This window comes from Magnolia sinica, chromosome 14 (genome assembly GCF_029962835.1).
Source record: "Magnolia sinica isolate HGM2019 chromosome 14, MsV1, whole genome shotgun sequence".
In the NCBI taxonomy this organism is placed as follows: Eukaryota; Viridiplantae; Streptophyta; class Magnoliopsida; order Magnoliales; family Magnoliaceae; genus Magnolia; species Magnolia sinica.
Genome location: NC_080586.1, coordinates 78,154,751 through 78,226,839, shown reverse-complemented (window position 1 = coordinate 78,226,839; position 72,089 = coordinate 78,154,751). Strand labels below are relative to the sequence as shown.

Genomic DNA, 72,089 nt, shown 5'->3' with positions numbered 1-72,089 from the left:
GATTTATAGGGGCTCTATTTCACCTTCTTCTTGTAAGATATAAAGGGGATCTTATATTTGAGATACGGGGGACACGGTTGCAATTCACGGAGATGGACTTCGCCCTCATAACAGGGCTTAAGACTGGGGAGCTTACAATACCAGAAAAGCGTCCCATCAGTAGTACATTAATGGACAAATACTTCAGAGAATATCCAGTTATTAAGAAGCATTTATTAGATGTGTTTAATAAATTAGTTGATACCAATAAGCACGAGGATGTAGTGAAGGTTGCTCTACTTATGTGTGTAGAGTATTTTGTTAGGGGAACCGAATCGAAAACTATGTGTAACATGGATTATATGTACCTAGTAGACTCCATAGAGGATTTCTATAGCTATCCTTGGGGTAGTTTGGCCTACAATACAATGTCGCAAGGGGTCGCAGCTGCTGTGATGGCATCAGGTGCGGTTCGCTACAATGTATATGGTTGTGTCTTTCCTCTGCAGGTAAGAACTCTTTATTTATTCTACATGATTATATTCAATTGTGGATTTTTATCCTCATGCAATTTCTTTAAAACAGATATGGGCTGTAGAGAGATTACCGGCCCTACAAGAGTGTGTTATTTCATTTGTTCCCTCGCAAATTCCACGCTTCATTCAATATCGAGGTTGGAAGGGTTGGAGGTACAACAAAATATATGCAATTTTTGAGAGTGAAGCTGTAAGTATATGTATTTCTCGGCCGTTCACTTTGCTTGATTTGACACTTACACTCCGTATATTAACATCAATCTGGGTTCTTTTGCAGACTATCTTAATAAAGAACTTGGAACCCACCCTACGAGAATGGGAAATGGACGCCGTTCGCTTGCTCCGTGATAGTTTTCAGGTGAGATATCATAAGCGTTTAATTAAAATGAAATGTTGTTTAATTCACCATTAAAAGTTTTTCGACTCTTATATGTGCATTGATACATTTTGAAGGTCATCGAAACTCAGGAATTAAGCGATGAGGGTAACGAGAATGATGACGAGGGTGAGGGGGGATCAGCGGAAAGTGATGAAAAAGGCGTACAGGGAGAGGGATCAGGGGGGAATATTATGAAACCATCTCTTTTGATGGATGATTTTAGGGTTGGGATAGATGAGTTGAAGAAGGAGAGAGAGGAGTTGAAGAAGGAGAGGGATGAGCTAAGGAAAGAGAAGGAAGAGTTGAGAAAGAGAGAAGAGAGGCTTGATGAGAGGGAGGCGTTGTTGAAAGAGAAAGAATTGTTAAAGATGGAGAGAGTAGATCTAAATGAGAGAGTGCAGTTGAAGAAAGAGAAGGAATTATTTTTCATCATGAACGAGGAGTTGAATAGGCGGATGTGTGAGTTATTGAGAGAAACTGAAAACTTAGCAAAAGAGAGGGAGGCCTTAAAGAAGGAGAAGGAATATTTCTATATACAGAGAGGACAGTTTATGAGGGATGAGGACGAGGAGTTGAAAAAGAAAGTCAAAGTTGAGGATATGGAAGAAAAAGAACAGGGAAATGTGGAGTTGGAGGTGCAATCGTATGGTATGGCGGAGCATAATCTATTGGATGAAGCACCCATTTCTCCTCCTATTTATGTAAGGAGAACTAAAAGGGTACTTAAGCCATCTTATTATATGGTTTCTCCATTCTTGTCCCTGTCTTCGATCAATACAACCCCGAACGTGGTGAGGCGACCTGAGGAAGCCGTAAACTTTCCTACATCTCCGATACCATTTCATCTACAGATGGATCCATTCAGGATGCTATCAACGGATGAACTCAAAGAGGTAGAAAAATACTATGAAGCAAATAAGGAGACGGGAGAGGCTTCATGGTTCAAGTCTATATGGGTAGATGATGCGTGGGTTGATAGTGTGGTAAGCATTCGTATGAGAGTGTCTATATACATTGACTTTCATATAGTTATATCTTTTAATCGATTATTGCTGAATCATATTATCTTGTGGAGTAGGCTATCGACAAATATGTTGACTTCCTAGAGGAAAGGCAGTCTGATTGTGCAATTGCATATCCCCAAGATTGCAAGTTCTGTCCCACTTATTTTATGGTAAATATTTAGTTCGGAGTATCGCTAACCTATTTTTTCAATTAATTCATGTTTTTCTACTTGTATTGATCTTTGATTTTTGTTACAGCCATGCCTTCAAACTAGTATGCCGACTCTAAGGGCGTATCGGGACTCGAAGTCTGCTTCGGAACGTGCAAAGTTGGTAGGCATGATGAACAATGTCATCGCAATTGCCAAGCAGCGGGGTAAATCACACGCTAAGGAGATTTGGTATAGTGAACGGGTAATTTATTCATCACATAACATCAAAAAAGGTCTTAATGTGTTCTTTGATCATGTTTTTTAACTGATAGCCTACTTCTTAAACATGGACAGGTTTATGTACCCGTCAACCATGATAACTCTCATTGGTTCTTGATGGTCCTATATCCAAGACAACGAGAGATCATTATTATCGATAGCTTAGTGTCAAATGCTCTCCTAAAGTATAAGCAGATGATCAATTTGATGACGGAGGCGCTCCCGATTCTCTTCCATGCCATCGGAGACGTCACCGCGCATGAAGGGAAGACTTGGACTGCCAAATCCATGAAATCTGTGCCAAAGCAATGCAACGGTTTTGACTGTGGCATATTTGTAATGAAATTCATCGATATACTGTGCAGCGGTCGTACCTTGGAGGGAACAGATATGCAAAAATTCACTATGCATTGGAGGAAGTCGATAGCGTATGATTGTTTGTCTGTAACCTGTAAATGATACTTGTTGTAGGCATGAGATGAAAATGATAATTTTGAGGAATATTGTATTATATATAGTGTTGTATGTACCCCGCACAATTTGTACTTCAGAAAATTTACAATTAAATTTCATAACGTGTAAATGTTTCCGTCACTCAACTTTCATGCTTGTTTTGTTCAACTTCTAGTTTGCCCTGCCTAATTTCAAGTTTCCCTATCTCACCTTATACTTACCCTCGCTCAATTCCTATGTTGTCTTGCTCAATTTCTACGTTGCCTCGCTCAATTTGTAGGTTGCCTTGCTCAATTACTAGGTTCCCTCACTCAATTTCTAGGTTCTCTTGCTCAATTCCTACGTTGTCTCGCTCAATTCATAGGTTGCCTCGCTCAATTGCTAGGTTCCCTCACTCAATTTTTAGCTTCCCTCGCTCAATTCCTACGTTGCCTTGCTCAATTCATAAGTTGCCTCGCTGAATTTCTAGGTTGACTCGCTCAATTTATAGGTTGCTTCACTCGTTTTCTACGTTGGCTTTAGGAACGGTAACCATTAATTGCAAATCGGAATATTGCGATAAATCCCCATATCCGTTTGAGTTTAAACATTGGACAGTCCCTTATCTGACCATGGGGCACCCATTTCATAACTCAGATGGGCCAGGGGCCATCAGGGTAGCCCGATTTACCATATATGGGCCCAAAGGGCCATCTCAGCTAATAAGTGGTACCTGGGGCTAACTGAACTAAGTTGCAGGGTATATATAAACCTTTAAACCCTCTCTCCCTAACTCCCACAGCAAATTTACAGCAGTTGAGAGAGACACATAACTTTCAAAAATTTCATGGGAATCTCAACTAACCACTTGAATTAAGGAGCGGCCTGATCCGAGCTAGCCACAATTGGCTTGTTCGATCCACTTTAGTTGAACTTGATTGACTTGTTTAACTCCATTTCCAGATAAGAAAAAGAGGAGTACTAGGTGACATAAGAAGCCTGGAATAAGAAAAGAATCCTCGGTAAGTCTTAATCCATACTCATTTGTTTGACCTCACTCACATCATGCATAAGCCACCAATAAAATGAGAACTTAAATCTTCCAGTTCTGACACAGTTGCATCTCGAAGAGGCACACATGTGAAAGCAAAAAATCAACATGCTAATTTGTAGCAGTGTAAATAATATAAAAAAGAATTGATTTTCTTGAGGTTTTAGGCAAGTGAAACACAAAACTCATACTACTAACCCATTCACTAGGGCTAACTACAGGATTTCTTAACTCAACGATAACATTCAACAACCCTTGCTCCTAAATCCCAGGATCAAGCTATCCTTTTCTTATCAGTTGTAGCAGCCACAAGCCACTTCAAGCATAATTCCTTGTAAATCATTCAAAATGTCAAAACTCCCAACATTTATGCTTATCAATAGTCCTTGACTTTTAAGTCAAAAATTGAAATACGAAAAGATTTCACATACACCAAAGTTGATTTTTGCATTATTTTAAAAACTTGTTTCTCCAGTTTCAATTATTAGAGGAATAAAAAACGATCTCAAATGTTTGGGGTGTGAATGCCATTTGCGGAGTCGACCGGGTTTCCTCTCTCATTTCCTAGGTTGCCTCGCTTAATTTGTACGTTGCCTTGCTCAATTTCTAGCTTCCCTCACTTAATTCCTAGGTTCCCTCGCTCAATTCCTATGTTCTCTTGCTCTATTTCTAGGTTGCCCCGCATAATTCCTAGCTTCCCTCTCTCAATTCGTGGTTCCCTCGCTCAATTCCTAGCTTCCCTCGCTCAATTCTTAGGTTGCCTTGCTCAATCCGTAAGTTCCCTCGCTCAATTTCTAACTTCCCTCGCTCAATCCGTAAGTTCCCTCACTGAATTTCTAGCTTCCCTTGCTCAAATCCTATGTTCCCTTGCTCATTTCCTAGGTTTCCTCGCTGAATTTTTAGCTTCCCTCGCTCAATTCGTAGGTTGCCTTGCTCAATTTCTAGCTTCCTTTGCTCAATTTTTAGGTTGCCTCGCTTAATTTTTAGGTTGCCGCGCTGAATTTCTAGCTTCCCTCGCTCAAATCCTATGTTCCCTAGCTCAATTCGTAGGTTGCCTCGCTCAATTTCTAACTTTCCTCGCTTAATTCGTAGGTTGCTTCGCTCAATTTCTAACTTTCCTCGCTTAATTCGTAGGTTGCTTCGCTCAATTTTAGGTTGCCTCGCTCAATTCCTAGCTTCCCTCACTTAATTCCTAGGTTTCCTTGCTCAATTTTTAGGTTGCCTTGTTGAATTTCTAGTGTCCCTTGCTCAAATCCTATGTTCCCTCACTCAATTCGTAGGTTGCCTCGCTCAATATCTAGGGTTCCTTGCTCAATTCGTAGGTTGCCTCACTCAATTTTTAGGTTGCCTCGCTGAATTTCTAGCTTCCCCCACTCACGGTCAATTCGCTTCACTTCACGATCATTTTTATGCATTTAACGGTCAATCCTGGCGATTCCGTTTTGCTTCACGGTCATTTCCATGCATTTCACGGTCAATTTCCTTCACTTCACGGTCATTTCCATGCATTTCACGGTCAATCCTGGCGATTCCGTTTTGATTCACGGTCATTTCCATTCCTTCACTTCACGGTCATTTCCATGCATTTCACGGGCAATCCTGGCGATTCCGTTTCATTTCACGGTCATTTCCATGCATTTCACGGTTAATCCCGCGATTTGGTTTCATTTCACGGTCATTTCCATGCATTTCACGATCAATCCCGGCGATTTCGTTTCATTTTACGGTCATTTTCATGCATTTCACGGTCATTTCCTTTCACTTCATGGTCATTTCCATGCATTTCACGGTCTATCCTAGCGATTCCATTTCATTTCACGGTCATTTCCATACATTTCATGGTCATTTACATGCATTTCAAGGTCATTTTCCTTCATTTCATAATCATTTTCATGCATTTCCTGGCAATTCCCAAGACTTCAACCCAAGCTCAACCCAAGTTTTATTGAGTTGCTGTTTGTATGGCCCAACCCCAAACCAAACTCGATACATCTTGACCAAGCCCAACCCAATGTCGGGTCAGTCACAGGTTGGTCGGGTTGAGCCCGCCCAACTTTTAGCCCTAAAATTATATATGGTACGTCAGTAACTAATTTTGGTTTAGAAAATATTCTTATTACATGAATAAAGAAAGAAATGAAAAAAAATAGATTTTTTTTATATGCTTATATTTACATATTTATATAAATATGTGTTAGAAAAAAAAATGTAGGTAGAATAAAATTCTCCATGTAAAAAAAAAAAAAAAAAGCCAAGAAAGAAAGAAAGTGTGTTGGGATACGGCTATAGCTACGGTTATAGCTACGGTTATAATCCGTAGCCATAAATCGGGGGTGGAATCGCAAGGTTCACGATTAATCGCCGTGTTGGGATACGGCTATAGCTACGGTTATAATCCGTAGCCATAGATCGGGGGTGGAATCGCGAGGTTCAGGATTAATCCCCGATAGGGACAGCAACTTGCGGTGGAATCCTGAAATCTGGCATTGATCGCCGATTTACTGCTATAGCTACGGATTATAACCGTAGCTATATCCGTATCCCTGTCCACACGCCATTACCATTCTACTTGAACGTCCACCGTTGAAACCCTTTTAGGGGCCACACAAGTTTTGGATCATTACGAAAATCGTTTGTCCTCTTCATCCAGGTCTTTGTGGCCTTATGAATAGATTGGATGGAAAATAATTGTTATGGTGGGCCCTACAAAAGTTTTAACGATGAAAATCAATTTTCCGCTGCTCTGTGTGGTGTGGCCCAGTTGATCATTGGATATGATTTTCTTTTTTTGGATAATGCTCCGAAATGATCTCGAAATATGGATGAACGTTGTGGATATAATAAATACATAGCTGTGGGGCCATGTAACTTTGATCTCTTTTAAGCCGTTCGTACAACTGTCAGTTGGAGGAGCGTCAGCGCTCGTCTTCGCAGTGAAAAGGAGGGGTAGTTTCGTCCTCAAAGTCGCTGTCCGCACGTGCTAGTCTAAGCTGGTCACTTAAGTTTGTATTCTTTCATAAAAACCGCTGGGTAAAAGGTTTTGTCTACAGTGGTCATTTTCTCCCTTGGTAAGACAGCTGTACATAGCTGTGTGCGGTACACTAACGAACAGTTTCTTATTGTACACAATAAGTATTGTTGGGGCCCACCTTGAATGCATGTGGTTTATCCAAGCCGTCCATTCGTTTTTGAAAATTATTTTAGTCGTTGAACCAAAAATCGATGCATATTCAAAGCTCAAGAGGACTATACCACAGGGAAAAGTAGAAATATCAATAAGAGCTACTCCGGATCGGATAGGTTCGGATCTGATTGGATCCATTCGGATCGGGTTTTCGGGTCGGGTCGGGTCGGATCAGCGGCTATCCGAAGTCGACCCGAAAGATTTCGGATCTGAATGGAGTTACCCGATCAGCACCGATCTATACCGTCGGTTCGGTTCTGATCGGGTCGGAACGGGTCTGATCGGGTCGGATACACCGGATCGGGTATCTTTTGCCCAGCTCTAATCGTCATCACCAATGACATTAATCAGACGAACCATTACTTATGAATCCAGGCCATTTTTCTGGCAAGCTCCAGCGTGGATGGCCGTGCTAGAAATCATCATGCTTGCCGATCTAATGGACCTGTGAGCGTAAACATAGAAGCATTCCTTTTCGATTGATGTTTGTTACGTCCCCCTGTACCTTTAAACTCATCAGGCAAACGTGGCCCATCTGAGGGACATCTAAGCAACACATCTTCAAACTGGGGCCCACGATATGAAGGGCACCGACGTCCCTATTACATGGCTTACATGATTATGATTAGGTGAGGTTGTAGTAGTCCATTTCTAAATATACATGAAATTCATCAATGGCTGAGGTCATAACCATCTTGTAGGGATACGGGTGGCAACAGGACGGGCTATGGCGGACGCGGATTTCCTGCAAGTTCCTGCGCTGGGAACCTATATGGGGCCACCATGATGTTTTTAATAAATCCATTACGTCCATCCGTTTTTTGAGCTCATTTTAGGTTACGAGACAAAAAATAAGCCAGATCCAAGACTTAAGTGGGCCTCATTAAAAGACAAGGTCTGTAGGGAAATTTTTACCGTTGAAATCTCCCTGGGTCAAAAGTGATGCTTATATGCCATCCATACCGTTCATAACGTCATTCCTATTAGGATGAACTGAAAACACAAATAGTAGCCTGATTAAAAACTTGTATGGCCCACGAATATTTCAACTGTGGACGTTCAATTCTCATATTGTCGGCCCACTTGAGTATTGGATCAGGCTTATCTTTGGTCTCTTGTGCTAAAATGAGCTCAAAAAGCAGATGTACGTGGTGGATTTATCAAAAACATCATGTGGGCCCCACATAGGTTCCCAGTGCCTGCCAAAGCCTTTTGCGAGGAAATCCTCGTCCGGCTATGGCTGGCGGACGTGGATTAGCTACTGAACCCGTCAGTAGCCAGTCTGGCTACTGAGGTGACGTCACCACATTCTTTGGTCCCACCTTGATGTATGTGTTGTATCCACACCATTCATCCACTTGGAGGGATCATTTTAGGTCATGAGACAAAGAATGAGGCAGATCCAAAGGTCATGTGGACCCCACCACAAAAAACCATGGGGATAGTGACGCCTACCCACCGTTGAAACCTTCCTGGGGCCCACCATGATGTTTATTTGAGATCTAACCTGTTTAAAAGTTAACACAGACATGGAATATGGTAGGCTTTCAATCCCCACTTTTTTCTATGGTGGGGTCCACTGAGCTTTGGATCTGTCTCATTCTTTGCATCATACACTAAAATGATCTCTCCAAATGGATGGACGGTTTGGATACAACACATACATCATGGTGGGGCTCACAGAACGTGGTGACGTCACTTCAGTAGCGAGTTCAGCAGCTAATCCACGTCCAGGGCTGGGCTGGGGTGGACCAGGCCCGGCCCTAGCCCCTAACCGTTTGGTAACCCTGGTCCAGCCCAGACTGGATGGCCTCAGCCCATTTTCAGCGCTATTCTCTCCCTACATTATCTCAAAAGAGAGATTCTCAGGCAATAAGAGGAAGAGTGATTGAAGTAGTAATAATGGCATACTTGCCATTGTGGCATGACTGGGAAAGATCCTAGTCACTCATACGGTGGGCTACCGCGAGCAGGTTCACGCTCATTACCTCATGCAAATTATCTTAGCTTGCATTTCTCATCTCATAAGGATTCAAATGCATAGATGGGTGGAGGATAAAAAGAAGTTCAATGCATAGGAAGAGGATAAAAGATTTGAAATCCACGGATATGGCGTTGCTTGGGAAATGGCTTTAAAGGTTTGGGTGACACTTTAGAAGGGAGTTATATGAGGAAAATTACGTGTGCTTAAAAATAAGTTGGTGTGGACGACTGTAATCTTCTAGTTATTGAATGTCTATGGCAATATGGGAGGAGTCCGTTTCTCCTCGGGGAAAAAAAAAAAAAAAAAGTCCAATTTTGGGATAATGGTTGGGTGGGGAACTCCCCTTTCAAATTTAATTTCCCTTGAATCTACCGTCTCATCTTGGATTCTCGTGGTTGTGGCAGGCCTACTTTTTTATTATTGGGAATGAGGTGATTGCTGTTGAGTATCGAGCTCTGCAATAGCTGCTTCTTTGAATGATTTTTTAGTAATGTTCTTTAGGCATGTAGGCGATTGTGGTGGAGTAATGTTTAAACCCCCATGTAGGCGATTCCTTTCAGATAAAGAGGTTGATGAATAATTTGTGGAGCTTTTGGACGGTATCTATCCTTGTCGGATAGATGGTTTGGAGAGTTGATAAGTCTAGCTCCTTAGTTCAGTCTTTTTATTCCCTCTAAGGATAGTGGCTTTGGGGTCGTTAGTGTAAAGAAAGATGGTCTTAACTATCAACAATCTTCCGAAAAGATCAATGATTATTTCAAATATATGCCTATGTTGCATGAACAATGAGAAATCAGTTGGTCATTTATTTGTCCATTGCCAATATACAAGGTCTATTTGGCCAGATTTCCTGACCTGTTTTAAAGTCTCTTAATCTTTTCTAAAGTTGATGGATGATCTTTAGCTTGCTTGGTATGGTGTAAGCCTCGGAAAGGTTATGACATCGCTGTGGAGAATGGCTTTGCATGCAGTTTGGTTAGTAGTTTGAGAAGAAAGAAATGTGGGACGTTTCATGAATGAAAGTAAGTCAGCGGAGGAGTCTTTCCAAAGGGCTAGGTTACTTGCAGACGAATGGGCCTCGTGTTTCTAAACTCAAGGGTTGTAATTTTGATTTTCTAAGGATGTAATCGGGTCGTCATCTTGTCGTCTTTGTATTGTAGTTGCTGTTTTTTAATAAAAATTTGGTTATCTCTCAAAAAAATAAAAATAAAAATAAAAGAAAAGGAAATGGGTGCATGAATATGCACTATCTCGGTTAAGGAATTACATTCACACATCATTCTTTTATAGGGGCTGCGATGGGCTCGGTTAGCCTCTTAGTGCCTGGGGCTAGGCTCAACGCAAATTGATTTTTTCATGTAACAAGATGCTTAATCGACCTATTTAATATAGAATTTACATTCCAATACCTTTTTCAAAAATTAAAGTTCTTAATAAGCTATCTTATTAATTTATGCAATCATCATTGGAGTATTTTCAATTTGATTTTTTAACCGAAGTTAGGGTCGGCATGTGAGGAAAGGGGACAATGGCTCAGTGGGCCCCACCGTGATATTTATGTCAAATCCACCCTAACCACAAGATGCCTTACTCCATGTTAGGCCAGGGCACAAAAATCAGCCTCATACACGATTTAGGGAGACCAAACAATAGTAAAATATGTACAAGGCAACCCTCTAAAAATAAGTCATTTTATGAGTTAATTTTCAGTTTAAAGTCAAGAATTTACTATTTTTAGTAAGCTATTGTTTTTTGCTATTTTTAGTATAATTTAAGATTTGGAGAATTTTATAATAGCTTAAAGTTATTGTTTGAGTTATGAGAAAGAGTTTTAGTTAATTTAGAAGTTGTCTACTACTTTTAGTAATTATTATTTTAGAAAAAAATTACCATTTTGAAAAAATTATTAATTTAGGGTTTATGACTTGCATAAGTTACATGAGAAGGCTTTGTAAATAGACTCTGTAATATTGCTTTTAATTTCTTCTTTTTTTAGAGATTTCTCTTTACTTGCAGATTTAAGGGCTACTTTTTGAGACCAAATGCGATGGACTCTTCTCTTTATCCATGCACTCGCAGCATTAAGTTCTCTCCCATGTAGCCAGTGATGGGAACACGTCTCTCTCTCCCTCCCTTCTTTCACAAAGAGAAGTAAAATTTCAATTTTAAAAAATCAATCAACTATCAAATTACAATATAATAAAAGTATAATAATGCACAAACTTAATATAGATGCTTCATTCCGCATCATAACTTTTAGTCATAATAATTTATTTCAAAAAATTATTAAAATAACAAAATTATCTTTTATTCTTGTTACGGTGTTAAAATTGCATTATCTTGGCCTTATTGGAAAGCTAACTCAATAAGATTTTAAAGACGACTAATTTCAAGTTGTTTCAACACTATTTAGCCTTCAAACTGTTCACTCATTTTAATAGTTTAATATAAGTAAACAAGTGAACTATAAATGGAAATCATTAACTCCACTACCATACAAACACTTACAATCACAGCTATGCATTTGCTTAGTTTTGCTGTTTTACCGTACTGAACCATCTATAAGAGTGTCTATAGACGGATGCCAGCATCCAACTAGTTGGACCATAATTTACTGTCTACCCAGCAAATAACTTGCACCATGGCATGTATACGCAACATCCAACCCGTCCAATATGTGGCTCATCATTAGGATTACCTTGCATAAAAATTAGCACCATCCACCTCGACAGATGGGCCACACAAACAGGTTGTTGTTTATCAGTAACCATACATTATTTTCAACAGTGTAGCTCATTGATGAATGGCTTGGATGACTTTTACAGAAGGTGATCTCCGTGGTCGGGCCAAACTATTAGACGAGGTGGATGTCCAATAAACACAATAAGTTGGAAATTATCCATTGGGTGTATGGAAACTTATTGTTGAAATAGTTATATGTTAATATTTCTAATTTTATACACACACATTAATTTAATAATTAAAATTTGATTTTATTCAAGTTGAAGTTTTTATAAGAAAAATCCCCAAAAGATGTGAGAACGTGGAAAATGATGATATGGGTCTATTTAAGAGTTGAATATTGGCAGACCAGAATTGATTAGTTGACACTTATTTCTTTAGGATAAGTATTGGATAATGATAATGATAAGATGATTCTCTGAGTTGTTGAAAGAGTGATAGAGAGAGTACGTATAATGTGTGAGAGTGATCCAAGGATCAATTCATCCCGGCCGCACCTTTGATGTTTATGTTCATAAGGTCATATAGATATGGATGAAGGGAAAGCACTAGATATCAGTTTGATCCAAAATTTCTGCTGCTCACAAGAAGTTTCAACACCTGGTTGAGGGTTCGAGTACCCATAGGTGGTGAAATCCCACCATGGCGTGAGTGTGTGGTGGTGTGTGTGCGTGTTTTTTCTTTTTTTTTTTTTTAAGATATCATTTTGATCCAAAATTTCTGCGGCTCACAAGAAGCTTTCAATGGTGTGAGTTCAATCCCCACTATGTGGTCCACTTGAGTCTTGGATCTACCTAGCTAGTTTTTGGGTTTATACCTTTAAATAGTCTGAAAAAATACATTAAATAGTCTGAAAAAATAGATGGACGTCATGGAAAAAAACCATACATCACGGTGGGCTCCAAAGAGCCCTGACTGGACGGATTCTGGTCTTCGGGCAGTACGCACTCCGCTTCCGTAGACCTTAGTAGAGAAGGTCTTTAACACAACAAGTTACAGTCCACCCAGCCAATAACTTCCAACCTTTCATGTTTGTGTGACAATGTTTGTGTGACATCCAACTCCCTCTAATATGTTGGAATTATCACAGAGATCACCTTATAAAAAAAATAGAAAATAAATACTCATCCAGTGAACTATATTTCTTTTTTACTATTATCAGTAACCATACATTATTTTCTATAGTGTAGTTCATTGATGAATGGCTTGGATGAATTTTGCAGAAGGTGATCTCCACGGTAGGGCCAAACTATTGGACAAGGTGGATGTGGGATAAAAACGTTAGGTTAGAAATTATTCATTGGGTGTATGGAAACTTATTGTTAAAATAGTTATATGTTAATATTTCAAATTTTATAGACACACATTAATTTAATAATTAAAATTTGATTTTATTCAAGTTGAAGTGTTTATAAGAAAAATGCCCAAAAGATCTCAGAATGTGGAATTTGATGATATGGGTTTATTCAAGAGTTGAATGGCAGACCAGAATTCGTGTAGCTGACACTTATTTCTTTAGGATAAGTCTTGGATAATGACAATAATAAGATAAGTCTTTAAGTTGTTGGAAGAGCTGATAGAGAGTATAATATGTGTGAGTGATCCAAGGTTCAATTCATCTTAGCTGCACTTTTAAATAATGATGTTTATTTTCCATCCAACCTGTTTATAAGGCCATATGGATATGGATGAAGGGAAAACACAAATATCAGTTTGATATAAATTTCTGCGGCTCACAAGAAGCTTTTAATCGTGGGAGTTCAATCCCCACTGTGTGGTCCACTTGAGCCTTGGATCTAACTATTTTTTGGGTTTATATCTTTAAATACCCTCAAAAAATAGATGGACGGCATGGATAAAAGCCATACATCACGGTGGGCTCCAAAGGGCCCTGACTGGACGGATTTGGATTCTAGTCTTGGGGCAGTACGCGCGCACTCCGCTTCCATGGTAGAGAAGGTCTTTAATACAACTGGTTGGAGTACAAGTTACGGTCCACCCAGCCAACAACTTCCAACCTTTCATATTTGTGTGACATCCAACTCACTCTAATATGTTGGAATTATCACGAAGATCACATTATAAAAAAATAGAAAATAAATACTCACGGAGTGAACTATAGTTCTTTTTTAGTATTTATTAATGGATATTTTTTTTTAATATGGTGTGTCCCATCAGGAAAGTAGATTGGGATGAATTTTTCATAAATGATCATGCAGGTATGACCAACCTATTGAAAGGGTTGGATGTCACATGAACTCAATTGGTTGGATATTATCCGATGGCTGGATCAGCTGGACTGTACTTTTTGGTCCAACCAGTCGGACAAATTTCAATTTCCTAAATATTTAGCACTAATCTGGTGTTGTAAAATCTGGATCAAACCAATGGTTGGATTTGAAGTGGACACCTAAGGCCAGGGTCAAAAGCATCTAAACCGGTTTAACCAGTGACTCATCCAGTTTTGTAGAGTATGACACTGAACACGTTGCAACCACTAGCATGCCGGACAGACCAAGTGGGGCCCACCTGATGAATGGCCAATATTATCTCATTCAAATGCTAGGGGAGATCACCGGTTAAGTCTCTGACTAGCCACCATTCTGTACGTCTGATCAGACTGGCCTGATTTTCGCCGCACGATACATATCAAGTAGGCCCACCTAATGAGCGGTTGGAGACATCACAGCTGCGGCGAAACGATAACACTGACCACGTCGCAGTACTGAGTTGAAAACCTTGCGATAATAAGATGGACGCGGATTGCGTCCTAGCTAGGGGTGTACACCCGAACCGCGTCGAATTGGGTTCAACCCGGCCCGGTCACCGGGCAACATGTCCAACCCAAACCTGGCCCGGTTAGCAATCGGGCGAGTTCGGGCCAGTTTTGGACCCATGATTTAGACCGCCTTGATTTTTTTACTCTACTCCATCTTGACGCAGGGATGAACGTGATGAGGATAATTACTCCGAATCCACGGAGCTTCTCTGAACTCCTCACAGAGACTTCTCGAATCCACGAGGAAAGAAAGCAGAAAATAGAAATAAATTCTAATAAATTCGAAATTGATTAATTGATGAATAAAAATGAGTTCACAACCCTTTAAATAGGGGTACCAAGCAATGGGAAAGAAATGAGAATCAAACTACAACTCAAACTCTTAGAATCCGTGACTTACTATAAATAGTAAACTTACTATTTATAGACGGTCGTGATGTCTGCTAGTGCGCGAGGTTTTCGGCCAAAAATAGTAAGTGTCCTATTTGGCTTCACCAAACCGTTCTCCTAATTATTCTAAGCTCTTTTCACGTTGGGCGCAACTCCTAAAGCCCGACGGATAAAGAGTTATAATCAAACTAAAACTTACTATTTATAGTAAAAATGAAATTAAAACAGGGAAACGACCGTCGATCCAGGGGTTTTTCGCAATTCCGGACTGCGCAACCCGACGTAGCGGGTTGGTTGGCTTCAGTAGCTCGTTCTACCCCAAAATCATATATTTTACGTCAGATAACTCATTCCAGATTGCAAGATACGCCCGATTTAAGGTTCGATAGTCTGGATCACTTCTGTCGTCGACCGGGCCTTTTCTGATCCATCTTGGCCATGTAACTGTCCGTGACCCGCTCTACATCACATCTACTCCATGGGAAAAGCTTTGGCAGGTAACTTGAACGGCCTTGATTTTTGGAAAGAGCTTTTGTCATAGATTTTTGGGACTTTGCTCCATCTACAAAGGGACACGATTTGGACAGCCTGGATTGCTGTAAATAGTTAGAATAACTGAGTAAGAATTTACGATACACGCACACATATAGGTCGAGTTGAGTTTCAGGCCAAACTGGAACCTATCCGAACTCGGCCCGAACTCAATTTCGGGCCGAAGAAAATGGCCCGTTCCGACCCGAACTCAATTCCTGGTCGAGCCGAGTCGAGCTTTTTCGGACCGAGTCGAGCAAGTTAATCAAGCTAGCCTGGTTCGTGTACGGCCCTAGTCCTACCCCTGCCAGGACAGTTGGAGCCCACCGTGATGTAAGTGTCTTATCCACGCTGTTAACCGATTTTCTAAGATCATTATAAGGAACTATAGTAAAAATGGAAAAGGACCATAGCTCCAGTGGACCACACCAAAAGAAGCTGATAATGACGCCACCGTTGGAACTTTTCTAAGGGCCACCGTGATGTTTTTTTTAACATCCAACCTATTCATAAGGTCATGTAGACGTGGATGAAGTGAAAACACAAATATTAGCCTGATCCGAAACTTCTCGAGCTCCCAAGAAGTTTTTAATGGTGGATGTTCAATCTCAACTTTGTGGTCCACTTAAGATCTATACCTGCCTCATTTTTAGAATAATATCTTAAAATTATCTGATAAAAACGTTTAACGGCGTGGATAAAACACCTACATCACGGTGGGCCCCACAGAGCCCTGCCCGCCCGGATTACCGGGTGTACGACGCAATCCGCGTCCTAATAAGATAGCAGAGTTTTCACAACAGTACGATACACGGGACCATCTTCCCATTTTATACACGAGTTGTCATTTCTGACAACTGTGGCTATAGGTCTGTAATCTAGACCATTGGTTAAATGAATACCATCCTAGATGGCACATATGCCAAATATACAAAATAATCAGAGATCCCAGAGGATGATACTATAACATTTTCATTTGAATGTGGACCGTTGATGAATTCCTTCTTTTTCCATCTATCTGTAGTCCGGCATAAGTTGTCCAATCGAGTAGACTTTTGAGGCATGGTCCATGCAGCTTGGGGTACGGAAAATCGACGGACTTGATTATCGAATGCTATTTTCCACGTGTCAAAACTGGAAACCTAAGTAGACTGCAACTTTGCAGCATGCGTTCACCGTAATTTCACGTGCTATGACCAGAGGCTGAAGCGAAAGTGGGCCATGTCACGTGGGAGGACGCAGATTAGCTACTGACAGGTTGAGTAGCAACTGAAGTGACGTCACCAAGTTCTGTGGGTCCCACCATGATGTATGTGTTTTATCCACACCGTCAGTCCAATTGGAGATATTATTTTAGGGCATGAGCCAAATAATTAGGCATATCCAAAGCTGTAGTGGACCCCACTACAGAAAACAGTGGAGAGAGTGACGCCCACCGTTGAAACCTTCCTAAGGTCCACCGTGGTGTTTATTTGAGATACAACCTGTTTATAAGGAAAAAACACAAATATCAGCTTGATCGAAAACTTTTGTGGCCCTTAGAAGTTTTTAACGGTAGACATCACTCTCTCCACTTTTTTCTTCGGTGGGGTCCACTCGAGCTTTAAATCAGACTCGTTTTTTACCCTACACCCTAAAATGACCTTTCCAAATGGATGGATGGTGTGGATACAAAACATACATCATGGTGGGACCCACAGAACTTGGTGACGTCACTTCAGTAGCTAGTCTCGCTACTCAACCTGTCAGTAGCTAATCCGCGTCCCACGTGGGAGGGGTGCAAAGGAAGCGTATAGACCACGTGCATCTCGCTCGCATGCATCTTCCGTACGGCTTACCATTATTGCGAGGTGTGGCCCACCCAACTCTGTTTGGTCAAGATTTCATATTTAAAGGTTTATCAGGTTACGTACAGTTTCCAATTATACAAGTGGGCCCATGGTTCGGAGATCCGAACTGTTGGTATGGTGGGCCTCTTGTGGATGGCCCATGCAGAAGAATCTTGTAGATGGAAGACAATCCTCACTCTTCATTTGGTGAGCATCGAACAGACCGTCAATAAAGAAAATATCACAATTTTCCACATTCAACCAAGAAGGCCAAAATTGAACGGCCAGGATCTTCCAATCTAGATTTCTGTACAAACTGAATAGCCATTTCTTTTCTTTCGAGTGGGCCCACCTGCGGAGTTTACAGGCTTGGTTTCTGGCCCAGATCATCCTCAGGTAGCCCCTGGGAGCACAGCTGGGGCAAGCGGATTGGCTGTGAGTAGGGCTGTACACGAGCAGAGTTAGCTCAGTAACTTGCTGGACTCAACTCGAAAAAGCTTCGATCCGACTCTGCTTAAAAGTGAGTTCGAGCAGAGTCGGGGATTTTTTTAGCTTTAAAAAATTTCAAACTAAGCTCGAGCTTGCCCGAGCTTGACTCGACTCGGATCGAGCCCAACTCGAATCCAACTCGGATGAACCCAACTCGAATCAAACTCGGATTGATTCAGCTCGGTGACTCAGTTACTTTGATATTGCTGTTGCTCACCAAGTGTTTGATGAAATGACTCAATGAAGTGTGGCTGGTGGCAAGGAAGGTATATATATGAAACACATACCTTTTTTATCTTGATTTTTATGCTGTTTACAAGGTGTTTGATGAAATACCTGTAAATCCATTGCTGTTGTTTTACATACAATAAGATTTTGAAAGTGTAGTTCATGTGTCTATGAAAATGCTGCACTAGCGAACTCGACTCGATCTTGGCTCGCACTCAGCTTGAACTGGCCTGAGCTGCTGACTGAACCGAGCTGAGCTAGCCAATCGGGCTCGAGGACTGAGCCGAGCTGAGGTCAGCAAGTGGCCGAGCCAAGTCGAGCTGTGCCAAGCTCGACTCGGATCGAATCATGTACACCTCCAGCTGTGAGCATGGGCACAGAGATATACTTGTGCCCGGGGTTGTGTGGGACCCACAGAGATGTCGGTGGTGAATCCACTTGGTACATCTGTTTTAAAAGAACAAAATAGGACATGAGCCTAAAAATCAAGAACATGCAAAATTCAGGTGGGCCGCACCAAACGAAACAGTGGGAACGAAATGTCCACCGTTGAAACTTTCCTGGAGCCGACCATGATGTTTATATGCGATCCAAACGTTCATAAGGTTTTTACCACTCAGCTAGGCGGCCACCAGCGAGGTCCCGAGCCAGGGCAGGCCACCAGCGAGGTCCCGAGATCGGCCGGACCACCAGTGGCTTGGTGGGATGCTGCACCCGAGGTTCCGAGCCAGGGCGGGCCACCAGCGAGGTCCTGAGCTCAGCCGGACCACCAGCGGCCTGGCAGGACGCTGCACTCAAGGTCCTAAGCTAGGGCGGGCCACTAGCGAGGGTGCAAGCTCGGGACCACAGAAAAAAAATAAACTTAAAAATTTTAAATACCTGATGAATTGACGAGAATGAGTGGTTCCAATAGGGTGTTGGGCTACTAGTTGGCCTGGATTTGAGGTTCCGATCAAGTTCGGTGTGGCGCCAGCGCGAGTGGGGTTAAGGTAGAGGGGTGATGAAAGGGGTAAAACTAATTTTTTGTTTTGTTTTTAGAGTACCCGATTCCGGTCCGGTCTGAGTCAGGTTTCAGATCAGATCGGATATGACCAGATCGGATTTCGGATCGAGTTGGATCAGGTTACCATGTAATCCGAACTCGACTTAGTCGGGATTCAGATTTAGGTGGGTGTACTCGATCCAAACCCGACCCTGGCATTCGGTTCGGGTCGAGTCAGATCCGCCGAGTTGTGTCGGGTCCTGCCCACCTCTAACCATTATGATACTAGGATTAATCCTATCATTCTATCACTTCTAAACACTAATGAAATTTTCTAAAGACCATATGTAATTCCATACCACCTAATACCATGCATCATATAGCCCGAGGGATTTTATCCAATCGTCCAACGTCTACTTGTTGGAACTTGCCCTTGAAATGACCATACATTTAGGGAATTTCAAATCTAAGAATTTGCCGAATTTTCCGAGAGTTACCACTTACTAAACAAGCCCTTAGTGTAAATGTCAATCAACGGTCCACCATGTTTTGTGTATGCCCCTACCATGATGATAGGATAATCTAAAATCCATATGCATGCAGTCATTACGTGGACCGTACAATTGGAAATGATGAAAATCCCACTCAAATATTCGTATGTTAGAGTATATTCTCTGTACACGAACTACAATGAACCCCACAAGCTTTTTCTACAAACCTTGCAAAGGACAAATAATTCCATTCCACACAACTAGTCGCGTGCATCGATTGAAAATGCTTAGGCAATTTGCGCGAGTAATATTCAAGATGTGACTCGCATAACGCTTGCTAATGACCAGTGGTTTAGATCACCGGACCATGGGCCCACCAGTACAAACTAATGACCCGAGTATAGTGTGCATATCTTCATATCAAAATTCAACGGTTCATATTGCAGTAACAGGTCTGGCTTTTATAACTGTTGGTGGGCCAAGCTTGCATTAGGTGGACATTTCTAATTTTGAGATTATAACATCCAAAATGAGTTCTCCGAAAGTTATCCTAATGACTAATAGGAGTTGAGCATTATCCTAATGACTAATAGGAGTTGAGCATTCCTATATATATATATATATATATATATATATATATATATATATATATATAGGAAAAGATATTATGTGCTCGACATCACGTGCCTGTCCCATGAGGTCGAGCTGTGTGGGCCCCATCATGTTGCGTTTCGAACATCTACTCCATCAGTCAGATGCACCATTCCATCATGGGCCTAGGTCTCAAGAATCAAGTCAATCCGTGACTTGTATGGGCCACACCACATACAGAAGTAGAGAGGGGCCGTGCACCATTAAAACATTCATAACCATTTTTTGGGCCCACTGAGATGTGGTTTGCAAATCCAGCCCATCCATTATGTGTGTCCCACTTGGATGAGGGTTTAGACCAAGTTTCAGACGCATGAAAATTTCAAGTGGGCCCCACCAAGTGCTTTTATATGTTTTAACGGTGTCTTCACATGATTTTAGATGGTATGGCCCACTTGAGTTCCGTATACGGTTGATTTTTTGGGATATCCCATAATTTAAAGGGGACCCATCAAATGCACAGTGTTGATGGTCGACACGCATCACGGTGGGGCCCACACAGCTCAACCTCACCGGAGCTTATCGTGAGGTCGAGCGCATACGTACCGGTTCACACATCACTGTGCGAATCTTTCTATCAACTGTCGAATAAGGCAGATGGTCTTGATGAAGGCGCTCTTAAAGCGACCTTGAAAGAGCGATTTTCCTTCTCTCGCTCGCCTCTTCACCCTATTATCTAACTCTCCGGAGGATGCGGCAATCGTCTTTTTACATGAAATTCTTCTGCTGGGATGCTAGTTAGGTCCCACTAAGATGTTGGTAATAAATCCACGCCGTCCATATATTTTTAAAAATAATTTTATGCTATGAACCCAAAATTGAGATAGATCAAAATCTCGAGTGGGCCACACAGCGTTGATTGAACTCTCACCATTAAAAACTTCCTAGGACTACCAAAATTTTGGATCAAGCAGATATTTTTTTTCCCCATCATTCAGGTCTGTATGACCTAATCTACAACTTGGATGTCAAATAAATATCACAGTGGGCCCTAAAAAAATTTAACGGTGAGAATCATTATCACCGTTACTTCCTGTGGTGTGGTCCACTTGAGATTTGGATCTGCCTCAGTTTTGGGATAATGCCCTGAAATGATAAAGAAAAATGGATAGACGGGGTAGATTTCTCAAAAATATTATGGTGGGCCCCACCTAGGTTTCCAGCGCGTAAAACGCTTTAACAGGAAATCCGCGTTCGAAAAAATCGCGACGTGGAATTCTTGCGAAAGCCTTTCGCAGAAAGTTCCCGTGCTAGAAACCTAAGTAAGACTCAACGTGATGTTTTTGAGAAATCCAATCCATCCATCCATTTTATCAGATCATTTTACGACGTGTATAAAAATGAGTCAAATCCAATACTCAAGTGAACCATATCCAACTCTCAGGTGTGCCACACCACAGGAAAAAGTGGTCATTAAAATGCTACCATTAAAAACTTCCTAGGTCTTGCCATAATGTTTATTTACCATTCAACCCATTGAAAATGTGACACATACATGAATGAAGAGAAAAGAAAAATACCAGCTTAATCCAAAACCTTTATAGTCCACGGTAAGTTTTTAGAGTTCAATCATCACTTATTCCTATGGTGTGGTCCACTTTAGATTTGGACCTGCTTTACTTTCATTTTCGTGACCGAGCTGGAAAAACTGATGGAAGACATGGTTACACATGCATACATCAAGGTAGGGAAACACCCACTACCATGTTACCCTAGTAACACCTGATCTGATCCCATACATGTGGACCACTCAAAGCTCCCGCCCGTTCCCAGATACGGGCAGAGGTAGGACGCAATTAGATATAGACAAGTTGAGTACCCAAGTCTGCTATTGAAGTGACGTCACTAAGTTCCGTGGGCCCTACTATGATGTATGTATTGTATCCACACCGTCCATCCATTTTGAAATATCATTTTAGGGCATGAGCCAAAGAATGAGGCCAATAAAAATTTGTAGTGGACCCATCACAGAAAACAGTAGGGAGAGTGATTCCCACGGCTGAAACTATCTTAAGGCTCACCATAATATTTATTTGAAATCCAACTTGTTCAAAAGTTAAAATTTTAATGAAATAAGAGAAAACACGAATATCAGCTTGATCTACAACTTTTGCAGCCTTTAGAATTTTTAATGGTGGACGTCAGTCCCCATTGTTTTCTGTGCCAGGATCCATTGGAGCTTTGGATTTAACTCATTCTTTAGATATTACCTTAAAATGATCTCTCTGAATGGATGGAAGGTGTGGATACAGAACATACATCATGGTGGCACCCACAGAACTTCGTGGCATTACTTTAGTAGTCAGCTACTCAACCTGTCAGTGGCTAATCCACGCTTGTCGGTAACTACCTCCCCAATGACGCACGCAATCCGCCTCGAATACGCCCCGGATCTTGCTAAGTTCACTAGAAATCTAGGTGGGGCCCACCATGATGTTTGTGAGAAATCTATCCCGTCCATCTGTTTTTTGAGCTATTTTAGGACTTGAGACCAAAAGTGAACAGGATACGTCATTCAATTGAGCCATAGTGAAGGAAAAGGGGGGTAGGGAAATTCCTACCGTTGAAACCTCCTTAGGGTCGAGAGTGATGTTTACATGCCATCTATACCATTCATAACGTCATTCCTATTAGGATTATTTGAGAACGCAAATATTACCCTGATTCAAAACTTCTGTGACTTCAAATATTAATTTCAACTATGTAAGTTTAATCTTCACGTTTTCGACCCACTTGAGTATTAGATTTGGCTCATTTTTATTTGCATGTCCTATAATGATCTCATAAAACGGATGGACAAATTCAATTTCTCAAACACATCATGGTGGGTCCCACTTAGGTTTCCAGGGTAGAAACTTCCTGCGAAAGGCTTTCGCAAAAAATTCACAGTGCGATTTTTTTTAACACGAATTTCCTATAAAAGTCTTTTGTGTGCTGATAACCTAGGTGGGGCCCACCATAATGTTTTTAAGAAATCTATCCCGTGTATCCATTTTTCCTTATCATTTCAGGGCATTATCTCAAAACCGAGGCAGATCCAAATCTCAAGTGAACCACACCACAGGAAGCAACGGTGATAATGATTCTTACTGTTAAATATTTTTTAGGGCCCACCATGATATTTATTTGACATCCAACCTGTAGATTAGGTCACACAGACCTGGATGATGAAAAAATAAATAAATATCAGCTTGATCCAAAATTTTGGTAGCCCCAGGAAGTTTTTAATGGTGAGAGTTCGATCAACACTATGCGGCCCACTTGAGATTTTGATCTACCTCAGTTTTGGGTTCATATCATAAAATTATTTTTAAAAATGTATGGACGGTGTAGATTTATCACTAACATCTTGGTGGGACCCACCTAACATCCCAACGGAAGAATTTCATGCGAAAAGGCAACCGCATCCTTCGGAGATTTAGAGAATAGGGTGAAGAGGCATGCGAGATAAGGAAACTCGCTCTTTCAAGCTCGCGCTAAAAGCACCTTTATCCAAACTGTCACTCCCCAAAATTCGGGTACCTGAATAAGGTGTCTAGGACCTGAATTCCAGACCCGTGACCATATATATCTATATATATAAAGTATGACAATTAAATATGCATTTCATTTTCTCTCACTATAGTCCACAATTTTAAAATCCAAACGCATGCTAAAATAACTAATTATATAATCTGTTACTACATTGATTCATAATTATTTAACTTAACTTGAAATAAGAAAATCAAGTCAAACTTTATTACATTCATACTTCTAAAATAAAATAAAATTGATCCTATGTAGAATGACATGTCACGTGCAATCAACCACATTCAATGCTCCACTACTAATGTAATATCTTGCATCTTCAAAATATTTATAACATAAAATGGTTAAAACATAGTAAGTTAACAACTCAATAGGATCACATCATCCCGAGTTGAAAGCCTCACAAATATTACCAAATTTAACCTCGACATATTAATCAAAATAAGGTGAATATTGGATTTAAAATCATAATTAATAATTTGACATTCATGAATATGAAATGAATAAGTTGTTTAACATAGATTTTTTTAAAATACTAAGATTAGGAGTGAAAACATTCATACGTGCTAATCCTTTTTTGGGATGACCCACGGCAGAGCACTGGTTTTGATCCTTTCAAGGTATAACCCTCAGCAGAGCACCGGTATAACCTTTTAGGAACAAAAGCCCAGGGCAGTGCACTCATGTGTGTTGATCCTTTTAGAGAATCACCCAGGGCAAAGCACCCGTGTTGATCCTTTTGGGAATGACCTTGAGTAGACCACCCGTGTCGTGCTAATCATTTCTGGAATGACCCTTGACAGAGCACCCGTAAGAATTTTTAAATCTTACATTAAATTGAAATAGTTCACATAAAATACATCTAACTCAGACTTACAAGGAAATATGACAGATATAGTGTCTATATTCACATAATTAATATTCATTATCACCACTAGATAATATTAAATGAAAAAGAGAGAGAGAGAGAGAGAGAGAGAGAGAGAGAGAGAGAACAATGTTTGCATTGGTTCAGTCAAATAAGGAATATCTCAATATTAGATCATATAAGGCAATTATTTATAAATTTTTCAATAAGGAATGATCACCTACCTGTTGTGATGATAAAACACTCTGAAATAGATATGGATTTTCGTATGATTATTCTCTGGATACAAAAAAGTCTGCTACAAATCTGATTCGATGTAACAATCACGAACAAAATTGGATTTGTATGCTAGAATTGGTCTGATCAGATAAGATTTACCTTTGGTTCCAATATGATTCTCATAATTAGGGTTTTTATCTGTACAAAAACTTCTGAAAATAAATGAATAATTACAAGCTAATTGACTTAGTGAGTTGGCTTATATTACAACTATACATTGCTTTTAGATTAATTATCTAAGAAACAATTTACCTATTACATGATGTAAATATACATACTAAGACCCTAGATATTAATTAATGGTCAGATTTATTTTTAATAGGCCTCATGGAAAGATTTACTTACCGTAATGTTGGTTTACATATATCGTACAGTGGTAGTGTAGATAAAGAAAACGATCATGTCAGAATCTGGATTGATGCATTTTGCAACACTGACAGTTGTGGATGGTTCTTATAGACCGTACAAAGCTTGTGGGCTCCACAGATTGAAGCTTTGATTGATTTTGTTGGTCGAATCTAAACTTGGAAAGTGCAGTAGCTAGTTGCATGAAATTGAGAAGTAGAAAGAATAAGAGATTTTTATTTATTTATTTATTTTAGAGATCTCAATGGTAGGCTTTTTAATGGCTATGAATCGATGAGTGAGCGGGTTGGTATCAATGAGGAGAATCTCCATGATCGTAAAAGAGGAGATTTGTATATGAAGGAGTCTGAGAGAGAAAAGAACGTGAGAGCATGACTTTGTGCATAAGGCAGATTTCTGCTTTCGGTTGTTATAACCATGAGGAGTGGGTAGTGATGTAGGGTCTATCATAATGGCTGAGAAAAATCAAGCCATTAATCAGGTTCCACAGGTCCTGGTGCTAAAAATTTTAGTTCAAATCAAGCTTCAAGGTGAGCCACATAAAATATTTTTAGGCAAAAGATTTCAAGGGCTAAGGTTAATCGAGGGTCCAGGTTCATTGAGCGATTTAGATTGAGAAGTGGGTCCCACCATGATGATAGCATGCAAGGTGGATGGGTTTATGTGCGCAACTGTATGGCGGAGAAGAAGGAGAGAGATAGAGAGAGAGAGAGAGAGAGAGTCGTGGAGAAGAGGTTGTTCATGGGGTGACGTGCATCAACATGTCACTTTGTGATCCGTCTGCCTTATCCGACGGTTGATAAGAATGTTCGCACGTAATTATATGTGAACCGGTGCGTAGCTGAGCGTTTATTTATATGTGTGTGTGTGTGTGTGTGTGTGTATAAAACTTCTCATGAGGTCGAGCTGTGTGGGCTTCATTGTGATGTGTGTCGAACATCAACATCATGCATTTGATGGGTCCCCTTTAGGTTATGGGATATCCCAAAAATCGGTCGTATACAGAACTCTGGCCATACCATCTAAAATCACTTGAAGACATGACTAAAACATATAAAAGCACTTGGTGAGGCCCACCTGAGTTTTGGATGCAGCTAAAACTTGGTCTGGCCCCTCATCAAAATGGAACACATATAATGGATAGGCTAGATTTGTGAACCACATCTCAGTGGGCCCAATAAATGATTATGAATGTTTCAATCGAAGAGCAACCCCTCTTAACTGTTGTATGTGGTGTGGCCCACCCAAGTCATGGATTGACTTGATTTTTAAGCTCATGGCCCACCATGAAATGGTGCATCTGACTAATGGGGTAGATGTTCGATACACATCATGATGGACCACATAGCTGGACCTCATGGGAAGTTCCATGAGGTCGGCCTCATAGTACTATTTCATATATGTGTGTGTGTGTGAGGGGGGGGGGAGGTCGAGTAGTGTGGGCCCCACCTTGATTCGTGTTAAACATCTACCCCATGATGCACCATTCCATGGTAGGCCTTGGGCTTAAAACTCAAGCCAATCCATGACTTGGGTAGGCCACACCACATGTAAATGTTGAGAGGAGTTACCCTCCCATTGAAACATTCATAATCATTTGTTGGGCACAAATATGTGTTTCACAAATTTAAACCATCCATTTTGTGTGCCCCACGTTCATACCAGGTTTCAGTCACATACAAATTTCATCTGGGCCACACCAAGTCCTTTTATATGTTTTAGTCATATCTTTACATGATTTTGAATGGTATGGCACGCCTGAGTATTATAAACAGATGATTTTTGGGATATCCCATAATCTAAAGGGGACCCTTAAAATTCACACTATTGATGTTCGACACGAATCAAGGTGGGGCCCACACAACTCGACCTTCCCATGAGGTCGACCACATAGACCCATTTCCATATATATATAACATTCACGGAATCTCATGCGCTCGATGATGAGCGGATCCATTGATTCCTCTTTAGTGATGTGATTGGCCGACTATTTCGACACACTTCTCTTACGGAATCTCAATCTTCACGTTTTCGGCCCACTTGAGTATTAGATTTGGCTCATTTTTATACGCATGTCCTAAAATGATCTCATAAAACAGATGGACAAATTCGATTTCTCAAAAACATAATGGTGGGTCCCACTTAGGTTTCCAGGGCAGAAACTTCCTGCGAAAGGCTTTCGCAAGAAATCCACAGTGCGATTTTTTTTAATACGAATTTCCTATAAAAGCCTTTTGCGCGCTGATAACCTAGGTGCGGCCCACCATAATGTTTTTAAGAAATCTATCCCGTCCATCCATTTTTCCTTATCATTTCAGGGCATTATCTCAAAACCGAGGCAGATCCAAATCTCAAGTGGACCACACCACAGGAAGCAGCGGTGATAATGATTCTCACCGTTAAATATTTTTTAGGGCCCACCGTGATATTTATTTGACATCCAACCTGTAGATTAGGTCATACAGACCTGGATGATGGAAAAATAAATAAATATCAGCTTGATCCAAATTTTTGGTAGCCCCAAGAAGTTTTTAATGGTGAGAGTTCGATTAACACTGTGGCCCACTTGAGATTTTGATCAACCTCAGTTTTGGGTTCATACCATAAAATTATTTTTAAAAATGTATGGAGGGTGTAGATTTATCACTAACATCTTGGTGGGACCCACCTAACATCCCAACGGAAGAATTTCATGCGAAAAGGCAACAACCACATCCTCCGGAGATTTAGAGAATAGGGTGAAGAGGCGTGCGAGAGAAGGAAACTCGCTCTTTCAAGCTCGCGCTAAGAGCGCCTTCATCCAAACTGTCATGCCCCAAAATTCGGGTACCCGAATAAGGTGTCCAGGACCTGAATTCTAAACCCATGACCATATATATATTGTAACGCCCTGAAAATCGGGGGTCACGCATACGCTCAACTCCCGAGTTCCCGAGAATCACTTATAACCGATTTTTATTAAAGTACATTTAATCTGGTCTAATTGCGCAGCCTGGAACTTCCTGGAACATAAACATAACCACACAAGTCTACTGAAATGAAAGAGGTCTATCATACGTACCAGTCCAAAAATATGAATGGGTCGCGCAAGGCGTTGCCCAACCAAAACAATAAAAGAATGCTATGTCCCAAAAAAAAATACGGCTGAGCCCACAGCCAGCAATCCCAATCCTGCCCCTCAAGCCGATGGAGAGCCGTCCATCAACTGGAAGTAAGATAACTCGTCCTCCTCGTCGAAGCTCGCCTCGCCAGGCTCCTCCAGTATTGAGTCACCTACATCTATGAACGGGTCTGGTTGGTATTTTAAAACACCGTCCCAGAGTGGGAGTGAGTGATCAACTCAATGGATGCTATTAGTCTCAAGTTATCACAGGCATCAATTATAATATGATCTTAATGAAAAGCAGTCAATCATAAACACCTAACTAGTCTTATTAATGCATATGTATGCAAGATGATATGATGCATGCTCTCGCCACAACGCTCCCTCGAGCGACTCCATCTAACGATTGCGTATGACAACACTCCCTCAATGCAACCTCGATTGCCGAGTCGCCACCCTAACTAGTGCGATGCAATGCGATCGTGTTAACCGAGTTGTTAGTTAAGTCTTTTCATCCAGCAGGTTGGGGATTCTGATACACCCCACGTATCAATGCCCTAAACTGGTTGCGAGGCCAAGACCCCCCAACGTGTGAGGCCGAGACCCCGCGGTCCGTGATCCCGTCGGGTTCCTCATCCCTGACTTCAAGCATATGAGGAGTGCCGAGAGAAAGGAATCGCTCGCGGTACTACGGGGAGGCGCGGTACCCCAGCATAAGCCAACAGCTCAGATATAGTGTCCCATTCCACCATTCCCGGCTCACCAAACTGTGGACCAATGTCTAGTAGGTTATTGATGGGCTACAATGGTTGTAGGGTGGATCAGGTTCCATACATATGTGAGCAACATGGTTAACAATCACGATTGGCCAGTGAGTAAGTTAGACCTCACGTGTAACATCCTGGATTTTTACTGTTTTGGATTTCCAAAAACCCATTAAATTTTTTTTTTTATTTAATTAACCTAAATATTACTTAACCATTAACACTCAATGTCAGTGTATACAGGGGTGGTACCAACAAAGAGCCGCACCAGTCCGATTAATCAGTCGTAGGAAGCCAATGAATCCGTCCGATCACTTGAACATCAGGTGTAGTGTAACGTCCCGCCCAACTAGAACAGTGTCTTGGGGCGTCCACGTAGGATTTACCACACGACCGTTCGTTTAAGCCACTCGTGGTGAGGTATCATAAATATATTGACCAAGATTAGCCCAATTGAATAGGTCAGATGGGTCCTAATAGAACCTGGTGCGGGCCTCCAAGCCAGATGGCTGTTAACACCTAGCGACAGCCCGTGCAGGCTATACCGCGACACGGGAAGGTCAGAAAATTATAAAAATTTAGAGGAGCATAGATCTCACTGGGCTTGGGGACCATCGTGGACCACAGACCTAGTTGACACCCAAAAGTGAAATCTGGCACTTGCCAGATGCGCCCCACCAATGCCAGAATTGGAATCTGACACGGGTAAATAAAACTGAAATTTCAGTTATTTCAGCCGTCGGATTTCTTCCAAATTTATGTTAAAGGTCTAATATATTTTTCTACGCCCGCCCACAAAATCTGGATCCCAATCGTGGCACGGTGACCATTGATTACGAATCAGACCCGTGCGACCAAACCCCATATCTGATCATCCCTAAATTTTGCATGGCCCTTCATCAAGCCATGGAGCACCTATCCTTTAAGTTTCATGGCCAGAGGGCCACCAGAAATGCCCTAATTTTTTAAACGAGATCTAGACCGCTTGTTGGTGGGCCACTAGTTGTAAAACTATAGAATAATACCTGTCTCACTGGGCTTGACGTCCATCGCGGGAATCGGACCTGGGTACTGTCCAGAACTGCTCAACTTGAGCTAAAGGATGAGAGCATGAGAAGCGCAAATACCCTAAAGAAAGGATCTGGAACTTAAGTGAATTGAGTCGTCCACTCTTATGCAAAGTTGAGGATTTCGGACCGTCTGTTTGATACCAAACTTCACACGTGGATTAAGGATATTTTCCTACTCATATCCGTATAGTCGCAGCCCCGATCGACCATCGATGACCGTTGAACAGATTTCTAATCATATCTGTCGATCGGCACATCCAAATGGCGGGCCGATCGTATCCATACGTAGATCATCATTAAGGCTAACTATTCTGCGGTGTATATCGACTTGTACACCCCATAGTGGGCCCTAGAGGCTAGAAAAACTCTCCCATAGGGTTAGTATAATAAAAACTCAACACTTGGGGCCATTTTCACCAAATCTGGCATTATAAAAGGGCCTCATTTGGGGCACCCTTCTCCCCATACGAAATTGCCCTAGAGAAGGAAGGAAAGAAAAGAGAAAAGGGAGAAGAGAAAGAGGAGAAAGGAGGAGAAAGAGAGAGGAAGAAAGGAAAGGAGTATGTGGTAGCAGGTGGGGCCCAAGGAAGCTCAATCTTGCAACTCTCTACCCATTCTCCAAGGAAACCTCCACCAAACCCACCCATGCCAAGAAGCAGAGGTAAGAATGGTATATTTCCCTTCAATAGAGTAACTTAGTGTAGATTTCTAGGCATTAATGTTGTCTTTCTTGATTTTGATTTAGGAAATGGTGGTTTTACCCAAATTTCCAAACGCTAAAATCTCAAAGAATAGAAATCTCCCCTTAAGGTGCGGACTATTATCCTTAGGTGGCCTAGCACCAATTATAGTTGGAGTTTAATGATTTCATTTGCTTGGCATGTTGTATAGAAGAATCTAGAAGAACCTAGGGATGACATGTTGTTAGAATTGTATGATTTGCATGTTTATTTCTCTTTGATGTTAATCTTACCTCTCTCATGATCTAGTGTATGGATGATTACATGCTCATGTTTGGTTGATTTCTTTTTCTCATATGTGTTGCTTCATATTGTGTATGATTCATTTGCTCTTAGGTATTTGATCCCTTGAGGTGTAGGAAGTGTTTAACTTCCTCACCAACCCACACCACACACATACACCTTATTCATGATATTAATAGTGTGCTTACTAGAGAAATTCAAATTGTATCTTGAGCAGCATGAGAATATGGTATTGAATATGCTTGATGTTACATTGGTAGTTGGCATGCTATGAATCACTATTCCTACCCTTGGGTTGGTCAAGAACATGAGGAGAGTGAAGGTGGTTCCGTTGGTAGGACCACCTTGAGGCTAAACCCATGGGTTTGGGTGAGTGCGTGTGGGCGACAGTAATTAGACTATATGGGTCGCTTGTACCCGATGTCGTTCCGCCACGTACTTGCCTGGGCTCGTGCGGTTTAGTCCACTGGCTGACCCACCTGGTCTGTTAACCTTGTTTGCTCACATATGTATGAAAACTGGAATACCCTACCACCGCTGTAGCCCATCGATAACGAATTGAATATCGATCCACTGTCTCGTGAGCCGGGCTTGGTGGAATGGGACACTGTGTTCGAGCTGTCGGCCTACGCTGGGGTGACGCGCCTCCCCATAATGACCGCGAGCGATCCCACATTCAGCACCCCCCATGTGCTTGAACTCGGGGATGGGAGAAACCCGATGGGGTCAAGGATCGCGGGGTCTCGGCCTCACACATTGGGAGGCCTTGGCCTCGTAACTAGTTCAAGGCATTTGATATGTGGAGTGTATCAGATTCTCAAATCTGCTAGATGAATGGACTTAACTAAGAACCCGGTGAACATCATCATTGCACGGCATTAGCTAGGTTGGCGACTCGGCAGTCGAGGTCGCTCTGAAGGAGTGTTGACATATGCGATCGTTAGACGGAGTCGCTCAAGGGAGAGTTGTGGCGAGGGCATGCATCATACCATCCACCATGCATGTGCATTAATAAGATTAGTTAGGTGTTTGTGAATGGTTACTTTTCATTAAATTCTTATTATAATTGATGTTTGTTACAACTTATGGCTAATAGCACCCACTGAGTTGATCACTCACTCCCACTCTGGGACGATGTTTTAAAACACCAACCAGACCCGTTCATAGAAGCAGGTGATACAGATTTCGTGGAACCTGGCGACGCGAGCCTCAAGGAGGAGGACGAGTTCTCTTACTTCCAGCCGATGTACGGGTCCTCATCGGACCTGTAAATGACACGCTGGATCGCTGCGCAGAGGGCTCAGCTCTATTCTTTTTGGACATATTATTCCTTTGTGATTTTGTTGGGTGACGACATGTGTGACCCTTTTTTTTGGACATGTATATGTGTATATATATGTATATATATATGCTAGTTCTCTTTCATTTCAGTCGACAGGTGCATTTGTGCTTCATGTTCCAAGAACTTTAGGCTGCGCATTTAAACCCGATTAAATGCATATTAAGGAAAATCGGTTATAAGTGACACCCGGGAACTCAGGAGTCGAGTGTATGCACGACCCCCGATTTTCAGGGCGTTACAGCATGAGTCAGGCGAGCGCGCGACGGACGACATCGAGCGCAAAAGGCCCATGTAGTCGAACTACTGCCGCCCATGCACACCCGCCCAAACTCATGGGTTTAGCCTTAGGGTAGCCCAACCTATGGGGCTACCGTCTCTCCTCATATTTCCTAACTAACTCAAGGGTTTGAGAACGGTTTATAATATGCCAACATCAAGGTTATCAACAAGCATAACAATATTATGTTCACATATATCTCAACATATGATTCAAACACTCCTAACGAGCAAGCTACAACATCATGATTAAGGTGCAAGTGAGTAGTGTGGATTAGGGAGGAAGTTAAACACTTCCTACACCTCAAGGGATCGAATATACATGAGCAATGAATCCTACATATTAGGAAGCAAACATAAATGAGAGAAATCAACCAAACATGAGCATGAAATCATCCATATACCAAATCATATGAGAGGTAATATCAATCATCAAAGAGCACCAAACATGCAAATCCATGCAATTCCAACAACATGTCATTCCTAGGTTTCCTCTAGAATCTTTAATACAATATTTCAAACAAACAAAATCATTAAACTCCTACTATAATCGGTGTTAGGCCACCTAAGGATAATATTCTGCACCTTCAAATTTGTAGAAGGCGTGGGATCGACCTAGGAGGGTGGATTTTGGGGGTTTGATCGGCTGGAGTCCCTACAACCTATTTGTATGTTAGAATCCAAGCAAATCCCTTCTCATTCATATGGGTTTCAACGAAAATGGGGGATGGGTCTTACCTAGATGATCAACGGAGTGAAAAGGGCGGACGAGGATGATGGGTACTTGTTGGAGAAGATATAGGGAGTTGCGGGGTTGATTTCGTTGGGCCCCACCTTGATTTAGGGTCCTCCTAGCTCTCCTTCACACTTTCTTCTCTCTTATGCTCCTTTGCTCTCTCTCTCTTTACTCCTTGGTGGTAGTATTAAAGGAAGAAGTTATGAGAGAGCTAAGGTTTTGTTTCCTAGACTTGGGCCCTTTGGCCTTAAGTTTCGTTAAATGCCTACAATGGCCCTCTAGGGCTCCCTATTGGTCTAGGGGTGGCCTTAATACTCCTCCGGCCACCAAATTTGGTGGGTAGGTGCCTTATGGCCTAATGAGGGGCCATATAAAATTTGAGAACAAACGGATGAACGGTTATGGGGTTTGAGTCAATGGTTCCGATCTTTAAATGGCCCTGTGGGATCCGTTCTGGTGATTGGAGTGGTCATGGTGGCCCTCTGGCTATGAAATTCATAGGATAGTTGCTCCATGGCCCGATGAAGGGCCATGCAAAATTTAAGAACGAACGGATCTGGGGTTTGGTCGCACCGGTTCAATATGTGATCAACGGTCACCGTTCCCCAATCGGGTCCCAGAGTTTGTAGACGGGTGCAGGAAAATTCATTAAACCTCCACTGTAAATGTAGAAAAGATCTAACGATTGGATAGCTTGGTATCTCGGTTTCATTTGCAAGTGCCAGATTCTGATCTAGCATTGGTGGGGCACATTTAGCTAGAGCCAGATCCCACTTCTGGGTGTCCAATGGGTCCGTGGTCCGCGATGGTCCACAAGCCCAGTGAGTTCTATGGTTTTCTAAATTTTTAGATTTTTCTGACCTTTCCTCGTCACGGTATAGCCCACACAAGCTATTGCTAAGCGTAAATGGTCATTCGGCTTGGCGGCCCGCACTTGGTCTTGTCATGACCCGTTTGGTTTATTCAAATGGGCTAATCTTAGGTTAATTTACTTGTAGTTCCCCACCGCGAGTGGTTTAACGAATGGTCCCGTGGAAGATCCTACGTGGACGCCCCAAGACACTGTGCTGGTTGGACGGGATGTTATACATACATACATACATACATACATATATATATATATATATATATATATATATATATATATATAAAGTATGACAATTAAATATGCATTTCATTTTCTCCCACCATAGTCCATAATTTTAAAATCCAAACACATGCTAAGATAACTAATTATATAATCTGTTACTACATTAATGCATAATTATTTAACTTAACTTGAAATAAGAAAATCAAGTCAAACTTTACTACATTCATAATTCTAAAATAAAATTGATCCTATGTAGAATGACATGCCTCGTGCATCCAACCACATTCAATGCTCCACTACTAATATAGTATCCTGCATCTTCAAAATATTTACAACCTGAAATGATTAAAACATAGTGAGTTGACAACTCAATTAGATCATATCAATCCCGAGTTGAAAGCCTCACAAATATTACCAAATTTAACCTCCACATATTAATCAAAATAAGGTGAACATTAGATTTAAAATCATAATTAATAATTTGACATTCATGAATATGAAATGAATAAGTTGTTTAACATAGCTTTTCTAAAAATATTAAGATTTGGAGTGGATAAAACATTCATATGTGCTAATCCTTTTTTGGGATGACCCACGACAGAGCACCGGTGTTGATCCTTTCAGAGTATAACCCTCGGCAGAGCACCATCATAACCTTTTAGGAACAAAAGCCAAGGGCAGTACACCCGTGTATACTGATCCTTTTAGAGAATCACCCAAGGCAGAGCACTCGTGCCAATCCTTTTGGGAATGACCCTGAGTAGAGCACCCGTGTCATGCCAATCATTTCTGGAATGACCCTGGACAGAGCACTCGTAAGAATTTTTAAATCTTACATTAAATTGAAATAATTCACATAAAATGCATCTAACTCAGACTTACAAGGAAATATGACAGATATAGTGTCCATATTCACATAATTAATATTCATTATCACCACTAGATAATATTAAATGAAAAAAAAAAAGAATAATATTTGCATTGGTTCAGTCAAATAAGGAATATCTTAATGTTAGATCATACAAGGCAATTATTTATGAATTTTTTAATAAGAAATGATCACCTACCTGTTGTGATGATAAAATACTCTGAAATAGATATGGATTTTCGTAGGATTATTCTTTGGATAACAAAGTCTGCTACAAATCTGATTCGATGTAACGAACACGAACAAAATTGGATTTGTATGCTAGAATTGGTCTGATCAGATAAGATTTACCTTTGGTTCCAATACGATTCTCATTATTAGGGTTTTTATCTATACAAAAACTTCTGAAAATAAATGAATAATTACAAGCTAATTGACTCAGTGAGTTGGCTTATATTACAACTATACATTGCTTTTAGATTAATTATCTAAGAAACAATTTACCTATTACATGATGTAAATATACATACTAAGACCCTAGGTATTAATTAATGGCCAGATTTATTTTTAATAGGCCTCATGGAAAGATTTACTTATCGTAATGTTGGTTTACATATATCGTACGGTGGTAGTGTAGATGAAGAAGATGATCATGTCAGAATCTAGATTGATGTATTTTGCAACACTGAGAGTTGTGGATGGTTCTTATAGACCATACAAAGCTTGTGGGCTCCACAGATTGAAGCTTTGATTGATTTTGTTGGTCGAGTCTAAACTTGGAATGTGCAGTAGCTAGTTGCATGAAATTGAGAAGTAGAAAGAATAAGAGATTTTTATTTATTTATTTGTTTTAGAGATCTCAATGGTAGGCTTTTTAATGGCTATAAATCGATGAGTGAGCAGGCTGGTATCAATGAGGAGAATCTCCATGATCGTAAAAGAGGAGATTTGTATATGGAGTCTGAGAGAGAAAGGAACATGAGAGCGTGACTTTGTGCACAAGGCAGATTTCTGCTTTCGATTGTTGTAACCGTGAGGAGTGGGTAGTGATGTAGGGTCCATCATAATGGCTGAGAGAAATCAAGCCATTAATCAGGTTCCACAGGTCCTGGTGCTAAAAATTTTAGTTCAAATCAAGCTTCAAGGTGAGCCACATAAAATGTTTTTAGGCAAAAGATTTCAAGGGCTAAGGTTAATCGAGGGTCCAGGTTCATCGGGCGGTTTAGATTGAGAAGTGGGTCCCACCATGATGATAGCATGCAAGGTGGATGGGTTCATGTGCACAACTGTATGGCGGAGAAGAAGGAGAGAGACAGAGAGAGTCGTGGAGAAGAGGTTGTTCATGGGGTGACGTGCGTCAGCATGTCACTTTGTGTTCCGTCTACCTTATCCGATGGTTGATAAGAATATTCACACGTAATGATGTGCGAACCGGTGCGTAGCTGAGCGTTCATATATATATATATATATATATATATATATATATATATATATATATATATATATATATATATATATATATATATATATATATATATATATAGAACTTCCCATGAGGTCGAGCTGTGTGGGCCTCATTGTGATGTGTGTCGAACATCAACATCATGCATTTGATGGGTCCCCTTTAGGTTATGGGATATCCCAAAATCGATCGTATACGGAACTCTGGCCATACCATCTAAAATCACTTGAAGACATGACTAAAACATATAAAAGCACTTGGTGAGGCCCACCTGAGTTTTGAATGCAGCTGAAACTTGGTCTGACCCCTCATCAAAATGGAAGACATATAATGAATAGGCTAGATTTGTGAACCATATCTCAGTGGGCCCAATAAATGATTATGAATGTTTCAATTGAAGAGCAACCCCTCTTAACTGTTGTATGTGGTGTGGCCCACCCAAGTCATGAATTGACTTGATTTTTAAGCTCATGGCCCACCATGAAATGGTGCATCTGACTAATGGGGTAGATGTTCGACACACATCATGATGGACCACATAGCTGGACCTCATGGGAAGTTCCATGAGGTCGGCCTCATGATACTATTTCGCGCGCGCGCGCGCGTGTGTGTGTGTAGGGGGGGGGGGGGGGATGAGGTCAAGTAGTGTGGGCCCACCTTGATTCGTGTTAAACATCTACCCCATGATGCACCATTCCATGGTAGGCCTCGGGCTTAAAACTCAAGGCAATCCATGACTCGGGTAGGCCATACCACATGTTAATGTTGAGAGGAGTTACCCTCCCATTAAAACATTCATAATCATTTGTTGGGCACAAATATGTGTTTCACAAATCTAAACCATCCATTTTGTGTGCCCCACGTTCATGCCAGGTTTCAGTCGCATACAAATTTCATCTGGGCCACACCAAGTGCTTTTATATGTTTTAGTCATATCTTTACTTGATTTTGAATGGTATGACCCACCTGAGTATTATATACAGGTGATTTTTGGGATATCCCATCATCTAAAGGGGACCCATGAAATTCACACTATTGATGTTCGACACGAAACAAGGTGGGCCCACACAGTTCGACCTCATCCATTGATTCCTCTTTAGTGATGTGATTGGCCGACCATTTTGACACACTTCTCTTACCTTTATCTAACCTTCGGAATGTACAGGGATTTCAGAGCAAGGCATCTTTGTGTCACGAAAAGTGGGCCCCACATGCATCAATAATGGGAGCGGATTAGGTGCAGCCCAGCCTCACCCAAGATGGTGAGGCCCTTACCGTGGGGCCCACCTTGATGTATATATTCTATATCCATGCCGTCCATCTACTTTTTCGGATCATTTTAAGGCTTGAACTGAAAAATTAAGAAGATCCAACTCTCCTGTGTACAATGCGATAGGAAATAGTGGTACTTGTCTATTAATGGGCCACAGAAGCTTTGGATCAAGTTGATATTTCTTTTTCCATTCATCAAGGATTATGTGACATTATCAACAGGTTGGATGGCTAATAAACATTACGTGGGCCTAGGAAGTTTTTAATGATAGGGCGTTCAATCACCGGTGTGGTCTATCTGAGGTTTGGATTTGCTTCATTTTGGGGCTTACACCCTAGGATAATCTAGCAAAACGGATGGACGGCCTGGATGTAGAACATATACATCAAGGTAGGCCCCACGGCAAGGGCTGCACTTAATCTGCTCCATGAATTATATTAATAAGATGCTTTCTTGTTCGACCAATCACTGCACGGGCTTTAAAAATATACGGTAGACTCACCTGTATAATTGGAATAGAAAAGAAAGAGAAATGATCACATGCAGCAGCTGTATGCCAACTTTCAATTCAACCATTGTTTTCAGCCAATGTATCATATGTTCAGAAGATCCAATCCGTTCAAATTAATATGGTACATAGCATGATGGTCAAGTGATATAAAATATACGCTGTTCTATTCATCAAAAAACACTCACTTTCAAAATCAGTGGACAGCCGATGGTATTAATCATTAAACCTATGTGCCCAGGCCAATTAACTGATTATCCTGATTTTCTTATATGGTGATCAACATCTTGTTTCCCACCATCTGGACGGACAGGATATCATAAGTACTTTGCATGTGGGGAAGAAACAAACTGCTGTATTTGAATGAACTCGCTTTCCGTAAGAGAGGCCTGGGACTCACCCGAGACGGTGCGTCCCTTATGGTGGGGCCCACCTTGATGTATGTATTCTGTATTCATCCTGTACATCTGCTTTCCCAAATCATTTTAGTAAATTATAAACAATGAAGCAGATTTGATTACCAGGTGGACCATACCATAGGAAACAGTGGTGATTGAAAGTCCTATCATTAAAAACTTCTCAGAGCGTACTTCAATGTTTCCTTAATGTTTATTTTCCATCCAATCTGTTGATAAGGTCACGTCTAGAATAACTCTATATGAAGTGAAAAAACAAATATCAGCTTGATCCTGTCACTAGCCAGGTTGGTCTGTTAGACTAAGACTTGAGTATTATGTTTGAGGGCCGGGGTCAAGTTTAAAAATGAAGTCATTTTCAAATTTGGATTGAGCTTGGATGCAAATGTCCAAAAGTCCGTAAGTCCAGCTCAACCAAGGTTTGATTTTCTTTTTCTTTTTCTTTTTTTATTTCATCTCTCATCTCCACTTATTATTTCTTTTACTGATGAAACCCTAATCCTAACTTTAATAAACCTCCCTCAAGATCCCTCCTTGTTATAGGGTTGTCAGACTTGTGACTTAACCATGTTCATCATGCCTTTTATAAGATCAAACCACTGCTATTGATATTTTGAGGAGATCAGACAGCTCCTAGGCAATGATCGGGCTTTGAATAAAGATAAGAAGAAATTGGTTGGGGAGATTGGATTGAAGTGGGAGATTTTTCATATCTCTCTATTCCTTTTAGGTTTAAGCTTGCCGTATCTTTAACAATGTGAGCTGAGCTTGGACAGAACTTGACCCAACCCTAACCCAACCCATTTACACCCATATACGGAGAGATCTCTCTCACACCTTATTTATTGAAAAAGAGTAAGTAAATAAAGAAAACCCTTACCTTAATTGGAGCTAGGGTTTGACTTGGGGTGTACACCGAGTGGAACTGGCCTCAGCTCGACTCAGCTCGGCCACTAGCCGACCCCAGCTCAAACTTGGCTTGGCTCAGTCCTTGAGCCTGATTGGCCAGCTTGGCTCGGTTTGGTTAGCAGCTCGGGCCAGTTCGAACCAAGTTCGAGCTTCTGCGACATTTTTACAAATACATGCAGTGCACTTTCAATTTCTCATTGTATGTAAAATGGCAGCAGTTGTTTACAAGTATTTCATCAAACACCTTATTGGCTACATTAAAATCAAGAAAAAATAGTATTTGTTTCATATACATACCTTCCTTGCCACTAGCCAACACTTCATTGAGTCATTTCATCAAACACTTGGTGAGCAACATCAATATCAAAGTAACTAAGCCATTGAAGTAGTTCGATTCGAGTTGAGTCAAGCTCAGGCAAAAAAATTTCGAACTTAAAAACTCAGCTCGACTCGGCTCGAACTCGGCTTCAAACCAAGTCGAATCGGGCTTTTTCAAGTCGAGTCGAGCGTGCTAACCGAGCTAACACGTTTCATGTACACCCCTAGGCTTGACAAGTGTTTTCAAAACTTGTCAAATAGTAACTTAAATCTAATCCTTTCAAATGATGGTTGGACCAAATTTAGATGGATCTTAAACTGAAACTTACACTGATTTGAATCACTAAATGGCTGGCTGGGGAATATTTATTATATGGACCAAATAAAAAGTATTCAATGGTCCAATTTCCTCATACAAATGCCCATTAATCATAGCTTAGTATCCTCTAATCAATCTGAATTTTAAACCATGGCCTATCTAATGGGCCCTAGACTATGTAACGTTTAAACTTAATTAATTTATTTGTATAAAGTGCGTATAAACAATCACAGCTCGCAAAAGTATCAAATAATTCCCCTTAAAAAGCTATGGTAAAGGTGGGCCCCACATGTACAAGTACTAAAAATAAAAAAGGATTCATTTGGTACGTTGATCACCGGATACCATCATAAGCTGGGACATGCTAGGGTTTTGAAAAATTTAGGCCTGCATGATAGCATGGGTTGTGGTGGGCCCACATAACCAATAATGTAGTAGACACGTGTTAGGCATGTGACGTCAGAACGCATAAAAACCTTCACTTTCACTTGCAGCCGTCGTTCTTCGAATCAGATGGAGGAGGCATGTCGTCTTCTTTTTCTTTCTATATTCGGACTGTTCAAGGTTTGCTAACTCCACACGAGTGTCGCAGCTCTTACCACACGGAAGTGGACTGCCTGTGACCCCGGGCTCATAGATATACCTGTGCCCGGGGCTGTTTGGGGCCCACAGAGATGTCCGTGACAAATCTACTCCGTCCACCTGTTTTTAAATTCCACAATAGGATAGGAGTATAAAAATAAGGTAGATACAAAATTCAGGTGGGCCACCCTAACTGAAACAGTAGGAACATATACTTCAATAGTTGAAACCTTCCTGGAGTTTACTATGATGTTTTTATGCCATCCAAACCGTTTATTGGGTTATTACGAGTAACGCACGAATATCATCGTGAGACGAAACTTCTGTTACCCCCAGGCATTCAATACCCACTTTTTCGTGTAGTGTGGCCTACATGAGTTCTGGATCTGCCTGATATTTACGGACTTGTAATATTGTGATCTTTCAAAACGTATGGATGGAGTAGATTTGTCATAGAAATCCCGGCGGGCTCCATATAGCCCCGGGCATAGGAATATCTCTGTCCACAGGCAATCCTCTCCACTGTTTAGTGTGGTGTGTCCTACATGAGTTTTGGATCTGTCTTATTTTTAGAATGTTGTCCTATTTAGATCTTTCAAAACAGATGGATGGAGTGGATTTGTCACAGAAATCCATGTGGGGCCTACACATCCCCGGGCGCAGATGGACAGCTAAGAACAATTGTTTAAGCCGTCGGTATATATACTTTGTCCCTTTTAGCCCACGCGAGAAGTGAAGCTCCCTGATCTTTTGAAGCCTACAATTGCACGTGTTCCAGTTCGCACGTGTCGGCGTGTTTGACAGGAGCACCTTCGGGAACGGATTAGGTGACACCCCGGCCACACCCAGGACGGTGCGGCTCTTCCTGTGGGCCCCATCTTGATATATCTATTCTGTATCCACACCGACCATACTCTTTTTCAGATCATTTCAATGCATCATCCCAAAAATTATGGAGATCCAATTATCATATGGACCATACCATAAGAAAAAGTGGTAATTGACCATTAACGTCCATAAAAACTTTAGATCAAGCTGATATTTGTTTGTTCCCTTCATCCAGAATTATGTGACCTTATCAACGGATTAGATGGAAAATAAACACTAAATAAACATTAAGATGCGCCCTTTTTAATTGTAGGGCGTCAATCACCACTGTTTCCAAGAGTATTGTCGACCTGATATTTCGATCTTCTTTAACTATTGTGATCAGGCACGCCATTAATTAGTCTGAGAAAAAACGGATGGACGGTATGGATACAGAAAACATACATCAAAGTGGGCCCTACAGTAAGGGCCACATTGTTTTGTGTGAGGCCGGGGTCTCACCAAATCCGCTCCTCCCGCCTATTAACACCTTCAGGCAAAGCTTACGGTGTTTGTTCGCCACAATTACAATTCATCCGTATTACATGTGGCTGACCACTACGTCAATCCAGACCATCCATATCGTTTGCCTCATAATTCATAAAATATCTCCCAAAAATAGTGCTGCTTGATTGATCTTAGCCACCCTCCAGTTTGGACCAATGAACATATTTTCCCAATAGATTGGACCGTTATGATCATCCAACCATCAAAATCTTATAATCGTATACTCTGTCTAAAATGCCCCCCACGGCCTGGATGGTATGTAATTTGGATCTAATTCCATATATATCAAATATCTATCAAGAGAAATGGTTCTATGCGGTCGACCTCATGGGAGCTTCCCATGAGGTCAAGCTCTGTGGGCCCACTATGATGTGTGTCGAACATCAGCACCCTGCATTTGATGGTTTCCTTTTAAATTATGGGAAATACCAAAAATCAGCCAAATACGAAACTAAGGTGAGCCATACCATCTAAAATCATGTAAAGACATTCTTAAAATATATAAAAGCAATTGGTGGAGCCCACCATGATGTTTGTCGAACATTAGCACCCTGCATTTGATGGTTCTTCCCTTTTAAATTATGGGATATCCCAAAAATCAGTCAAATACAGAACTAAGGTGAGCCATACCATCTAAAATCATGTAAAAACATTCCTAAAATATATAAAAGCAATTGGTGGAGCCCACCATGATGTGTGTCGAACATCAACACCCTGCATTTGATGGTTCCCTTTTAAATTATGGGATATCCCAAAAATCAGCCAAATACAAAACTAAGGTAAGCGATACCATCTAAAATCATGTAAAGACATTCCTAAAATATATAAAAGCACTTAGTAGAGCCTACCTGAAACTTGGATGCGTCTAAAACTTAGCCTAATCGTTCATCGAAGTGGAGCACACATATATAATGGCTGGGCTGGATTTGTGAACCACATCTCACTAGGCCAACAAATGATTATGAATATTTTAATGGGAGGGTATTCCCTCTCAGCCTTTGTATATGGTGTGGCGCCTCACACAAGTAATAGATTGACTTGATTTTTAAGCCTGAGGCCCACCATAGAATACCGGTATATCTGACTGATGGGGTAGATGTTCAACACACATAACAGCGGGCCCACACAGCTTAACCTCATGGGAAGTTCCCATGAGGTAGCCCCCATCGAACCATTTTCCATCTATCAAATTCATTAAACTGTGACAAACGCACACCCAATCCAAACCCTCCTATAAGTACATGCACATCTCCTTGCAGAACCATATCCATCCACCGTTGAATTCTCCATGGATTCACTTCTATGGATTCTGGTGCCCCTCATCCTCATCTTCCTCTTTAAACCATGGTCACGCAAAAACCTCCCACCTGGGCCCTACCCATGGCCCATCATAGGCAACATGATGTCCATGTTGAGTGTGGCCCCCCATGTAGAGCTCATGAAATTAGCTCGAGTCCATGGCCCACTAATGCTAGTAAAGTTCGGTGTGCAGCCGGTGATCATCGCATCCACACAAGAATCAGCGATGGAGATTCTCCGAAATCATGATCGGTCCTTCTCAGGCCGGTTCGTTCCTCATAGTCTACGTATGAAGGAGCACATCAAACATTCAGTGGTGTGGACTGATTGTACAGATATCTGGAAAAATCTACGGCGGATAGCGAGAACAGAGCTGTTTTCTACGAAGATGTTGGATGCCCATATACATGTTCGGCAGCAGAAGGTGACTGATATGGTGGATTTCATACGATCAAAACAAGGTGGGCCCATGACGATTACGGAGGTAGTGTTTGGGACGTTGTTGAATATACTCGGGCATGTGGTATTTTCTAAAGACGTGTTTCAGTATGGTTACAAAGGTGATAAGGTGGGAATGCAGAAGCTTATTAGGGATATGCTATATATAGCCGCTAGTCCTAATTTAGCTGATTTTTATCCGATTTTGGGTGGAATTGATCCACATGGGCTTCTTCGGGCCTGTGAGGCCCGGTTGAATGATGTGATTGAGCTGTGGAAGGATACGGTTAAGGAACGGAGGGCAAATCGGGACCCTTCAAAGCATGATTTCTTGGAAGTTTTGCTGGCGAATGATTTTGATGATGGTCAGATAAATGCAATGTTCTTGGTATGTGCTCTCTCTCTCTCTCTCTCTCTCTCTCTCTCATCTACAGCCAGCTGGATGCTGACTTATCACTGAGAATAGTGGGGCCCTCATGAAGATCAAATGGTGGGCCAGACCATGGAAATAAATGGATAGTGTAGGGTCCGATTCAATATACAGTTTGTGGTCATACTAGTGAGTGAATCTGCCTGATTTTTGAGATGGTGTATCTTGATGGTCTGGGCCAGATTTTCCATGGGTTGGATTTCCTGCATATGTGAGATGTTTGTAGGAAAAATGGGCTGTATGCTAAGTCAGCACACAGTCGTCTGTAAGTTGTCATCTCTATTTTCTAATCGCCGCCTCTCTCTGTAATCCTTAGATGCTTTTATTTTTATATCGTTTAAATAGTGATAGTCTCTCTCTCTCCACCTACCGTTGAAATCTTTGTAGGGCCCACAGAAATGTTTATTTACCATCCAACCTGTTGATAAGGTCGGACAGACCTGGATGAAGGGGAAAAAACATCAGCTTGATCCAAAACTTCTTGGCCCACAATAAAATTTTAATGGTCATTCACCTCTATATCCTGTAGTGTGGTCCACTTGAGATTTGAATTTGATTTATTTTTTGTCAACTACACTAAAATAATATGAAAAAAGTGGATGAACGGCATGAATATACTATACATACATCAGTTTTTCTTTACTGCAATAGATTAGGTGTTACCTTATTAGTAATGTGTTAGGAAGTGTTGCCTTGACCGTGGGCCCACCTTGATCTGTGTTGTATATATATCCATGCCGTCCATTAATTTTTTTCAGCATATTTTAGAGCAAAAAAAAAAAAAAAAAAAAAAAAACTCATCGAAATTTTTAAGTGGACCATGCAACAAGAAATAGTGATCATTAAAAGCTTCCCAGGGTTATATAAGTTTTGAAGGAAGTTGATATTTGTATTTTCCCTTCATCGACATTAGTTTGGATGGCAAAGAATAATTACGGCACTTACTAGGTTTTTAATGGTGGGCCTTCAACATGAATATAGATAACATACATGGATATACATAACATACATTAAAGTGGGTCCCACCGAGAGAGAAACACCCACTGACGTGTTAGCTGGTTAACGGGTGCGGATTGCCTGACCCCAGGCACAGATACATCTCTGTGACCATAGGGCTGTGTGGGGTCTACAGAGATGTCCGTGATAAATCCACTCCGTTCATCTGTTTTAAAAGACCACAATAGATAGGATTGTAAAAATCAGGAAGATCCAAAACTCAGGTGGACCACACCAACAAAACAGTGGGAACAATAACATCCACCGTTAAAACCTTTCTGGAGATGACCATGATGTTTATATGCTATCCAAACCGTTCATAGAATCATTGCCATTCAGATAAACTGTAGGAATAAATATCATCCGTATATAAAACTTCATTCACCACTAAACGTTCAATCCCCACTGTTTCTTGTGATGGACCATCTTATTTTTAGATCTGCCAGAGTTTTAGAATCCCGTCCTTTTGTGGCTTTTCAAAACAGATGGACGGAGTGGATTTGTCACACACATCTCTATGGGACCCAAGCAGCCCCTGGCACAGAGTCCACTCCCAAGTTTCTCTCCCCACTTGAATTCTGATTATTTCTTTTAAGTACTGATTAGTTCTCTCCCCACTTGAATTCTGATTATTTCTTTTAAGTACTGATTAGTTCTCTCCACACTGGAATTATCGCTTTCATTAAAATAGTGCCTATCCAATTATAAAGATAGAATTTTTGTTTCATTAATTAAATATTACTAGTCCTTATCCTTTCAGCTATTTCTTTATTCTTTTGTTTGTTTTTTCTTCTTGACTTGCCTTAATAAAATTCTCTGTCTAAAAAACAAAAAACAAAAAAGCCGCTGTGTCTCAACTTTGATTCTTTCTTGGACATTTGTCTCTTACAGGTCTTCCTTTGCTAGTTTACCACCATTTCAAAACATGGCGGTGATCTTCAACCGTGCACATGGCTAATGCTAGGCATCGAGTCTGAGTCTGATCAAGTTAGGGCTAACCTGACTCGACCCAATTTTGAAATAGACCTTACCTGAACTCAACCCTAGTACGGAGTCTATCATGTTTGACCCAATTCAAGTCTGTGTCTGGCCTAAACTAATCTTGTCCGAGTCTGACATGGTCAGAGGTACCAAGTCATGAGGTCGGGTGTGGTGGGTATTTGTTGATCGAAATCATATCTCAGAACCTATGTGCACTTACCGTAGTAGCAACATCTACATCAGCTACATGACATTTTAGATATGAAACGGAAAATCCGTTTTTTTTTTTTTTTTTGTTTTATCTACTAGTCTGAGTTTTGAATTGAGTCAATTTATATTTTTTATTTTTTTATTTTTATTTTATACATGCAAACACACATCACACACTCACACCGTGGTGGGATTTCATCACATATGGATACTCGAACCCTCGACCAGGTATTGAAACTCCTGAGAGTCTACAACTATAGCAAGAGTAAGGATCCAATTTTGGATTTCAGGTCAAGTTGAATTGAGTCAATGGATTACCAATTCCAATTTTGGATTTCAGGTCAAGTTGAATTGAGCCAATGGATTACCAATTCCAATTTTGGATTTCAGGTCCAGTGGAATTGTGATAACAGGTGATCCGAACTCAACTCAATTTGAGTATGGATTGGACGAAGTTTACTTGGTTCGAATTGACTCACCCACTTGGTTCAGGTCGACCTAGATCTGAAGGAGTTGGTGTAAGAACTCTATTTAGTGAGCCTCACTGATCAACAGTCTAGATTGTTATACAGTTGGACTGGATGATTGAGTAGACCAGTGGGCCCTACTTTAGGTGATGCGCTGCGCAGTCTATCTGCGCAGCTCTGCGTACTAGGGCTGGAATGTTATAGCTGTCTTACGCAGACAGCAGTTTGAGTTGAACTAGGATGCTACAACGTGGAGCATGGGAGAGAGAGTTGTGATGGGTTTCAAACTCCCTCTCCACAGACTCTATAAAAGAGAGCTGGGTCCCCAATCCTATACCAGAGCAGAAATTCGAGTCTCATCTTGTGAATTGCAGAAAGGATGTGAAGGAGAGGAAGATCCTAAGTTCTACAGGTATTCTGGTATTCTTATCCGGCTTCCATGGCGGCATCTTAGCTAGGTAAGCTATCCGACCCCTGATCGCCATGTCCCATGCACAGACAGATCCGTGGGCCTATTCCGCATATAGATAAGATCTCACGGTTGGATGAGCTAAGTCTGCCAAGTTGAGTCATCTTGTGCCCAACTCTACATAAAGCATAGGTATAGTGCAATACAAATCACATACCTGTTAGTGATGCAGCATGAATTATGATTTTAACCACTATTTTACTTTTACCATTTATTGGATAGCCATCAATTTGATGGTTAGGATTGCTTGTCCATCGTGATTTTTTGACCTAGTTCCACGGCCTATACAGCTGTGCATAAGTGCGAAATGGAATATGAATCACCACCATTTTAACACGGTGTTGGGCAATCACAGCAGTCCATCCCATTTAAAAATTTATGAAATAGCTTTGCCAAGGCCACCATGCGTACTGGTACACGTGCTAAAGTAGCAAATCCAAGCCGTCCATCAGATGGGTCCCATCGTGCCAATGCCCATACCATGTTTTCTTAACCAGCTTTTGTTTCTAGCGTCGTGGCCGATTCTGATTAGTAGATACTGTTCTTTATTTTTATACACCAATATCTAGACATTGGACACCAATTCGGATTCGGTAATGACCTACTGTGGGCACCACCATGATATATTTGTTCTATCCACGTCGTTCATCCATTTTTTCCAGACTATTTAAGGGCATGAGCTAAAAAATAGTTATATCAAAATCTCAGGTGGACCACACCACAGGATTGAACGCCCACCATTAAAAACTTCCTAGGGCCCCTGTAATGTTTATTTTCCATCCACCCTATTGATTAGGTCATACAGACATGGATAAAGGGAAAACACAAATATCATCTTGATCCAAAACCTTTATGGCCCCCAAGAAGTTTTTAACGGTGGACATTCAATCACCACTGTTTCTTATGGTGTGGTCCACCTGAGATTTAGACCTACCTCAGTTTTGGTCTACTTCCCTAAAATGAGCTGTAAATATCGATGGACGGAATTGATAAAAACAAATACATCATTGTGGGCCCCACAGCACCTTCGGTATTGAACGGCTCACTACCGAATCCGAATCCGAGCCATATTTTCTTTTTTTATCATCGTGGCCGATTTTAATTGGCAGACCGTCCTATTTTCTCAGACAATAATATCTAGACCTTGACCCATCTGATGAATGGCTTAGATCGCAGATGCCTCTCTTAAACACATCTTGGCCTTAGAAAATGTTAGATTTCCAAATGCAATTGTAACAGTACTAACACAATTCCTTTTGTTATTTTTGGGCCCACCAGGAAACATTTGGGCCCGGTTCAGAGACGAGCAGCACAACCATCGAGTGGGCCATGGCCGAACTCCTAAAACATCCAGACAAAATGATCAAACTCCGCGATGAACTGGACCGTGAAGTGGGCCCCACCATCGTGACTGAGGCCCACCTCCCACGTCTGCCCTACCTCCACGCCTGCATCAAAGAGACCATGCGACTGCACCCAGCTGCACCGTTCCTCATCCCCCATCGGTCCGTCGAGGCATGTGAAGTCATGGGGTACAACATCCCAAAAGACTATCAGACCCTCGTGAATGCTTACGCAATCGGGCGAGACCCGAACTCGTGGTCGGAACCGAATACCTTCTCACCCGAACGGTTCCTGGACTCGGATCTGGATTACTATGGAAAACACTTCCAATTCATACCGTTTGGTGCGGGTAGGAGAATCTGCATTGGAATGCCGTTGGCGAGTCGGACCATTCCACTGTTTCTCGGGTCTTTGATCCACACCTTCAATTGGTCTCTTCCAGATGGAATGAAACCCGATGATCTGGAATTGAAGGAGAAGCTGAGCCTTACACTTGTCATTAATCCGTCGCTCGTAGCGGTCCCTAAAGTAAGAGTGTGATCATATAGTTGTGTTTCTTGAGATGTTATGCAAATGCTTGATCTGATAATTTGTGGTAGAGATTTTAGTTTGGATAAGTGGGACCAATGGTTTAGTGATCCAGACCGTTGATAGCTTGGGCCGCACTACGGATTTCCCATGTACTGGATTCTCCTGGATTTGCACTGAAAATGTAATTTCTTTTTGTCTTTCGTTTTTTTCTTTTTTTTCCTTAAATTAATGAACAGGTAGGGATCTTGCTAAAGAACGCCTTAAATGTATCTTGCCAGTAAAAGTAAATAAGACAATCGTGACCGTCCAATTTGTGGCTTTTTTGACACGGTGATGGATGTGATGAGGTCTAACACTATCTTCTTCCTCAAGGATAACTATTTCCAATTCACAGAGTATATCTGAACTCCTCACGTAGATTCTTTGAATTCACGGGGAAAGAAAATAAAAAATAATTTCAAATAATTCTAAAAATAAATAAATCATAATAAAAACAAATTTATAATGAAGTTTTAGAATCAAACTCCGATTCAAACTCTATAAAAACAGAGACCGTCATGATTTCTACTAGAATTTATGATTTGTGGAAAGAAAATAGTAAAGGTCTAATTTGGCCTAAGCACATTTTTCTAAATTTTCTGGGCAATCAAAAGTTACAATTAAACGTAAACTTACTATTTTGTAATATTGAAATTAAAATTGGCTACGACTATCAGTATGAGTGAATTAAGCATAGGCAATCAAGGGTAGTGGGCCGGGTGGCTAAAGTAGCTTCTCCAGCTAAAGTAGCTTCTCCTTCCCAAAATCATATATTGAGCATTGAATAACTTGTTCCGGTTTATCAAGGCTTGAGGTCAAACTAAAACTTACTATAAATAATAAAAGCGAAATTAAAATTAACTTTCAACCATCGGAATGATGAGAATACAGCACAGGCATTTGGATGCATCGGGGTCGGGTTGGCTAATTTAACTTCTCCTGCCCAAAATCATATATGGTACATTGAATAACTTATTCCTGTTCGTGAGATATTCCTTTTAAGGTTTTGTTAATCGGGATCACTTTGGCCTCTGATCGAGTCTTCTCTTTTCCATCTTAGATATAAAAGTTTTGCGACCTGCTCTAAATCACTTTTCCACCAAAGTGTGGTGTTTTTTGGGACATACGAGCCGATCAAAAGACGGGTCACATGGCATAATAACAGATCGATTAATTGGATAGGTGGTTCACACCAGTACAATGACTTAAATTATAGGATGTCCGTTCATTCAAGTCATCTTCATGGTGTGGCCCACCCTTTTTGTACACATGAGTCAGTTGGAAAGATGGGGTGCAGGTAAACTTTCGTGGGGCCCAAGGTTTGTACGCTGATGTTGAGACGCAACCTGATTGTGCCCCACCACCTGAAGTTCATGTAGTCCACAGCTGTGGGGGCCACAGAGATGCCCGTGACAAATCCACTCTGTTTATCAGTTTCGCAAGACGGGAGGGAAGTTAAAAAATTAGGTAGATCCAAAAACTCATGTAGAACACGTCACACGAAATAGCTAGATCGGAAACGTAAGCCGACCATGGTGTTTATATGACATCCAAACCGTTCAATGGGTTACTACTACTCAGATAAACTATAGGTACAAATTTTATCCTGATGCAAAACTTCTGTGGGACCCACTAAGTTTCCAATGGTAGGCATTCAATCCCCGGTACTTCATGTGGGGTGGCCCAAGTTTTGGATCTGCCTGATTTTTGGATTCCTATATTATTGTGGTTTTTCAAAACTGATGGACGGAGTGGATTTGTCACGTGAATCTCTGTGGGCCCACGTAGCTCAGGCAGAGGAAAGTCGCGTCCTTCGCTTCTGGGTTTTGAGGTTGCAGGCAAGTCTTTTCATGTTAAGTGGGACAAATAGGTGACGTCATTTGATTGGGATAACACGACTCATGCTCACCTGCGCACCTATGTACGTGCACACCTTTGCACACGTGTTATGGGTATCTAATACAAACGGTCCATGTGATGTGGAATCCCATGAAACACCAATGGAAAAATTTTCACCCCGATTTAAAATTCTCGTGTGCCGTACCAAAGAGAAATGACAATCCAGGGAGAAAACTATTTTCATTTTTCATGGCCAGCCAGAGTTTTGTATCAAAGTAACATTTAAGCTTCCATGAGTTTCCGCTTCACTTGGACCGTTCAGATTTTGGATTCAAATAACTTAGAATAAGTTCTCAAAGAAGTTTGCACCTGTTCCGTTCGAACCGGTGTTACAGTGGGCTATTTTGATGTATGTATTCTAAATTCACACCGTTCATCTGTTTTGCCGTATCATTATAGTGCAGGAGCCCAAAATAAAGCAGATCCAAATCTCAGGTGGACCGTAGCATAGGAAACAGTGATGGTTGAACGCCCCACCATTCAAAACTTCTTAGGGCGCACCGTAATGTGTCTGTAATGTTTATTTTCATCCAACCTGTTGATAAGGTCATACAAACTTGGTTCAAGGGAAAAGAACAAATATCAACTTGATCCAAAACTTTTGCGGCCCACGAGAAGCTTTTAATGGTCAATCTCTACTGTTTCTTATAGTATATTCCATATGAGAATTGGATCTGTTTATTTTCGAGCTTATACCCTAAAATAATCTGGAAAAATAGATGGACCACATAGATTTAGAATACATACATCAAGGTGGGCCCAATGGTATGTGCCGCACCATTTTGGGTGAGGCCGGGGCCGCACCTAATCTTATACGATCCAAATTAAGTCGCCGCTGTCCACTCAACACCAGCGACTAAATAGGAATCGCCAGCATCATCCATGACCAAGCTGCCTTCTAGGAAGATATGGACGCGGCTGCGGCGGATCCCTGAATATGGGACCCACTGTGATGTATGTACCTTACATCTACGCCGTCCATCAGTTTTGACAGCTCGTTTTAGGGCATGATCCGAAATATTAAGTGGATCCAAATCTCATGTGGACCACACCACAGGAAAGAGTAGTTATTGACCATTAAGTACTTCTTGTGGGCCACAAAAGTTTTGGATCAAGCTGATTTTTGTGTGGATCCTTCATCCAGGTCTTTGTGATCTTATCAACAGGTTGGATGGAAAATTAACATTCCAGTGGACCACAAGAAGGTTTTAATGGTGGGTATTCAATTACCACTGTTTTCTACGGTGTTGTCCACCTGAAATTTGGATCTGCTTAATTTTTAGATAATGCCCTAAAATGAATTTTTAGATAATGCCCTAAAATGAGCTGTAACAACTGATGGATTTGAAACCCCCTCTTTGAGAGGATTTGAAACCCCTGCAATTTTATGGTGGCAAAAAGAAGATTTGAAATCCCCTCAAATATATGGTGTCAAATGACCTCTTAGCCAATCATAAAGTGTTGCATCCTGTATATCTAAGCATCCCTAATGATGGACGATCGACAGTCGCCATATGTAGGAGGAAATAGAATGGATTTGAAAAGTGTTAATGCGTGTTATAAAGTAAGGCACAACCATAAATAGGGTATTCTTGATGCGAAAGATAGTTAATCATTATACAAGATAAGGAAATCAAGATCCTTAAATAAGGAATACAATCAGCTCGAACAAAGACCAGGAGATCCAATGCTTATGGAAACAAGAAAGAAGTCTCATTTTGAACAAAGACCAGGAGATCCAATGCTTATGGAAGCAAGAATGAAGTCTCATTTTGATGTCTTAGATTACCCATCATGGGCAGCTTAGATTTATATATGTACTCTTCTTTATGCTGGTCCAACAATCAAACAATGACAATGATGGTGGTTTGGATGCTCATTTAATCTCAAAAAATGTGAAAGAGACTTGCAGAAACTAGACGCTAAGTTGCAAGGTGAATAATTGGGTTTCTTTAAGCTTGCCGTGCGTGTTAGTAGGCCAGGTTTGGGTTGAGCCTAGTTAGGACTGACGGTTCCTAATACTATATGGTCCAATTTTTGAGCCCAGGCAGGCCTAACCTGAAAATTGATCAAATCCTTATTTCCTATTGGAGAATGTACTTTATCCATACCTTGATCAATGAGCTACACATGCACAACTAAATAAAATTTTAGAAAAATGAAAACCAATGTCTGAATGCGAGATGCATGAGTTGCCTAACACATAATTAGAATGATAAATACATAAAATAAAACACGAGCAAAAGAATTCGGACTAGACAAGGTTGAAATGACATAAGACCAAGCACGTCTCAAAAATATTTAGGCCATACATGCAAGACCAAGCCTGGCTAACAATCCAAGCTATTAGGTGGAAGTACAATCCCCAAGCTTGGCCAAACAGGCTGCATGACCTATTGCTAACCCTAAAAAATATCCTTGTATAATATACACCACGTTGTTCAGTTCACTTTTTCTCCATATAATTGTTAATAGTGTGGCAATAGTTGTTACTTGTAAATAAATGTGGATGGATGGTTAAAACAGTGGTTCATTACACCTACTATTGTGCATCAACTGCACCTTTTATTCTTCTATATATTGTTCGATTCAATTTTCATAAGAGGGCAATTGATCGGTTTTTATAAGTCCAATTGATCACCCATTGAGAATACAAAAACTCCAAAGAAACAATCCAACATCTTATTTATTAATATTTATAATTTTACACATTTTTTAAAAGCAAAAAAGACAAAAACTAAAATTAAGGGCTTACATATCTATAATAAAAAATCTTTCACCTCTACGAGATAAAATGCCTTCAAAATATCTTTCCTTCTTAATTTTACATGTATAGGAAAATATCATCAACCCACTTAGAAAAGTCAATAAACGCTTCCATATTGTATGCAATGGCTGGTCAGATTGAAGAGTACCATGAATTGTCATACGGTTCCGTACATGCGGAATCCATGATTCTATGATTCAAACCTGAGATGTAACAGCCCTTATCATGAATACTACTGCATTAAACATCTTTATGATTGGAAGTTCACAACTCTAAGGATTATTCTCTTCCTTCCGTGCCAATCTTCTTCCAGTATCTTTTCAACGGTCTGTTTGTATTTTATTAATTGAAGAGTTAAAAGATGTTCATACATTCTTCAAGAAGTTAGAATATTGTAATATGTAAACATTTTATTCCACCTCACATCCATTATTAGACCACAATACATTAAAGGGCATTGATCGGATGAACATTGACACTTAATGACACTTAGGAATTCAGACTATAGATATGAATTTTTTGCTAGTAAAATATCAACTGTCAGTAGCCAAGCAAGCACATGCCTCAAAATTACCTAAATACATTTTGCTTTATATCAAATTCTTTCACATGTCAATTAAATATTCAAAGCCTACCTAAATACCTTTAGCTTTATATCAAATTCTTTCCTATGTCAATTAAATATTCAAAGTTTGACTGATCTTGTAAAATTAATTTTGTGGGTAAAATTGTCACTCATATATTTCATTTAATGTAATTATTATTATCAGTGTCGCATTACGTATCGCATCCTTAGCATAAGGATACGTATCAATTTTCACACGAGATATATCGTTTACATCCAATAATATATCGCACTTTTTGGAAAACATGAAAAAACATCAGAAAATTGGTCGAATTTTTCAATGAAACTTCAGAAATTCTTTAAAAAGCATTAGTACACACTTTTAAATCATATCATCACAAAAATAAAGTGCACATAATAGATTTCCTTTGTATATGGTCCCAAGGTATGTGCTATCTAACTAAATTAATGCAACTATATTCAAAGTGACTTCATAAAATTTATAAATGTAAGAAGGCATTTATGAAAAAACAACTAACATATTCAAAAGCAAAAGAAAAAGTATAAATTTCAGTAAAAAATTATTTTTTAATATCTTTTTATTTTTTAATTAAAAATAATTTATTTTCAAAAAATCATAAAAATACATGCATCAGTGGATCAAGCTTCATATATATTTGATTCCGTGTTTGGAGAGTAAGATTACAACCAATGTTAGAGAAATTGAAAATTTTTCGATTCCCTAATTTCTCTCAAATCGGGCCACCTATCCTCAAATTTCGAAATTAAAATATATGTGATAATGATTTCATCGAATGCTTCTACATACCTCAAAATTCGAAATTAGAAAATATGTGATAATAATTTCATCAAATACTCCTACATACTGTGAAATTGGACTCAACTAACCATTGCTAAAATTGTAATTTCAAAAAAAAAAAAAAAATCAATTTTTAAGCCAAATACATGTTTGATTTCGTGTTTGGAGTGTAAGACTGCAAGAAATTTGAGAGAAATTTTAAAATTTTCCCAATTTCTCCCAAATCGCACTACCTACCCTCAAATTTCAAAATCAAATGTTGAAATCCTTGATTTTCCATGCAAAACTTGGAGAATTAAGAATTTCTAACAATTTGTCATTGATTTTGTATGATTTAAATAAAAAACAAATGAAAATGTACACTCATTCACCAAATGAAAACCGACCCAAATCCACAAAAATCTTGATTTCAGTTTGAAATCTCTATTTTTCTCCCAAATGATTAAAAGGGAGGGACGAAAATTCACCCACAATGTGTTTATATTAGAGAAGAATCAAGAAAAATAAAGATGAAATGAAGTCCTAAGAGTTTTTTGTAAGAGGCAGCAAAGTTCTGTCGGTGTCAATGATATCCGATACCAAAGACTTTTTCAAATGAGAAATTGTCGATATTTCACAATATCGGCAATACATAACGATACATTGCGATACAACATGCGATACACAGGATTTCTGTGCTTCACATAGGCTTCATATCACTGATGTGCGATATCGATAATATCGCCAGATAATACTCAAACATTGATCATTATTATTATTGTGTTGTTATTGTTGTTGTGACTACTATCATCATTTGAGAACTTCCCTATTGGTGAGTAATAGAGGATTTCACCTAGGGTATGAAGTTCATGACCACGTGAGGTATGGAGTTCATGTGGAGCTCAAGGTTTAGTGATCACAATTGATGCCCCATCCTTGAATGCCTGAAAATCTCTAACCTTTTTAACCATTGGTATGCAAATAGACGGTTAAGAAGAAACACATAGTAATCTAAATTAGATGAAGAAAAGGCAAAGATTAGATGAATATGAGTTTCTGATATAGGACGAGTTTGGGCCATGGTCTATCCATGATGGGGCTGATCAAACCAATGCCTTAGATAAGACAACCATGTGCCCCACATGCACACTGGATTGATAGGTGAAAATGCGCCATCCCGCCTAAGTGTATATGATTTTTTTGTCAATAAAATACAATTACAAGTGGCATGCTTATGCCTTTTGATAAAATAAAAAATAAAATAACAGAAAGAAAAAGTGGAAAACTCTGTATTTTAACTCAATAACAAGTTTGTTACATCTAATGATTGGAACGACTTGCTTAGGAACGAGTTTTCATCCAACAAGACTCAATGTTTGTCAAATCAAAGAATCACATCATCTTTATTTGTGTTAACTCAATATTCATTAATTAAATAAGAATATTTTAAGCAAAAATAAATATTTAAATAATTACATAAAATAAAAATAAAAAACATATTATTGCCAAACATATATAAAATTAGAAGTCAATGCACGCAACTTAAACATTAGTTTTCTCCAATGTCTTAACTTTCATCTAACAAAACTAAAAACATAATTTATAGACAAAATGATAGCTATATTAGTGACATGTAATTATAAGGAGACAATTTTAATGGGTTAAAATAAATACAAGAATGACATATTTGTTTTATTTTTTGTATTATTTATCAATAGATTTCATCCTCGCTGGATGGATAAAATAATCCAATTCAAAGCAAAGTAAGTTATATAGGCAAAAAAAGATGTTGAAAATAGTATTGTTGTAATTAGTCATGCAGATTTCATTTTCTTGCACTAATAATGTGAGTAGCATGATTGCACAACATGCATGAATGGGAAGGTCATGGCTAATATTTTCCAAGAACTACTGAAGGTTTGGGATTTCCCCAAGAGAATTTTTGGTGCATGGGCCATCCATAAGAGGGTCCGAACATTCTGTTGGTCTACGTGAGAGCCACTGGATCAGGTTTATGAATTGTGTGAATTCCTAATGTATCATTCAATAAAAATGGAGTCCATGTTTCAATGATCCAAATCCACAATCCAATAGGCATGGACCTTCTAGCTTGCATTTTTTTCTAATGATCTACAAGATCTGAGCCTTCTAGCTTGCATTTTTCAATGATCTACAAGATCTGAACCTTCTAGCTTGCATTTTTTTCTAATCCATGCAGCCGCTGATCAAAGAGTTGGGACATTATCAAATTCTTTAGTGCATCTGCCAGACACCATGGGATTGATCAATCAAATTGAAGGGCATTGATTGGATTAACCTAGCTGTCTGATGACATTTGTGAATCCAGACCATCCATCTCACAAGAGTCCAATGTAGAAGATGGCCATGATACAAAATCAATCAAACGTGCAACTCTAGCGATCCAATTTGTGACCTTAAGCAGCAAGAAAAGAAAGAATCAACAGTTAACATTGAAAGGGAAATGTCTAGTACTCCAATGGCAGTAGTTCTTCCCTCAGTGTGACTTCTATACCATAGGCCATCCACATTTGCCCATCTAATGGACAACTGAGTATGGAAAAATCACAACAAATCAGAACTGGCCTGGTGGGCCACAAGATGAACTTGTTACAAGCACATTTTGCTCGTTTTTGTTTCTAACCATCCATCTACGTGCTACCAATCAGACAATTAAGATTGTCCAATTGGTATGGAAGTTCTGGGCAGGGCTCATCCAACTTTATTTTTCAAAATTGATAATTTTATAAGAGAGGAAACCAAAATAAGGGGACAAAGGTTCCAGTATAGGCAGACGCTCCCTCGTTATCTAAGGAATGTGCAGGCCCGCAGCTGTGTGGTAGAAAAAGGGTGCTCCTACCTTTGTTTTCTCCAGGGTAGTGGTAGCTCAACCGCTTCAACCGAACCTGCTGCTGATGCCTTCACTTGATCAAATGCACTTGTCTCTACCGTGGCTCATACTCCACAGCTTATGCAGCGGATTCTATCTCCACTTGTGCCTCCCCTCTCCTCCCAATGCCTTTATGATGCATTCATGTGATTGAATTGACAATGTTGGGTCTGCTTCATCCACCTTTCTATCGATGCCCTCCTTTGCTTATGGCTTGGAGAACCAATGACATCATTGTTAGTTGGGACGGGTTAAGATTCACCGGTTGAAACAACCAGTACTTGCTACCTCATCCGATGTCAGCTCGCCCTTTCCTAGAGAGGGTTAGGATTGGTTGAGCTAGCTGTGTATCACTACACCAAAATCCCTCTTTAGGAACGGTTGAAACCGTTTCCAAATTTTGGAAACGCTTTTCAACCGTGGCTAAATAGGGCGTCGCAAAAACTTTGGGACGGTTGAAAACCGTCGCAAACTGGGAACAGTATTTTTTCTGCCAATAATGGGTCAGTCCTAGAAATATAATAGAAGAAAACTAACCAACAAATTCCCAAAGAGAACCAGCGGTATTATTTCATAAGGCATCAACAAAAAGAATTGTAAGGCTATCCAACAACTATTCAAACTTGAAATGAGTCCGAGTCTAAATCCAAGCAGAGTCAAAGAGTCCGTCGAGCTATTAATGGGTTAAAGGCTTAAACCACAATATGAAATTTCACGTTTTTGTGAAATAATTTGCTAACTCATGAAAATAGTCATAAGAGGTTGATGGTACATAGGCAATCCCTTTGTTGAATTTTTTACGAACAAAATTATGAGAATAGTCAGCCCCAAACAGCTAGGACAAGGCTATAATAATGAAGATAAATAATGGATTATCAAATGCATAAACTAACAAAAATAACAACTCATGAAAAAATCAACTCAACTCGGTCAAGTTTTTTACTCAAATATTTAAATAAAAAAATAAAAATAAAAAAATCAATGGAAATGGGTTTCTCAACATGTTCACTAAAAATCTAACTTAGGCAAATCAACTTGAACAAGCTCTGAATCAAGTTGACTTGATTGAGTTCCAAGATGACTTAATGAGTTTTTTAGGCTATGGTCCATGCCGAGTCAATAGCAGTATGGCAATGGGGCGTATCCTTATAGATCAGCCTTTTTTTCAGGATTTGTGGTATTTAATGCAAGTTGTAAAACTAACTTTCTAAAAAAGGACCACAAACAATCTAATGTTAAACAGAAACCTCACAGAAATCTCTAATACCCATAAAATCAATGGATTTCCAAAAATCATCAAACATTAAACAGAAGAAACACAATATATCTAACAAGGAATCAATGAGATTGCGCCAGAGGATTGGTTTAGCGTTTTGAGACGCCCAAATTCAGTTATCTAGACCATTGATCTGATAGACCCAACATGAACATGGACATAACTCTCAAACTAGAAGATTGATGCAGGACAATTAACCACTTGTTCTAAAAGCTCAAGCCCGATGTGAAATGCCCATTAATCACCCCCGGTGAGGAATCTCGAACACAAGACCTCCCCTGTGGGCCCTGCCCACCCCGAGTATACCCCTGCATCCCACGGGCGACCCCACTCGAGCCCGGTGTGAAAATGCCACTGCATTAATCACCCCCAGTGAGGAGTCTCGAACACGAGACCTCCCGCTCTGATACCAATTTAATGCAGGACAATTAACCACTTGCTTTAAAAGCTCGAACTGTTAGAGCATGGCGAATTAATCCATTTATCTCATAGCTCAAGCCCCACATTTCATAGGTTAGGACCTCAGCCAAACCCCCCTCGTGGGCCGCAAATCACATGGGTACTGCCTCACACGAGCCTCCCACCCTGAGTGTGTCCCCGCATCCCACAGGCTACCCCACTCGAGCTCGGTGTGAAATGCGCATTAATCACCCCCGGTAAGTAGTTTCGAACACAAGACCTCCCCCGTGGGCCCCGCCCACCCCGAGTGTGCCCCTGCATCCCACAGGCAACCCCACTCGAGCCCGGTGTAAAAATGCCCCTGCATTAATCACCCCCGGTGAGGAGTCTCGAACACAAGACCTCCCCCGTGTGCCCCGCCCACCCCGAGTGTGCCCCTGCATCCCACAGGCAACCCCACTTGAGCCCAGTGTGAAAATGCCCGCGCATTAAAGATCCTAGTGTTCCAATCTTTGGCATTTTCCATTGTATGAACCTTGACACAAAAATCTACTGTAATGGAAGATTCTAGCCATCTAACCTTCGGCCTTCTCCATTGAATGGAGACCATCACTGAGCAGGCCACTGACAAACAGATCTAGAATGTCTCATCAAAGGGGATTCTTGAGGCATGGAGCTATAAACGGTGGAACCCATCCTATCAATTGTCTGGATTACAAAACCATGGCCCTGCTTTGTACAAGCTCAAGCCCAAGGACAACGCAAATATCCAAGGCCAAAGATCTACCCACAAAATAAAATTATAAAAGAAAACCATAAAAGGATAAAATTTTCAAAAATCCACAAAAGGCATCAGAAAAATACAAAAATATCCACAACCCAACGTTCAAAAAACCACATACACATATATAGATACACACACATGGATATATATATATATAGAGGGCAACCTGATACTAGCTCAAACGTTAAAAAAAAAAAAAAAAAAAAAAAGCAGATATTTTTACATGAAACCAGAAGCCATAAATGAAACAAGAAATTTCTCCAACCCACCAAAGAAGAGCAGCTAAAATTTCAATATCTCATATAACCGTCTCATAAAAAGCTTTAATGAAAGAGAATTTCAAATACCCACCACCAGAAAATGAAAAGAAAAAAACACAAACCATAACAAATAAAAATAAATAATAAAAAACAGACACTTGAATCCACAACCTAATCCAACCGATCTGAAGAAAGAAGGAAATGAGAAACTTTATTACCTGAAATGGAAACATACAGGGCGAATATGAAAAAGGAATAGAGAATCGTAGCACAGCATCCTTGCATGCCTTTTTTTCCTCTTTTCAAGTGCCGCAATACATGGTTGGTTGTTCGAAATCAGTTGCGGTGTTATACGGTACAATATCATTGGCTAATCATTAATCAGCAGACTTAAAATGGATGGTTAGGAAATAAAATACAACAACAATCCACATTGAATGGAGAAAAAGGTGAAAGTTTGAAGTGTTAGAAGGAGGCCAGATCCAATACAAAGCTTTCTACATTCATATTAATGTACAAAACGCATCTAATTGAACAAAACGCATCTAATTGAATCTAAGTCATCTAAGAACATTTTAAGTGCCATTTACATTGGGACTTAGGTTCACGTCATGTATTTAGAAGCAGTAAAATGCAGTTATATGGACATGAATGCATGTAGATAGTTTTCTTTTTTTTTCTTTTTTTTAACATACAAAGGTTTGTATTGGATATAGGCTCTATACAAACATATGGATCAGTCCAACTGGACCTAGACTTTTGCAGACTTTCAATAACTATTAAAAAAAATTATTGCAATTGATTAATTAAGATGTTAGGAGCTGAGATACCTCTCTTGAGAACATGTGCTGCATCGACCCAAAACAGCCCCCGTCCAGAGAGCATTGTGCGGTTGTATCAAATGGTGAAAAGTGAAAAGTGAAAAGAAGAAGAAAGAACAAAATGAACATTCATTTGTTTCCTTAGGGACTGCTTGGGTATGGTGACATCTAAACCTGGATGTGGAAAACCCCCCTCTGGGAGTTGGTCCATGTGGAAACAGAGAAAGGACAAGTGTCACTGTAGGTTAGGTTTTCAAACCAAGGTCGATGGTCAACAGCGAGATGTGTCTTGCATTATCATGGAAACCTCCATGGATTAGCTTTTTCTGGATTTTATGGATTCACAGCTAATGCATCACCAAATTCCTCAACAACTGGTTACAGTACCTCATGCATGAAGCAACCTCAAACTTGTCTGCAGCCATTAGCACATCCAACAATGCAGGAGTTGTAGTCGTCATGAGACTCTCAGTGTACATAAAATTCAGAAGATCCATCAGGGAAGCTTCCTCTGTATCAGGGAAAAAAAGGTAGTAAATTAATTCCACTGAATCCGTATTTCGGCTTTTGATTGCCACAAAAAAATCATCATCATCATCATCACTCAAGCCTTATTATCCCATCTAACTGGGGTCAGCTACATTAATCCAGTTGCACCATCCCACTCTATCAAAGACTATATCCTCAGTTAAAAACTTCCTGACATGACTATGCAAAAAGCCAACAAAAAGGTTTACACCCTTCAAAACATAACAGACTAAAATTTTCAGGATGGACTCAGAAATGCAAGCATCATCAACCGGAAGGTCAAGAATCAAGAGACAATCTTTATATGATCTTCGGACATGAAATCTAGGATAGACCATCATACCTTTGAAGTCAGGCTTCCTTTCGACTTCTGTCTTGTTCAACCTATTCACTATCTCATTCAGGCGCTTCTCTACTCTCATGGTGCGGACCTATACACAAGCATCACAACCAGTTAGATTTACAAGCCCATATCTCTTCACACAATGAATTTTTGCTCAATATGCAGAAAGAAGCAAGCTGCACAGTGCAAAATCATCCATGCTAATGGAATCTCAAAGGATTGATACGATAAGTACTGATATGATCTAATTCATAAGTTTTTACATAATAGCTTATGTCAGATTACAGGTAAACAACTTACTTCTACATGAGTTCTCTCTTCTTCTTCTTTTTTAGAGTGAAAAATTACATGAGTTTCAAGATGGATTTGAAAGGAATGCAGGCTATATAGCTGTCAATTTGAGGGGGGCTACTTCCTCATTATGAATTCAGAGGTTGTCAGCATTTGATCATTTCCTCTCTACTGAATTAATTATTGCAATTCGATTCAGTTACGATAATGCATCCAAACATAGCGTAAGCAAAGACCAACATCAACCGAGGATATGCCTGTAAGGAATGTGATTACACTTTCTTGTCAATGCTAATTCTAGTCAAGCTGCATACACAAAACTAAAGAGAGAAAAGAATGGCCAATCCAAATTACAACATAAGAACTGTGTAAACTCAGGAGCATGATACCCCACCAATGAGATCTGCTAGATACCTCGTTGACATTCGTCCACAATATAGATCAGGCTCTTCTCCCCTTAGCATACCACCGACTTGCTTGCATAAAATCAGTTATTGCCACATCAGTGAGCCTCTCTATTTCCACGGACCCATTAGAACCTGTTTGAATGTTGAGAGCACTGTAGAACCAACTAGGCGAGGATAAGCAATCTACCAAAGGATGTAAAATTGGAAAATTATGACCCATATGTTTCAACTGTTGGGAAGTAGATTTATAAGATTCATGCAAAGAATAACGGAGAAGATCTTTGTGGAACACTTGTGAATATGGCATGTGCGAGATGTCTGGACCATTCATCAAGTGGGGATATTGTGAACATGCCCTGGACCAAAAATCAGGCAGGTCTGCTCATCAGATGGGTCATGAATGTATGTTGAACATGAATTGACAATCATTATTTTCTCCTACAAACCCAAATCAGATTCAAGAGGAAGGCTCAACATTCAAAGATTAGATCAAAGAACAATCACAAATGGAGGAACTGATCAACAAAAATCAGTTGTAGGTTTACCCACATGCCATTCTTTAAGTTCTTTAGATTGAAAGTATTGTTTGGTTACACCAAATATCATGAAAATCTGCAACAAAGTAGATTGATTAATTATGAATTTCATGATGTTTGGTGCAACCAAACAAACCCCTATACATGTAGTGTGGCTATTATCTGAAATTCACATGTATTTCACGCCTACCATTTTCTGAAATTGCAGAATAGACTGACTCATCAAGATCACTAGAATTCCCAATACATGTAGTGCAGCCATAACCAACAATGTGGAAACCTTGTTGATCCAAATACTTTTGCAGCCCACTGCAACAAATGCAAAAGCCATATATCAATATTTACAGGAAAAGTAACAGAAAAATTTTGCATTCTCACACTATCTTTCCAATCCACACAATACCTCTTATGGAGATATTTGGTAACAACACCGGAATTTGGATCAAGACTTGTCTTAATCTAAGGTTTAACCTGATCAAGAAGGGATTCAAGTTAATAAACTGTTATCTCAACACTGAATATGCATTCAAGTGAATCTAGTCATGCATCATGGGTTAAGACTTAAAAGAGTAAGAAGTGGAAGATAACTTAAAGTCTGAAAAAGGAAGAAAAATAAGGTATGGATCAGATTTGACGAATTTGTGCAGCTGGTGATGGCTGCCATAATGACACTACCATGCTTGAGCTCTGCAGGCTGACCATGGAAAAAAAAAATCGCAACTTTATCCAGTAATTCCTTACGTACTGTGAAGCCCTGCAACGTCAAATCTCCCTTGGCACCAGATAATTATCATTGAAATTTTCAGATATTTCAGAAAATGTCTTTTATCATCATCATAATCTTAGCTCTTCCCACAAATTGATTGGATGGTTAAAAATAAAAATATCCAATGGTCCTGTTCTCACAAACAAGTGTCCACAAATCAGAGGTTAGGATTGTTCAACCAATCTGATCTTGGTCTTGTAACTTGAGAACAGTGGGGGCTGCACAATTAGTTGGTTTTATTTGGGCCTACATATGACACATACAATTTCTAAGTGCATTTGTATCAGCTTGTCTTCTTTTCTTTTTCTTTTTTTTCTTTTTTCTTTTTCTTTTTTTGGTTTTTTATTGGTACAATCCTGTGATATAGAAGAAGAAACTAACCTGTGTTCCCTTCTCAAGTAAGTGAATTGCAAAAGATGAGACTCTAAATTGAATCTTCATACATGGCTGCATGAAGACAGAGAACACGAACCATTAGCAAAAAACCTAAATTTCTCTTCTTTTCGGCAAACTTATGTACTACCTAAACAATTTTAATGATTTTCTTTTACATGTAAATATTGCCTTTACAAACTGATATTTGGTGCCAAAAACATAAATCCCCAAAATCCCAAACGTGTACCAAATATCAATTTTCCATACCACTCAAACTGACAAGAAAACACAAGCACTTTGCAAGATGTATACAGAACAGTAAGAATATATGAAGCATATGGCATATTTGAAGGAATAACAAAACAAACCTGTAGGGAGTATCACCACCAAATTTCTTCTGATTGACACAACTTGAAAGAAGTTTTATGTAACCACCACCACATTCGATTTCCTGCTCAAATTTTATAGAGTATTGGAGAATCAGAGTTCTGTTCTTGTTGCTGAACTTCGGTATCTGTGCAGATATGGCAAAATGCCTAGCATCAGTGTACGTTTGAATACCTGCATATAGTTTCCCCAGTAAGAATCATCTCAGAGCATATGACTTGGGGACCAGAATATTCCCCAGTAAGAATCACTTCTGTCAATTGCTTTTAGCTGTCCAATTTTTGTTTTTTAATATCATCAGAAAACTATAATATAAAAAGGAAAAATTATATCTTCTATTCAGTTGACAGGGCACTGCCTTCCATTTTGAGAACAAAACCATATAATTATAGGTTAAAGATAAGAACTTACTAGATTCTCTATTCAAATTAGTTGACAAAAACTGCAGAATTATGATCAGATACATTGCAATTCATCTCAAGCAACATATAGTGAAATCTTTAAATATGCCCATCACTCACAGAGTCATGCAGCCACCCATTAAGCATTCGCACTGCCTAATCCAAGCTGATGTAAATGGCATGCCATATGCAACTACGGATGCTATTCCAAGCTGTCCAATAGATTCTCACTTGACGAGGCACACATGTATAAGATCCAGGTCATTCATCTGTTGTGCCTCACAGTTGAAAGGCCATACACCAAAAATCACACAAGTCAGACAATCCAAACAGCTAACTGGCGGAAATTTAATTTCACCATTAATTGGACCTTCATCTAACCATCTAAATTTGAAAACTAAAAAATCCTACAATCAGTGGCTGTGACTCCTCAATAAGTATGATTATCAGGGGTTAGCCCATCCAGTGTAGGACCCAACAAATGACGGGTTCAGATCTACTACATGCTTGCCACGTGTACCTAAATGAGAGATCAATAAATACAATGCTAAAAGGAGGAAGAAAAGGCCTGGGAATCCAAATACCTCGTGAATTTGATTCTCCTTTCTGAAATTCCTTCAGAAATTACTCTATTGATTTTGGATAAATAAAAACACTCGATGCACGTAGGATTATCAGGAGTGCAGAAGCAACAATTGAGACCAACGATGTCGACGGAGGATGCCACTGAACAGGTGTTGCAATGCTGCCGGAAATAATGATGGTGGCGTCGACGGAGGATGCCACAATGCTGCTAGAAATAATGGGACAGTGACATAGGTGGTTCAGTGCATGACGCCAATGGAGTATTCCGGATCGGTCGAGGGTTGTGGATCGCAGAGACTAGATCGCGGTTTTTGGGTTTGGCTGCCGATTGTGAAAACAGAGATGGTCCCATGATTGAAAATGGCTAGGGTTTTGAAAGGGGTTGGGTACGGACGTTGACGGGTTTTAACAGGGATGGGTTTGAGGTTTCAAAAGGAGATGGGGGTTTTGACAGAGGATGGGTGGGAGGCTGCTGGCCAGGGGTTGCAATGGGTTTCGATTTACAGGGGTTTGGGGTTTGATCCACAATGAGTTCAGGGTATCAAAGAAGGTGACTAATGGAAGAGAAGAAATCGATTCCATAGAAACCCTAAAAAGGAATGAGTTCAAACTCGGAAGATATGAGAAGAAAAACAAGAGAGAGTAAATAGGAATGAGATCGAACTTGGAATATATGAGAAGAAGAAGAAGAGAGAGAGAGAGAGAGAGAGAGAGAGAGAGAAGAGGTGTGGGCCTGTCGCCCAAAGTTTGAGGAACACTTGGAAAGGATTCCAACTGTTTGCATCAGGAACGGTCTTAAACTATTCCTAAACTATAGACATAGCTGTTCCTAAACCAAAGTTTTGGTGTAGTGTGTTGCTTCCTCCGCCTGGTAAAATGATTGAACTGACGATGTTTGGTCTGCTTCATCCACCGCTCTACTGATGCCCTCCTTTGCTTATGGATCGGAGATCCAATGACATCATTGTTAGTCAGGACGGGTTAAGATTCACCTGTTGAAACAGCCAGTACTTGCTGCCTCATCCACTGTCAGCTCGCCCTTTGCTGGAGAGGGTTAGGATCAATGGGCTGGTCGACCTAGCTGTCGCTTCCTCCGCCTAGTAAAAAAGCAGGACTTAACTCATCAGACCATCTTCCAAAATGGTTAAATGATACATTTAATTTACATGTGGATTTATCATGTACTAAATTGGGACTCCGAGGATTTCCCCTCCCTTTAATTTGTTGGCAAAAAGGTGAAGGCCTTCTGTCAAAGCCATCATGCCCATCTCTAGAGGCATCACCCACACCTTCGAGACTGGAAAAGGAAAGTGCAACTAAGCCTTTGGCATCTCTAATTGCTTCACTTGAAATAGGATCCTTCCAAGTTTAGCTTCCACCAACAAGAGCGCGATGTGGGATGGGTAGATGACAACTCAATGGAGGGCCAAGATCACACAAATTCAGGCCAAAGAAGGTCCTTGATTGGGCAAAAAATGGCCTAAACTCGTGCTATAGTTTCCGACAGTCATAACTTTGTGACTGGTTATCTATTTTGTGCATATAATATCCGTTGGATACCTATCAATGAGATCTATGCCCTAGCAAATCATCCAAGGTTCTTTGGCCCACAAACGGCTTTGCAAAATTCAATAATTTCAAGGGTGAAATTAGGTTTTTAAACTAAACTTTATTCTTAGTAAATTATATTTTTCTATTTTTAGGATTTTAAGTGTACAATTGTGATCCTGAGTCTTTGTTTTAGTCATCTAAGGCTTGTTTACGAATTTTGGTATGATTAACACTCAACTATTTTTGATAACTTGTACTATTTCAGGAACGTTTCCTATTTCGAGTCAAAAGAGGTCCATGGTTTCTTTTGCTTATATAAGCACATTGGATATGTCATAAGCAGCAATTTCGTCACTAATATCCATTTTATTTCTCATTTCTAGAGATTCTCTTTCCTTGTGGATTTAAGGGCTTAGCTGAGAAGAAGACACTTTCTCTTTCCCCACACCCCGCTACGTTAGAGAGGGAGCACCTCTACAACACACAACGTTGAAAGTATATTCTCTTGTGCTAAATCCACATTTTCTGGGTGTGTTTAAAAATATCTGTTTCTGGTTTGAACTTTCCATTGCTTTCATACAAGCATGACCCATCTAATGAGTATGATGGCCTGATAATCTTGAGCACATCTTATGCACAACAAAGATGTCCAACAAACATGACATGCTGCAATGTAAGGTGTCCCATGAAAGCTTACCGTGCAACTGGTTGTAGGTGAAGCCATGCATCCATTGTTCTAAGCTTGTTTGGTTTTCCAATTTCCTATGACATGCAAAGTAAATGAGCCATCATTATCATTTATAGGTGTTTGTTTAAAGTTTAAACAGGAATTGCAGCTCGTAAATCAAGAGTCAAATACACTTGTAAAGGAAGTAGGTAAAGTAAATTGTAATCATTACATTTTTCATATTATAAAACTACATTTTTACAGTGATTTTTGGGTAAAACAAACAATATAGCAAAATCATTGTTGCGGACAAATGTATGTGAGGTCACCATACAATTGCAAGAGTAAATAATCATTGCCCATTTACAACCATTTACTGTTGTAATTGAAAAAGCAAATAGGCCTTAAATATCGTTGGAAACCATGCAAGTCTCACTACAAAACCACTCTTTAAAACCATGCATGCATCTCACTGCAAGACAAGAGGCATTTCCTCAACATCATGCATCATAGGAACAAAACCCTCCTCTCTCACCTTCACTTCCAATTCCCTCAGCAACCCATATATCCTCTCCGATTCAGATGCAAACCGTCATCTTCCAAGAATGTATTGGCCACATTCCCAACCTCAATCGAACTACTTCCTGGTGTCCTCCTCACCCCTTTTGCCTTCATCAAACTCCTGACCTCTGCCACATCATCCCATCTACCACCAACAGCATAAATATTAGAAAGCAATACATAGTAGCCCGCATGGTCAGGATCCAACTTCAACAAATTTGCAGCAGCAAATTCACCCATCTCAATGTTATTATGAATTCTACAGCCACCAAGCAAGGCACCCCAAACATTCGGGCCAGCTGCGATCGGCATCTGATCAATGAACTTTGCAGCTTTATCCAATTCTCCTTTTCGACAAAACATATCAACCATGATACCATAATGCTCTGAATTGGGCATGACCTTGTGACCATCTGTCATACTTTCAAAAATCTTAATCCCTTCTTCTACCAATCCAGCACGACTACATGCCGACAAGATTGCTACAAAAGTAATATGGTTAGGCTTAACTGAAGATTCTACCATTCGATTGAATGTCAAGATTGCTTCCACTCCGAGGCCATGAACTCCATAAGCCGCAATCATTGAACTCCAGACAACAATGTCCTTTTCTCTCATCCTCTCAAATACCATCATCGCATGATCTAAGCTTCCACACTTTGAATACAAGTCTATGAGAGCAGCCCCCACAAAAGCCTTATTATCAAAACCACTCACTACCAAGTAACAATGAAGGCAAAGAGCTTGCTGGAGGACACCCAAATGAGAACATACTGTTAGAATTTTCACTACTATGACGGCATCTGGGTGCGTACCATGCAACAACATGGCACAAAACACCTCCAATGACTTGTGGGCTAGACCATTTTGAGCATACCCACTTATCAAAGCAGCCCACGAGACAACATCTTTCTTAGGCACTCGATGGAAGAGATTAATAGCATCCTCAAAACAAGAACATTTCGTGTACATGTCAACCAGAGCAGTAGAAACCACCAGGTCCAATTCAAAACCCTTTTGAACAGCAAAATCATGAATCTTCCGACCCTTTTTTAAGTCGCAAGCTACCGCACACGCTTGTAGAGCACTAACCACTGTAACTGAATTCGGCTCAATTCCATCCTCAATCATGCCATCAAAAAGATCCAATGCCTCGACAGCATTGCAATTCTGAGCATAGCAATCAATCATGGCACTCCACGAAATGACATCTCTATTAGGCATTTTATCAAAAAGATTCCTTGCATTCCCCACACACCCTACTTTTGAGTAGAAATTCAGCAAGGCATTGGCCAAAGAAAGATCAAATTGAGAGTACCTCCTCACAACAAACGCATGACAACATCTTCCACCGCTGATATTCTTGGCTTGTGCACAAGCCGAAACCAGGCTAACAAGAGTCACAGGATCGGGAATGAGAGCACCTTCTGCCATCATAATTCGAGAAAAGAATGACATTGCTTCCACGGCATCACCATTCTGCTGGTACCCAGTAACCATCGAAGTCCACAAAACAACATCCGGCCGAGGGAATTCGACAAACACTCGATGGGCATTGCCCATGTCTCCACATTTGGCATACATTTGGATCAGAGCCGCACCAACGAACATATCGGCTTCCATTCCATGATTCCTCTTGACAAATCCATGCACCTCCTTGCCGCTCTCGAGCGCGGGCAATCCAGCACAGGCCTTGAGCACAATGGGCACTGTGAAGTTGTCAGGGCTCTCGCCTCCCACAGCGAAATTCATGCGACGGAATTGGCGGAGAGTCTGCAGCCATTGATTCTCTCTGCAATAGGCTCTGAGTATGGCGTTCCAGAGGAAGACGGTTGGTCGGGGCGTTTCATTGAACACCTGGCGTGCAATTTTGAGAGAGGTGTATTTGGCGTATCCAGAGGTTAGCTTTGTGACGAATAAGCTGTCCTGGAGATAACCATTTCTAAGCAAGAGAGAGTGCAATTGGGAGATAGAGCTTTTGTCATTGCATGATTCGAGGAGATTGCACAAATACTCTCTACCTCTCATCTAAAGGGGCACAAATACTACTGATTTAGGGCCTGTTTGGATGCCTGTAACTTTTCTAAAATATAACAAAGTTACAGGTGACTTCGTTACATTTGGTATTTGGGGGAGGAAAGTCACAGGTAACTTTCTCTCAACCTGTGACTTTCTTACAGGAGAAAGAGGTGAAAATCTTACAGGCGCTGGAGTCGTTTTTCAAGTTACCTGTAACTTAGTTACAGGTAAAGGTTGAAATTTTTGAAATGAAAATCGTTGGGAAGAATCGCACCTGTCTTCATCTCCCTCTCTCAGCCTTCGTTTCCCTCTCTCAAGTCTCCTTCTCCCTCTCTCAGTCTACTTCTCCCTCTCCCATCGAGCTTACCCAAGGTACGAAACCCCTTTTCTCTCTTTTGCGTTTTCCTTTCTTTCCTCTTTTTGTTTTTTTTTTACTTCGTTTTTGCTAATGCGTTGACGGACGC

At 40.3% G+C, this 72,089-nt stretch overlaps 4 protein-coding genes and 1 long non-coding RNA gene across 7 annotated transcripts in view; 3 read left to right on the top strand and 2 right to left on the bottom strand.

The window, feature by feature from the left end:
• LOC131225035 (uncharacterized) overlaps positions 1–1,128 on the top strand; it is a 1,344-nt gene extending 216 nt beyond the window's left edge. Inside the window, exons 1-5 of the mRNA XM_058220460.1 lie at positions 1–488; positions 565–705; positions 793–873; positions 969–1,020; positions 1,118–1,128. The exon at positions 1–488 is cut by the window's left edge and continues 216 nt beyond it. Of these exons, the coding sequence (XP_058076443.1) occupies positions 1–488; positions 565–705; positions 793–873; positions 969–1,020; positions 1,118–1,128 (773 nt within the window). The remainder of the gene's footprint in view (positions 489–564; positions 706–792; positions 874–968; positions 1,021–1,117) is intronic.
• Positions 1,129–1,953: 825 nt separating this feature from the next.
• Positions 1,954–2,881, top strand: LOC131225664 (putative ubiquitin-like-specific protease 1B). Its single transcript, XM_058221230.1, has 3 exons — positions 1,954–2,068; positions 2,157–2,312; positions 2,405–2,881. Exons 1-3 carry the CDS (start codon positions 2,066–2,068, stop codon positions 2,786–2,788), a joined length of 543 nt encoding a protein of 180 aa, XP_058077213.1. The 5' UTR covers positions 1,954–2,065; the 3' UTR covers positions 2,789–2,881.
• A 40,901-nt stretch (positions 2,882–43,782) lies between these two features.
• Positions 43,783–49,907, top strand: LOC131226322 (corytuberine synthase-like). The gene is made up of 2 exons (XM_058222139.1): positions 43,783–44,651; positions 49,095–49,907. Exons 1-2 carry the CDS (start codon positions 43,815–43,817, stop codon positions 49,698–49,700), a joined length of 1,443 nt encoding a protein of 480 aa, XP_058078122.1. The 5' UTR covers positions 43,783–43,814; the 3' UTR covers positions 49,701–49,907.
• Positions 49,908–62,240: 12,333 nt separating this feature from the next.
• LOC131226320 (uncharacterized) lies at positions 62,241–67,159 on the bottom strand. 3 transcript variants are annotated; one of them, XR_009161715.1, is made up of 4 exons: positions 64,717–67,159; positions 63,785–64,622; positions 63,080–63,167; positions 62,241–62,719 (listed from the first exon to the last, which is right to left on the bottom strand). It is a non-coding gene; the product is annotated as an uncharacterized LOC131226320 (long non-coding RNA). The 3 variants fall into 3 exon arrangements; XR_009161716.1 differs by having other exon boundaries at positions 62,241–63,167; positions 64,504–64,622; XR_009161714.1 differs by having other exon boundaries at positions 62,241–64,622; positions 64,717–65,526; positions 65,823–67,159.
• A 2,096-nt stretch (positions 67,160–69,255) lies between these two features.
• Positions 69,256–71,669, bottom strand: LOC131226319 (putative pentatricopeptide repeat-containing protein At3g01580). The gene is given in 2 exon segments (XM_058222138.1): positions 69,256–69,627; positions 69,630–71,669. Coding segments are annotated over 2 exon segments (2,118 nt in total). The 5' UTR covers positions 71,635–71,669; the 3' UTR covers positions 69,256–69,514.
• Positions 71,670–72,089: the final 420 nt, after the last annotated feature.

Bases quoted from the DNA above. Each gene is read 5' to 3' on its own strand.
- LOC131225664 (XM_058221230.1), top strand. The intron at 2,313-2,404 runs GTAATTTATTCA...AAACATGGACAG, and splicing joins AGATTTGGTATAGTGAACGG to GTTTATGTACCCGTCAACCA.
- LOC131226322 (XM_058222139.1), top strand. From the start codon at position 43,815: ATGGATTCACTTCTATGGATTCTGGTGCCCCTCATCCTCATCTTCCTC. The intron at 44,652-49,094 runs GTATGTGCTCTC...TGGGCCCACCAG, and splicing joins AGATAAATGCAATGTTCTTG to GAAACATTTGGGCCCGGTTC.